Source organism: Miscanthus floridulus, chromosome 10 (assembly GCF_019320115.1).
Source record: "Miscanthus floridulus cultivar M001 chromosome 10, ASM1932011v1, whole genome shotgun sequence".
Classification (NCBI taxonomy): domain Eukaryota; kingdom Viridiplantae; phylum Streptophyta; class Magnoliopsida; order Poales; family Poaceae; genus Miscanthus; species Miscanthus floridulus.
Genome location: NC_089589.1, coordinates 73,763,420 through 73,835,508, shown reverse-complemented (window position 1 = coordinate 73,835,508; position 72,089 = coordinate 73,763,420). Strand labels below are relative to the sequence as shown.

The window sequence follows — 72,089 nt, the reverse complement described above, 5'->3', positions numbered from 1 at the left end:
CCTGATTTTATATAAACAGATTAAGTGCCTGTTTGGATCCATTAGCACTAAAATTAGCTAGCAATAGCTAATAGCTGCTAATTTTTAGCTAGCTAATCTTTAGCAGGGGGCTATTTGGATCCACATGCAAGGGGCTATTTGGATCCACATGCTAATAGGTGGTTGGATAGTGAGTTGAAAGTGTATATGAACTATTAGCACCTATTAGCAACTCCAAACCTGCTAATAGAACTAATAGTTAGTAGCTCTCCAGCTAATAATTAGCAGGTTTATTAGCATATCTGTGTTTGGATCCGTACTAACTAATTTTTAGTGCTAATGGATTCAAAAATGCCCTGAACACATCTGATCATGTGATCTTTTCCTAGAGAATGGAAGATGTTGCAAATACGTTGTTACATCTTAATATATCCTAACAGAGAACCCATTCTTTCATCTTCCCTCCTACATGAGCATTTTAGGAACTACAATGATTTGGGGTCCTTTTGGAAATTGTCATGCTGATTCAGTTAGCTTGTATGCAACATTAATTGTGTGGATTCTTCATGGCAGCGAAGCCCTGGGGACATCAACACTGAGTTGATCACTGTGTACCCCACGAAGTTCTGCTTCCAAGTCAATCCAAATAAACACAACCAGTACACAGTAAGCCTGACTAATAATACAGAAGATGAAGTAGCCTTTCCTATTATCCCAACTGAACCGGACAAGTACATCTGCGTAGATGAATGCTATGTGTCACCACATTCCACTTGTGTTTTATATGTGGCAATGCAAGAGCAAGTGAGACCACCCCCAAATATGGATGAGCTTAAAATCCTATTCATGAATACATGGAGTCGGAAACATATCCCAAAGGATCTCGAAATGATGGATAGCCATTCAAACACCACTATCCTGCTTGACAATTTGTGTGGACAAATAATTTGGAAGAAAGGAGGCGTGGTGAACACGGTATCTTTGATGGCTGTAAACTGCAACCTTGACACAACAAGCAGGACAGTCGAGCCAATGGTGAGTAATATACTAATATTCATGCTGTGTAATTAATGTAACATAATTCCTTGTTTCCATTCTCTATTATTATACTACTACTTATTTATTTCCTACCTAGAGGTGACCTATTTATGCACTTTCCATCACTTTTATATATTGTGTTAGATTTGCGCACCTCTACATTGATAAGTTTTGGTAAGCTTGATTGCCACATTGTATTGGTTTCTCTGAGATTTGGCTTGTATAAGATTGGGGGTCTGAAATCGATAGATGTGCACCCAACGGAACCATGGTGAGTGTTCAACTTTTATTCCTTAGTGGCACATTGTTTTGCCAAGTTACTAATTCTTAGCTGTACTTCTCTATGATTAATTAATTTAATTATATAACAAAGGATTTTGACGGGTCACGCCAGAGGAGTTTGCATTTCAAAGAAAAAACCACAGGTATGGATCTACTCTCCTAATCACCCTAGTAGAGAACAGACCTTTGATCCTCGGCCAAAATGGACTCTAGTCCCGGAATTTTTTGCCCCCGGGACTAGAAATATGTTTAGTCCCGGTTGGAGGCTCCAACCGGGACTAAAGGTCCTTGCCCAACGGCTACTGCGCCAGACAGAGGTGGCAGGGACCTTTAGTCCTGGTTGGAGCCACCAACCGGGACTAAAGGTATACTTTTACTCCCGGTTGGTGGATCCAACCGGGAGTAAAAGTCTACTCCCGGGCCGTGGCTGCGTCCGGGGTTGGAAAGTTACCTTTAGTACCGGTTGGATCCACCAACCGGGACTAAATGTTCTCTCTTTATAAATCGGCCGTCTCCTTCTTCCTCCCCGAGCCCGAGCTCAGCACATTTTGAAGCTCACTGCACTAGTGTTCTTGCTTCCTCCCTCCCTCCATTGTTCCTCCATCCATTCTTCGATTCCTCCGTCGATTTCTTCGATTCCTCCGTCGATTCTTCAGTTGTAAAGGTTACCAATCTCATACTCTCATTTTTCACCATTTTCTTATGCCATTTTGTTCACTATATATATTTATGGTTCTTTATTGTGGTTTTTTTTTCATTTGTAAGCAATTTGAGCTCAAAATCACTTCAAGCTTGCCTATTTACATGAAAGAAGGTTAAAGTATATATAAATATAAACTTAGAAAATAGTTAGAAATTATAGCAAATCCGTACTAGTTGAACTTGCGGACCGTGTTCAGCTCGGCGAGCATGTTCTCTGCCGAGCGGTAACGGACGTCAAGGAGGAGCTTTGATTCTACGAGGGAGAGCGACAACGGTCGTGGAAGACCGTGTTCCCTTCCTCGTAGAATCGGAGCTCTTCCTTGACCAAGTACGGTGCCGTCCGGTGGAGAAATGCTCGCCGAGATGACCATGTAAGCAAGGTCAACTAGTACGGATGGTTATTTATTCACATGTCCCGATATCGTCGCAGTAGTCTGTCAATCACCGTACCTAAATGTAGTATATATAAATAAAAACTTAGAAAATAGTTAGAAAATTATAGAAAATCCGTACTAGTTGAACTTGCAGACCGTGTTCAGCTCGGCAAGCATGTTCTCTGTCGAGCGGTAACGGATATTAAGGAGGAGCTTTGATTCTACGAGGGAGAGCGACAACGGTCGTGGGAGACCGTGTTCCCTTCCTCGTAGAATCGGAGCTCTTCCTTGACCAAGTACGGTGCCGTCCGGTGGAGAAATGCTAGCCGAGATGATCACGTAAGCAAGTTCAACTAGTACGGATGGTTATTTATTCACATGTCCCGATATCGTCGCAGTAGTCTGTCAATCATCGTACTTTTTATTTTGACTTTTTATGAAATGAAAAACTTAGAAAATAGTTAGAAAATTATAGAAAATCCGTACTAGTTGAACTAGCGGACTGTGTTCATGTCGGCGAGCATGTTCTCTGCCGAACGGTAACGAACGTCAAGGAGGAGCTTTGATTCTACGAGGGAGAGCGACAACGGTCGTGGAAGACCGTGTTCCCTTCCTCATAGAATCGGAGCTCTTCCTTGACCAAGTACGGTGCCGTCCGGTGGAGAAATGCTCGCCGAGATGATCACGTAAGCAAGTTCAACTAATATGGATGGTTATTTATTCACATGTCCCGATATCGTCGCAGTAGTCTGTCAATCACCGTACTTTTTATTTTAACTTTTTATAAAATGAAAAACTTAGAAAATAGTTAGAAAATTATAGAAAATCCGTACTAGTTGAACTAGCGGACCGTGTTCATTTCGGCGAGTATGTTCTCTGCGGAGCGGTAACGGACGTCAAGGAGGAGCTTTGATTCTACGAGGGAGAGCGGCAACGGTCGTGGAAGACCGTGTTCCCTTCCTCGTAGAATTGGAGCTCTTCCGTGGCCAAGTACGGTGCCGTCCGGTGGAGAAATGCTCGTCGAGATGATCACGTAAGCAAGGTCAACTAGTATGGATGGTTATTTATTCACACGTCTCGATATCGTCGCAGTAGTCTGTTATGTGTGTACACTCCCATTCTTCTGTTAATTTGCAGAAATATCATGTGAATTACTTACCTGCCGCAGTAAAAGACGAGAACACAATGACCATTAAAAATATCATTGTTTAGAGATCTAGATAATTTTATAGTTTCTTAATTTTATTTGTTTATAAAAGGAGAAATTTATAGTGTATTAAAAAATGAGTATAGAGAGTAGATGGCAACTGCTTCCGGGTCCTCGACCTCTCATGGGTTTCCAAAGCGACTTAGGCCGGGCCTTCCTCTCATTCCATGCGGCAAGTGTCGTGTTGAGACGAAGATTGTGATGGAGTACCGAGTGAAGAAGGAGGCTCCCAACAAGGATCGTATCTTCTACAAGTGTCCGGATCGCAATGCGAGTTATTTTATCGTATTTAATGATTATGGTTAGTTTATACCTATTTTCATGATGGTTGTGATTAAAGTTCTAATTTTTTGTTTTAATTTCAGTGGGATGGCAGTGGACGATGTTCAGGCTTCTACTGGGAGGAAGAGTATGTTGAACTCGTGCAAAAATATCTTGCACAACAGGCAGATACGGTGGCTAATGAGGCAGTGATCCAGCCGAAGAAGCCCAAAGATGTTGCACAATTGGGGGATCTGTCTGTTTTAGTTGAGATTGGTCGCGAAATCCTTCTGCTCCTAAAATGTATTTTAGCTTTAGTTCTTTTAGTGGTAGTTGGGATTGTCTACATTGTAGCGATGCTTTCATAAATTTGTATCTTTTGTGGTGGCACGCATGTTGTATAAATAATTAATTATGATCTAGATTTTAATATGATATTTATGTCATGTAATGCAGATGAGCCGTCATTGGATGTATAATGCTGATCGCCGCTCCCAAGAGTTCATTGACAGCGTGCATTCTTTGTTACGTGCGGCCGAGGCAAACAAACGCGACGGTTTCATGTGCTGCCCATGTGCCATATGTAAGGTGGAATATCCTTGCTCAAGGACTCTTCATTCACACTTGTTCAAGTCGGGTTTCATGCCAAACTATATTTGTCGGACAAAGCACAGAGAAACCGGTATTGTAATGGAAGAAGGTGAAGAAGAACAATGGGACGACAATGATATTATTCCTGATGGTGCATGCTTCAATGATACTGCAATGGGAGAAGCTGAAGAAGAGGTAGCCGTAGAAGATGAGCCGGCTGATGATCTTTCTCAGGTCATTCATGACGCACAAAGAGAATGTGAAAGTGAAAAGGAGAAGATCAAATTCGAGCGGATGCTAGAAGATCACAAGAAATTGTTGTACCCAACTTGTGATGCAGGGTAGAAAAAGTTGGGAACCACACTAGAATTGCTGCAATGGAAGGCAAAGAATGGTGTATCTGACAAGGGATTTGGAGAGTTACTAAAAATCCAAAAGAAGATGCTTCTGAAGTACAATGAATTGCCCGCCACTACCTACGAAGCAAAACAAGTTGTCTGTTCTATGGGGCTAGAAATAGAGAAGATACATGCATGTCCTAATGACTGTATCCTATACCGTGGCAAAGAGTACGAGAAATTGGATGCATGCCCGGTATGCCATGCGTCGTGGTATAAGATCAGGCGAGATGACCCTGGTGATGTTGAGGGCGAACGTCCACGTAAGAAAATCCCTGCCAAGGTTATGTGGTATGCTCCTATAATACCATGCTTGAAACGTCTGTTCAGAAATAAAGAACATGCAAAATTGTTACGATGGCACAAAGAAGACCGTAAGGTAGACAATATGTTGAGACACCCTGCTGATGGGTCCCAGTGGATAGCAATCGACAGAGAATTCCCGGAGTTTGCAAATGACGCAAGAAACTTAAGGTTTGCTTTAAGTACAGATGGTATCAATCCTTTTGGAGAGCAGAACAGTAGTCATAGCACTTGGCCTATTACTCTAAGTATCTACAACATTCCTCCTTGGTTATGCATGAAGCGGAAGTTCATTATGATGCCTGTGCTCATCCAAGGCCCGAAGCAACCTGGCAATGACATCGATGTGTACCTGAGACCACTTATTGATGAACTTCTCATTTTGTGGAATAAAGAAGGTGTACGTGTGTGGGATGAGTACAAACAGGAACACTTTGATCTACGAGCATTGTTGTTCGTAACAATCAATGATTGGCCTGCTCTAAGTAATCTTTCAGGATAGTCAAACAAGGGATATAATGCATGCACACACTGCTTCGGTGATATTAGAGGTGTATTCTTGAAAAAATGTCGAAAGGTCGTGTACCTTGGCCATCGTCGATTTCTTCCTGCAAATCACCCTATAAGAAAGAAAGGCAAGCATTTTAAAGGGAAGGCAGACCACCTGACCAAGCCTCGTAACCGAACCGGTGAGGATGTACTCGATATGGTCAATGATGTGAAAGTCGTCTTTGGAAAAGGACATGGAAGCCAACCTATTCCGAAAGACGCTAACGGTCACGCACCCATGTGGAAGAAGTCCATATTTTGGGACCTACCCTATTGGCAAGTCCTGGAGGTCCGTAGCTCGATCGACGTGATGCACCTGACGAAGAATCTTTGTGTGAACCTGCTAGGCTTTATGGGTGTGTATGGAAAGCCTAAGGACACATTTGAAGCATGACATGACCTGCGTTGTTTGAGAGAAAGAGACAACCTGCATCCAGAGAAGACAGATGATGGACGCCATTACTTATGTCCTGCTAGCTACACTCTAAGCAAAGAGGAGAAGGAAATCATGTTTGAATGCTTAAACAACATCAAGGTACCATCTGGATTCTCCTCGAATATAAAGGGTATTATAAATGTGCCAGAGAAGAAATTCTGTAACTTAAAGTCCCATGACTGTCACATTCTCATGACGCAATTACTTCCAGTTGCATCAAGAGGAATTCTACCTCCAAATGTACGTCTAGCCACCGTGAAGCTATGTGCATTCCTCAATGCAATTTCTCAGAAGGCAATTGATCCAACTGATCTAGCTAAACTACAGAATGATGTGGTTCAATGTCTCGTCAGCTTTGAGTTGGTGTTACCTCCTTCCTTCTTTGATATTATGACACACCTCCTAGTTCACCTAGTCAAGGATATTTTCACTCTCGGTCCTGTGTTCCTACACAACATGTTCCCCTTAGAGAGATTCATGGGAGTCCTGAAGAAATATGTTCACAACCGTGCTCGCCCAGAAGAAAGCATCGCCAAGGGCTATGGAACAGAAGAGGTCATTGAGTTCTGTGTTGACTTTATTCCTGACCTTGACTTGATTGGTGTTCCTGAATCGAGACATGAGGGGAGACTAAGCGGAAAGGGGACACTAGGGAGGAAAACATATATTGGTATGGATGATGATTATTTCAATAAAGCGCACTACACAGTTCTACAGAACTCCTCTTTGGTAGATCCGTATATTGAGACACACAAGGATCTCTTACGATCTGAGTTTCCAAGGAAGACTGAAGCTTGGATTATGCGTAAGCACATAGAAACTTTCGGTGGTTGGTTGCGAAAAAAATGTCAAGGTGATGAGAGCATCCATGAGCAACTGTATTTATTGGCTATGCAACCATCATGGCATATCGTCACATACAAAGGGTACGAGATAAATGGGAACATATTCTACACAATAGCCCAAGATAAAAGGAGTACCAACCAAAACAGTGGTGTCCGCATAGATGCCACAGACCTGAATGGGAATAAGCAGACATATTATAGACGCATAGATGAAATATGGGAACTAGAATATGCACCTACTTTGAAGATCCCATTGTTCAAGTGCCAATGGGTCAAGGTGACCGGAGGTGGGGTAACAGTAGACAACGAGTATGGAATGACAACAGTAGACCTTAGTAATATTGGGTACAAAGACGAACCATTCGTCCTTGCCAAGGATGTGAATCAGGTGTTCTATGTCAATGATATGTCTACCAAACCAAAAAGAGGTAAAAACGATAATGACTCAACCAAAGAGCCAAAGCGCCACATAGTTCTTTCAGGGAAAAGAGTCATCGTGGGAATTGAGGACAAGTCAGACATGTCAGAAGAATATGAAAAGGATGACCAAATTCCGCCCTTCAAAGTGAACAAAGACCCTAGCATCTTAGTAAATGATGAGGACACTCCATGGTTACGAAGCGATCATAACCAAGGGGCATACGTAAAGAAGTTCACTGCTGTGCCCACTTGATGATATAGTGATTTAATATAGTGTGTGTTTGAGATATTATGTAATAATTGTGAATTCAGATGTTTATTATGTCATGTTTCAAATTAAATCAATGTTTGATTTGGTGGGATTTCTCTCTCAAAAAGGTAAATTAGGATACTGAGTGATGAAAAATTAAAATATTAACGTTAAAATGATGTGAAAACAAATTTCCTGTCCAAAACCAATAGTTTTAATAATTTTAATTAAACACTACATTTTTGCATTAATGAAATAATAAATATTAGTTACATTATGTTTTATAATTCTAACAAAAAATAAAAAAAAGTTAGGTTATAGATTTTTCCTATGTGCAATAAACAAAAAGAAAATTCATACTTTTAACAAAATAATTTTATGCCTTTTATTTAATTTACTATGTATTTAACAAAAACTATTGCATTTCTATTGTATTTAACAAGACTATTGCTTAAAACAGACGGGAAACGAAACTGCAGCCCACCTTTACTCCCGGGTGGGAAGCCCACCCGGGAGTAAAGGTGGGCTGCAGTTTCGTGGCCCGCCAAAAAAAACCCTTTACTCCCGGTGCGTGTTACCAACCGGGAGTAAAGGTATACCTTTACTCCCGGTTGGTAATACGCACCGGGAGTAAAGGGTTTTTACTCCCGGTTGGTGGCTGGCACCGGGAGTAATTCTCTCTGATATATAACCTCCAGCGCCTGGCGCAGATCGATCCGCTCGTCTTCTTCCTCATCGAACACCGCCGCCCTCTTCTTCCTCATGCCGTGTTTGTTCGCCTTCCGTGACACCGCCGCCCTCTTCTTCCTCGTGCGGCCTCCACCGCGCGCGCCCATGCCCCTCCTCCGCGTGCGCCCGTGGTCCTCCACCGTGCCCTCCTTCGCGCCTGAGGCCCTCCACCGCGCCCGTGGCCCTCCACCGCCACCGAGGCCCTCCACTGCCGAGCTTGAGGTGATATGTTCGTCGATCTCTTTGTACATTCTCAGACGGTGGCTGGAAACTGAACATTGTTTCATGAATCTAGAACACTGCCTTTGCTCAATAGAAGAATTTTTTCTATCTTCATAGATCAATGTTTGTTAACGAAATTTTATCCAAATATATTCATGTAGGGTCTTTTTTTTTGAAGGATTTGTTGTAGGATATATAATGGTCAAATAGGAACTCAATTTGGATACCCAGTTTGTAAACTAAGCATTTTTTTAGTTTATAAAAAATATCACATGTGATGATGTAAACAGTTTTGGTTGGACTTGCATGCATGGCTACAGACAAATGAAGGAAAACTTCAACGTTTCTTCATTTGTGAACTTTGAATATACAGATATAATATATTAATGTTGCTAAAGTAATATGAGCATTACATATTTTTTCTGGGAAGACTATCTTCAAACTTTATATCATAGCATCAGAGATCGCCTGTAGAAGAAGAAAATAAATTCTTATCATTTCGGAAATAGTAATGGTTATATTAGCAATAAGACACATATACTTACATTTCATAATGACTTATACTTACATTATCAACATAGAATTTTCTCATATGATGAATGACTACATGGTTCACATGGTACAAAGGATCACAACATCACGCACCGACACCGCCTCGGCCCACCTCACGTCGTCGTCGTCGTCAGCACGCCGGCCCGCCTCACGTCGTCATCGTCAGCACACCGGCCACTGTGCCAACACATATATATATGTCATTTGTATTCATATGCATGTATATATACGTCGCGGAGCACCGCCGCCCTCGTTCGCCCATGCGTTTCTATGTATACGGCGGAGCACCGCCGCCCTTGTTCACCCATGTGTACAGACATATATACGGCGGAGTGGAGCACCGCCACTCTTGTCACACCGCCCTTTCTCGTGGCCTAGTTGATCAACATTCGTATTATCGTTATCGTTAATGCTAAACAATCACACCAGGGCAAACCGTGCTGTTGATGTCACCGACGTGGTTCGCCCTAGTCACCGACGCAATTTGCCCTCGGCCGTTTATGCCCTAATTCACCCTAGTACCGACGTAGTTCGCCCTAGTGTGGCGAATTGCGTCCGTGACCGAGGGGCAAGATTTAATAATGCATATTGTTCGTAGATTTTACGCATGTAAGCAAAGATTTGACGTACTATATATTGGTTTTGTTTTTTGAAGCTAGATGGCCGACCCGAGAAACATGGATGAGGAGGAGTTGATGATGAATTTGATCAACACTGGCACTCAAGTTGCCGGCGATGATGGTGCTAAAAATAACATGCAAGAGGATGCAGATGACGGGAGTCAGTACATAGCTCTTGAACAAAATGAGCAACAATATATTGGCCAAGTATATATTTTTTATTATTAGCTATATATATTATCATATGTCTTATGTGTGCTCATGACATTAAAAATAATGTTTATGTTTTGTAGCCCTCTGGATCGACATCAACAACTACAACGAAGAGTAAAAATGTTCGAGGTCCCAAAAAGCCATTGGAGGGCCGCTTCATCATCTCGGAGTTCAATGTGGATACAGGAGAACCAGGGGGGCCGAATAAAATAAAATTTGTGCACCACTGTGGTTACCTTGTACGGGACCAGCTCCCGATTAGTACCCGTGAATGGAAGAAGAAGACCAATGCTCCTCATATCAGTTTTGTCTCCGATCGTGACAAGGCGTTAATTTGGAAAGATGTCTTGGTACATTTCACGCTCCAAACAGATGGTTATGATGATATAATAGATGGTGATGAATTGAAGGAGCGAGTTAGGGATTGGGCAATGAAGAAGATGGCCACCCAGTTTCAGACTTGGAAGAAACACCTATACACGACGTATGCCAAGAAGAACATAGCACCAGATTTTACTGTCCCAGGCCCGATCTCAAAGCAGAGGCCCTATTGGGATGAGTTTGTACAGTACAAGACTTCGGAAGAGGGTGTGAGTCGGGTGATAAAGAACCAACGTAATGCCCAACAGAAGACATACCACCATACCTTGGGATCAGGTGGCTACCCGACTACCATTAAGAAGTGGAATAAAATGGAAGCAGACCTTCTTGCCAAGGGTATTAGACCAGAATCACTCGAGTGGGGAGAATGTGCAAAGAATTGGTTTTTCGGTCATGGGGGAACACTAGACCAGGAGACAGGGAAGTGCGTTTATGGCGCAAGACTGCAAGAAGCAGCAGAAAGATTGTTTTATGCTTAGAGAGCTACTGCTAGTGGTGCGTTCAGGCCCAACAGATAGAAGGATGAGCTGACATACGCCATCGGGACTATTGAACATGGTGGCCGAACTAGAGGCAAAGGAAGTGTCTCGTGGGAGCATGGATTCCCTTAGGATAGACCTTCCTATAGAAGTCGCCAGAGAAAGAAGGAAGAAGAGGCACAGCGGCTCCAGAGGTTGGAGGAAGCGGTGCGTGAAGCACAGGAGCGGGAAAAAACCTTGAAGCGAGAATGCAGGAGGAAATCAGAAGGCAAGTGCAAATAGCAGTGAGTGCAAGCAAGCAGGCATCAGAGCCAGGAATCAACATTAGCCAATCTGTTCAGTTGAAAAGCAGCTGCGCTTCCACGGAGATACCAAATCAAGGGGACACAGGACTGCGCTTCCCTGTGGATGACGTCACTGAACCTTGTACAACGTGTGAGCTACACATTCCGAAGGAGAATTCCACAATCAAGGTGGCTATCGGTCTTGTTAATCCTATCGACCGAACCAAGACACCAAGGATTCATAGGAATATAATCCAAGAAGGATATGCTACCATCTCGGTAGATAAAGCTGAAAAAGGTTTTAGTGATTTTCCTCTTGACATTCCTGGAGGTGATGGCGAGAAGACTCTAGGAGAAGCGGAGAAGACATTCATTCTATGGCGCAAGCGCTATATCATCATTCCAGGGATGTCGGCTCCACCTCGTCCTGAACTACCTCACCATAGGTACGTGCGGATGAAAACACTACATCATTAATTTGTATTGGCTTAAATAATTAATAATCTGCTCATAATAATATGTCATTCCTTTTTTTTGTAGCAGATCCTCCCCCAACCTAAATCCAATTGTTCAATCGCCAGATCATCATAGTGCTCTGTACGATGACATTGTGTTGGAAGGCAAGGCTGCATCCACACCATCTCCAAGGAGGTCTCCAACGCCGCAGCCACCACCTCCAAGGAGGTCTCCAATGCCGCTGCCAACACCTCCAAGGAGGTCTCCAACGCCTCCCCCGCCCCCGCCTACCAAGAAGCCTAGCAAGAGGCCAGCCCCTCAAACGAAGAACCAGTCCCCGCCTGCAAAGAAAGCCACCGTGAAACCAAGGGCTATTCCCAAAATAATATCTGAAGAGAAGGAAGAAGGAACTGATGCATATAAAAAAGACATGTCTAGATTCTATGACAAACTTAAAATGAATCAAGAAGCAAGGAGAAAACTGGAGAAACCGTACTTCTTCGTAGCTCTAGATATTCTAAGAAAAAAGGTGACTTCTTACCAGCAACAACAGCGGGAATCTCGTAAGCCGTCCAAATCAACGTTATCAGACTATGACCGCACTCTCACCAAGTCAATTGAGGCGGCACAGGAAAAAGAAGCGGGCAGGGAAAGGAGTTGCCCAACTCGGACAACAAGCGCACCAATCAATCCCCCCCCCCCCGCTAGTTGTTGGTAATGAATATGGTTCGAATTTAGGATTAATGCATCAGGCAAACATACCTCCGGATGTCGATTTGGATCACCTTGGTGAATTTCTTGATGAGACTGGTCTCGACCTTTACCAGATATTTGGTGATGGAAATATTGAGAGTGCGGCGGAGGTTGATATTTGGAAGAAAAAATTTGTACTAGGCCAGAGTCTATACAACCCTCAAGCCTTATCTGATCTGGGGACGCAAATGTACCTGCTAAACAAGTGGTACATGCAGGCGTCTACTAGTGGAGACTTCTGCGTTGGTGTCAGAATTAGAGACGAACATTGGTTCCGTGGCGATGATGTTATGTATGTTGACTTTGCAGAATTTCATCAACTATGCCACCTGACCTCTCTGGACAAAGTTATCATTAGCTGCTATTGCCTGTAAGTAATAATTCTTTCGATCTATTATTAAACTCATCATATGTGTGTATATGCATATAAATTATCCTAACAAGTACTATATATATGCAGATTTACAATGACAGAGCTCAGAAAGGAAGGCTGCAATGAAATTGGTTTTGTTGATCCTCATATAGTATTCAAAGACCCAATTACTCCAAAGACTAATTGGAAGTCTGAGTCAGAGAGTAACCTCATGAACTTCTTAGTGAACCAACGCCACAAGAAGGATATACTCTTTCCCTATAACTTCAAGTGAGTGTTAATCATGTCGATCATATCCTTAATGGCTCATATGTTGATTCTAGTTAATTAATGAGTGTTATGCGTTATATCCTATAAACACATGCAGCAATCACTGGATATTGATGGACATCGATCTGGTGAAAAGTCACTTGATAATCTATAACTCCATGAGAAAACCACAATAAGACTACCAAGATATGATAGATATTATCCAGAGGTAATTTCGGGATCTCTAGCAACTATATATACACACAAACATGATGATTAACTATATCTGATGACGTGGCAAATTTTTTATTGGACAGTGTTTGAAAAACCTTTATTGAGAAGCAACACATGGAAAAATGCAAAGCGCCACTGATTGTAATCCCTTTGAAAGTAAGTCCCCTGAATCGCATCATCTTTATTAATTAAACATATAGTTTTCACCAGATCACCAGATTGGATGACAAATCTTTTTCTCATAAAGTGGTGTCTGAGGCAAGAACAGGAGAACAACTACTGTGGTTACTATGTTTGCAAGTTTATCAAGGTGCTCTCCCAAAGAACTCCTACAGAGAGACTTAAAGTACGTTAAAAATACACTATATATTCATTTAATTATTATTATTGATTGTGTTACTATGTCTTTATATATATATATATGTACATATATTAATTTATTTTCCTTTAATTCAAACCTGTAGACTCGATGGTTGGAGGAAAAGGTCATACGGCAAGACCAAATCAAAGCAATTCAAGAGTCTATAGCTGGATTTTTTAATGAGCAGGTCATCGATTCCAAGGGCGAGTTCTACTTCGACCCAATACTGCCATTGAAGCCAAGCTAGAGGATGAGAGGAAACTTGTTATGTCACAACAACTGTAATGCAATCTTTTGTAATATATGCACATAAAATAATATAATGTAAAATACACATATGCATGCATGCATGTAAATATATATGATGCATGCATGCATATATATATATATATATATATATATATATATATATATATATATATTTCTATGCTTGAATTGTGTGATTTAATACGTTCATTGTGCTTGAACCAAAACATACTATACGCGCGTATAAATATATAATTAGCAGCGTACAATACGACTTCGAAAACCTATTTTAAAAAGAAAATAAAAAAATGAAAAGAAAAGAAAAAAGAAAAAAAACCTTTAGTCCCGGTTCGTATTACCAACCGGGACTAAAGGTGCCGGCCATCGTGGCATGTCAGGAGGCACCTTTAGTCCCGGTTGGTGTTACCCACCGGGACTAAAGGTCCTCCTTTAGTCCCGGTTCCTGACCCGGGACTAAAGAACCCCCCTTTAGTCCCGGATGCTTGCTCCCGGGTGGGGAACCGGGACTAGAGGGGGTTCCCCACCGGGAGTAAAGCTCGGTTCTCTACCAGTATCAGAAATATATACAATTGGAGAGAGGCTATAGAAAACAGGAGCTACACATCGTGGTAGCATTTTCTAATTCAATGAAAACAATAAGTGCTAAAAAATATTGAAATATTAAACTAAGATAAAAACGAGACAAAACCGTAATAGGATATTTAAACCACTAAAGGACAGTTTGGCGCGGTTCCTGGTGGCTCCAGGTAGAGCAAGAGAAGCCTCCCAACACCAACTCCACTGGCTCCTCTCTTGCATAAGAAATTTCAATATTTAATCCTCAATCCGCATGCCTTACTTCTTTTAACGCTTAAAACGTGCGACTTCGAAAATATAACCATGTGCTTGCGGATTCTTCCGATTTGGTTTTTCCTCTCTTTTGTTTCTATTTCCCTTTTTCTTTTACAGGGCATATGAGGATATCAAAATACCACTGTTATCTATCAAAGCAAATTTTGGTCCCCTCAGATGCCGTGTAAAAGAAAAGAGTAAAAACAAAAGGAAAATGGGTAAAAAGAGAGGAAAACCCCTAAATTAAAAGAATCCACAGGCTTAGGGTTGTATTTCGAAAGACAGTTAAATTGAGTGTTAAAAGATGTGAGGCATAAGGATTAAGGATTAAAGATTTAAATTTCTCCTCATACATTGATTATTTCTGTCCTATGGGACCCATAGCCCTTCCGGAGCTACAGTGCCCTACAGTGCATCTGGAGTTGGAACCGGAGCACACTAAAGCCTGACCAAACAAGACCTAAATACATCTCATTCATTCATTAAGTTATATACTCCCTCCATGTTCCTGAAACAAGTCATTTTTGACAAGGCTTGGGTAAAATATTGGTAATATAAATCATGATTAGCTTTTAAGTTGTTGAGTTTGCAAATGTGAAACCATAAGAATAGATTTGTCTTAAAAATATACATATATGTTAGACCCGATTTTAAGGATAAAATGGGATGCAAAATCTTATGTGCACCCAGAGATCAGTCACACATAAGTCGATAAATTATAAATAGCATCATCATAAGTGTTTATTACATCATGAATAATAAGACTTAGTCTTCACATAAATATAGCGAAAGTATAAAGAAAAGTCTCTTGCGGAAGCTCCATATCACCGGAACGTCGATTGGTTGACCACAAGTCTAGTAATCCTCAGGAAAGTCATCATTACCATAGTGATCTGTTACCCATCCAGGATTTTTATCCAAATAATGAAAATAAACAAGCGTAAGTACATGTCATACTCAACAAGTGTAACATGAGGTTCACGAGACTCAAAAGGCTTAACACAGGTTTAACAGCATTCAGCTTATAGTTATCATAATTTTAGCACAAGAGTAGTAACGAGTTGTTTCAATCCCAAAGTAAAACACATGATCAATGTAAACATGAATAATGAATAGCATAAATGGATAATTCTTAGTGATCCACTATTCTATAAGGGTTCCAAGGCCGCTCGTGACCATGAGCACGACTGATATACTAGTTTTACACTCTACAGAGGTTGTACACTTTTACTGTCAGTCGTGATACCCATATGCCCGGGTTTATAACTCCCAAAACACTTCCAAGGTGAGCAGGCAGGGTTCACTATAAAGCCTTTCAAAGGTTCGTCTAATAAGTTAGGGCCATTAGATTCACTCAGCAAACAGATGTAGAGCCTCCCTTCCTGATGGCACAATGACGCGCAGCCTATACTCATGGGGACAGAGGCCGCAGTATACCCGATTCGTCAAGCCATTCTTACGCCAATAAAGGTAACAACTAACAAGCTAGAAAAGATCCTCATACTGAGCTAATGCCAGAGCCATGTAGCCCTCACAACTGTACTATAAGTTCCGAATGATCACTTACAGATAAGTCATTCGGGAGAGAAATCTGAAGCATTTAGAAAGTAGCTAAACACTCCGGCCCTTGTTTCCAAGTTGCTAAAAAGTCATATTTTAATGTTTATTGCATATACCATTAATCAAGTTACAAGATCATGGTTGAATTGAGCACTACCAAAGCTACCCAATGCATATCCCATAGGAGACAATGTATAAATTCAATTCTAGGGAATCCCTATCAAGGTGACATATGCAAACATGAATTAAATGTATTAAAGTTGATAGGAAACAAGGATAATCCCATACTATATTTGCCTTGAACAAAGTGCTCCTACTGATCCTGCTCATCAAAGTAGTACTCTTGTTCACCCACGAATTGCTCACCGTCTATACATGATAATCACGGCAACATACAAGCATCCAGAAGCAATCATGCATAGCAAACAAAAGCTATAGATTAGAACAGTACACCAATCAACATAAAATCAAGATCAAAAGTTTGTAAAACAAATCTACGTCTCACTACGAACACACAGACGCGAAGATCACAAAAATCAGAGCTAAAACGAAGAAGTTATGAATTAAACAAGATTTCCTTTAGTAAAATAATAGATTAAAGCTAACCTCAAATTTTAAAAGTTGAAAACATACTTAACAGTAGTATGAACATGTAGATTATGGAATTACGAACCTAACGCAACTTGAACGGACCAAATCGGAGTTAAAACAAAGATTTTATGGCTAAAAGAAGATTAGTGACAGAACTGTAAATAGATAAAAATGTATTTTGGATCTAAACCGAAGGAAACTACGCTTTTAAAAGAAGAAGGCGTATTCTGTGATTGTGCTTTGGACTGCAGGTTCTATAACTAAAAATCCGAGGGACTCTTTAGCATAAATGCAGGGATGGCGGGTTAAGATCCAAATAAGTGAAAGGGCCTTTTTGCAAAATGACAGGCGAAGGGGTATCGGGCTTTGTCGACCGTTGGATCTGACTTGGACGACTGAGATAAAAGAGAGGGAGATGGGGTCACCGGAGCGGCGCTGTGCGCGGCGGCGCCATGGCCGGAATCGGCCCAACCTCGCCGAAGTTCGTCGAACCGGTGACTCTGGCCACCGTTTGGCTCGGGAGTAGGTCAGGGAGCAAGAGGAGAACGAGTCAAACACGATGGAGGGGACTAGGGCGGCAGAGATGGCCTGGGGGTGATGCGGTGCTAGATGGGGCAGCTCGAGCTCGCCGGAGAACCATCGACGATGTGGCACCGGTGGAAGAAAACGAGGAAGAAGGAAAAACGGGTACCAGAGCTTGCTTACCTCGCTTAGAAGCTCGGCTAGGCAGTCACGGAGGCGGAGAAGCGGTGGTGGATCTCCGAGCTCACGGCGGTGCTGTTTTAGGGCACGGGGCGGCTGTGGCTTGCTCCCAAAGCTGGACGAGGAGGTGGCGGTGCAAGTCTTGGTATTTATATATGAGCCGCGCGGTGTAGGGAACACGCCACTGTGAGGGCTCGTAGCGGAGGCGGTCACAGCGGTGCGGTGTCCTGCTCGGACACGAGCTGAAGGAAGACGACTGACCGCTGGGGCCATCGTGTCGGTGAGAGAAGGGAGCGGTTGCGCGGCTCTGCGGGCCAGCTTGCTTGCTGGGCTTCGTCCTTCGTGCGAGAAAGAAAGGAAAGCGGGGTGGCCCAAGAGCGGGAGAGGGAGCCGCGCGGGCAAAGCTGGCGCGCGGACGGAGCTAGGCCAGCGGAACTGGGCAACAGGCCGAATAGAGGGAGAGGGAAAATGAAATTTCTCCTTTTTCTTTTCTAATTTTCCAAACCAATTTTGAAATGCAAATTCAAATCAATTTAAAGTTTGATTTCAAATCACACAATTCAAAAATAATATGCAGCAGCATGAATGCATAGACATGTATGTAGACCTATATTTAATTTTAATTTTAAGAAAGTTATTATTTTTCTAAATTTCAATGCTCCCAAAATGCATAATTAAATCATTTTCTCCTATTTAAAAACAATGCAAATTTTTGGGTGTTACAATATATCACTTTTCAGTAAATATTTTTGTAAAAATAAGAAGTCAAAGTTATACTTTGGAGACCGTATCACTGTTCCAAACGACTTCATTTAGGAATCTGGAGGGAGTACTTTGTTTATCACACTGAAGTGGTTTACTTGTCTTCATGACATCGGCAGTTAAATGCATTTGAGACGTTCCATGTTTAAACGAGCAAGCGTCGTTATCTTTCGGTTAAGTTTATTCCACGACGACAATCGGCTCTATCAGGGGATAGGCGGGGGGCAGATCCACGTGTACACACATATTGATGGATTGGAAAATGTTCAGACAATCAATGCACACAGCGGAGCAGCAGTTAGATCACTGGCAGTTCATGCAACTCAACCTTTCCTTTTGTCTTCGGCTGATGACCATCTGATCAAGCTCTGGGACTAGGATGCAGGCTGGGTTTGTACTCGAAGTTTTGACAGGGACAAGTATACTCTGCATCAGGTATCCTTTGATCCCATGGACACCAACAAGTTTGCTAGCATTTCTGCAAGCTTAGACCCCAATGTCCCTGCTAGCATAAAGGTTTGCCTTCTCTTCTTCCCTCTTAATTAACTCTTGATAGTATAAACAGATTTTCGCACCTCTCAAAATAGCCTACACTGTCCCATAGCTAAGTTTTCCATTTCCAATGTGCAACAGCATATGCCATGATCAAACAGTGTGCTACAACAAATTTTGTCCAAGTTCTAACACATGAGTGACTGAAAATTTGCAGTTCTGGAGCATTGATTCAGCCAACCATATAGCCGAACTGAATGGAGACTATGGCGGTCGTGTTGCTTGTTACTTGACAGGTAGTGACCAGAAGTATATGGCAATTGTGGGAAAAGGCTGGACTACAACGGTAAATTATTTTCTATATTGTGGTGAATAATATGCTGCATTGTTGTGCACAGACATTAAGTGGTTCCTTTTGTTCTTCTGAATCAGATCTTGGATGTGCAGTCAAGGGCAGCAACTCACGCATGTAAATCAGATCAGCATAATTACTGCTCAGCAACTGCTGTCGCATGCCACCCGGAGCTTCCGTTGTTAGTTACGGCCACAAATTGGGGCCATAACTGGGGTGAAGTCTTTTTGTGGAACTACGCCACCTACAGGTTATGCCTCTCGTTTGATTAACATGAATGAACAAGCTCCCTCTTATACACATTTATTTGTCAGCATGCATGCCTGCTAGATTTTTTTTAAAATAATAGTAATAGAATTTCCTAGTACATCATTTTTTTGATACAATGTAGCCTTCTAGACCTCCTCTCCTTCAAATAAAAGTGGCTGTCAATCGATGAAAAATGCCTTCACTAACAATAGTGGCTCATTGTAGTCTAGTCCTAGGTAACATATAGTTTCTTCAATTGAGATAATGATTTTTCTGAAGGTTGGTTGCCTCGGCAGACTTGAGAGAGCACTTCTGTTTGAAGATGAGGTTAAAGGATTTGGATTCATTGATGTTGATGGCTCTAAAAGGTACTAATGAACTTGGTAAATTGATATTGCTATGCTGATCGCTCAAAATTCGTGAGTGAAATATAGTTTCTTATTCAAAGAATGATTGCCTGGTATGTGGTAAATAAAAATTTAGAGGCTGAATGCTCAGAATATTTATCATGTTTTCCATTGCTCCATTGTGTTGTATATTCATTTCATCAATCAGACATTTAATGAAGAATATTTTACTTATTGTGCAGGCTTGTGATCGGGTTCCGGAAGACAATAGAGATAGTGGAAATTGATTGCCCAACATTAGTTGGTCAACAATAGAATAGCTTGTAGCAATAAAAGTTTCAAGTCTTTATTGTTTCATCTGTTGCTTCAGCCTTCCAGATAAACGCCAAAAGCTGAAACAAATAACCAACAATTGAGAAGCAAAAGTGGAACTTGTATTACAAGCTAAAAGTATATTTGGGTTTTTTTATTGCTTCTAAGAGATGCTCCTCTGAGGGGTATTACAGGTGTTTTAATTTTATTCATTTCTAAGTTAATCCGCAAAGACAGCTTTTCTACGATTTAAAATGGTAATTTTACCATCAATCGACAAAAACCACCTTTTGGAAAAACAAATGTCCAAACCAACAGGCAGAAGCATGGTTTGGAACACAATGATTATTATTAGTGAATTGAATGTTTACATGATGTGGCACTAGAATGTGAATTGCTTTTGTACACAGTCTATTACTTTGGTACCCGGTAAGGAATGCCCTGGTTAACATGCATTAAGACTATTTATATTTTCCAATTTGCATAAATATGGTTGCCATCGTAGTTATTTCTGGCTTGTCAATGGGAATTGTATCACACATACTTCTCCAGTAGTCCAGCACTAAAAACTTACGCGAATCACAGAGCAAATGAGTAATTGGCTTATCCATATTATTTTGTGTTGATGCATGCGAAGTTTCCTAAAACACATAATCACTAGGACTTGCGGGGTCATAAAAACAGAACCTAGTGGTACTGCCTATGAAAACCTCCCTTTCTAGTTTTCAGAAACTGGGGGAGGTGGTGGTTCTCATAGAGAAAATATGGGTTTGTCCGAAGAGGTGGTGGTTCTCACATTTTCATGTTGAGGAATGGCTAGGTTTACAAGCAAACCTACAAAGGGTATATTACACTTACATGAAGAAGAACAACTAGATTATGAGCAAACTAGCAACGATCGTCAAAGCTCTCAACTATGAGGGACCCAGTCAGGGTGTGGACATCACCCGTGTGCCCTAGGTTGGCTAGCAAGCCTAGGAAGCCAATTATAGTCGTGGAGATCAGTAGAGTGACAACATGTTGAGGTTCGAAGAGGTAAGGGTTTAGAAGTAAAAGGTAAGTGCATAACAGATTAGTTCCATTGAGTGTGTTTCAACCGGCCACGGTCCTTTATAGTTATAGGGTGGGTAGGTCTTACCCCTGTGAGGTCCAAAGTCACGCCAAAAATGTGATAAAAATTGTCCCAAATAGATCTAGAGCTTTGCTCTTAGACTACAAGAACCAGGTGACCCGGAATATAAAAATCAGGTGACTCGGTCTATGCTATCTTCCGGTCACCATAACTACCACATCCGTAATCCAAATTAGGCAATCCATATATCCATTTCTATCACCTCAACGAGAGCTACATTGTGGTAAGCTCCAATATGCATCTTGGTTTCACCTTGGTAATGTTCCACATGCATCTTTATGTCTTTAGTGGAATGAAGCCAAAATGTATGAAATATGTCTTTGGTGGAATCAAGCCAAATGTATGAGAATGATAAATATGACCCGCATAACATGTTGTCGTACAAAACTCATAGAAAAACAAGCATTAACCCCGAGCCTACTAATTTTAGGTCACAACATATACCCCCTATTTTTTTGGTAAAGCATATGTACCAGAAAACACATCTCTAGACTAAAACTATCTAGGGGAAATGATTAACACCTATCTCATCAGCCATGTCTTGCTTCTAAGGATGATAGAATTTTATAAGTTGTGACATCTAATTTTGCTCGAAATGATGAATTCACCTTGATATTTTGGTAAGATGTTTGAGAGTTGTGGGCCTTATTTCATTTTCCACATCCTAGTAGTGGTATGGATAATACTTTTTGTGTTGTCTTCTTACTACTAACAATGCCAAGTAAAGACACTAGAGACGAGACTCCTCCCACTGATTTCATTGATTATGTGTCCAAGAATGAGCTCTATGAGCCTATATGAGACGAGTGCTCCTTCATTGATGAGAAGCTTAATCAAATCATGCAAAATATCAACACTTTGGCCAAGCGGATTGAAGATGTTGAGCAATGATGACTTGAACATCATTGACCTAAAGGTGACATTGGAGATGATGACCTAAAAGATGAGGATGAAGGCATGTAGCACCCGGTTTTAAGAACAAAACCAGATACACACCATATGTGAGCCTAGGATGTCAAATCTCACATATAGCTACAAATAAGGGTAATATCAATAGACAATGCTTAAATACATAACGTATTAGTATAAAGAATATAACCTCAGAGTATAGACAGCGGAAAGACAACTCCGATCTTTAGGCACAGACTCCAAATCCACAGGGACAACTGACTGGTTGATCACAAGCCTAATTCCTCCAAACTCTAGCAATCTGGTACCCATTCAGGATTTTTATCCAAATAATTGAAAAATAAAGCAAGCGTAAGTACATGTCGTACTCAACAAATATAACATGGGGTTCATGAGGCTCAAAAGGCTCTCAAAAGGCTGACACTGGTTTAACTGTGATTAGCTTTTAATGAGTCATGATTTTAGCATAGGAGTAGCAACAAGTTTATCACAAGCCCATAAACACATGATCAGGTAAACATGAATAATGAATAGCATAAACAATTAACCATTAATGAGCATCTTTATCATCAGTATCATCAGTGTTCATCATCTATTCCGTAAGGGTTCCAAGGCCGCTCGTGACCATGAGCATGGCTGATATACTAGTTTTACACTCTGCAGAGGTTGTACACTTTCACTTTGAGTCATGATTTACCCTTTCGCCTAAAGTGATCAGCTTCTTGACCCACTACCAAGGAAGGTCAGTAGGGTTCACTATGAAGCCTCTCAAAGGTTCGTCTAACACATTAGGGCCATTAGATTCACTCGGCAAATAGATGTAGGAACCCCCCCTTCCCGATGGCACAATGACACGCAGCCTATACACAAGGGGATAAAGGCTGTCCTATACCCGATTCGGCAAGCCATTCTTACGCCAATAAAGGTAACCTCTAACAAGCTAGAAAAGGTCCTCATATTGAGCTAAAGCTAGAGCCATGTAGTCCTCACAGTTGTACTGTAAGTCCCGGATGATCACTTACAGATAAGTCCTTAGGGAGAGGAATCTAGAGCACCATAAAAATAGCCCAATGCTCTAGCCCCCTTATTCCATGTTGCTAAAAAGCATCTTTTAGTGTTTATTGCATATTACATTAGTCAAGTTACAAGATCATGGCTTTAGTTGAGCACAGCATCATACTACCCAATGCAATAACCCAAAGGTATCAAGGTACAAGGTAACAAAGTACTAGGAAATCCTTAGTGGTAATCAAGGTAGACACATGCAGTATGAATTAAATGATTAAGGGTGAATAGGACAACAAGGAAGATCCCATGCTATACTTGCCTTAAAACATCGATCCTTCGGTAAGCTTTAATCTTCAACGTTCTTCTTGATCACCACGTATATCTCACCGACTAGACGAAATCATAAAGCACCACACAAGCATCTATACAATCATACACGAAGCAAACAATAGATCTAAATCAGAACAGTACACCACACATAAAATTAAGATAAAAAGTTTGCAAAACGAATCTACGTCTCACTACGAACACAAAGACACGAAAAGCACTATAATCGGAGCTACGGTTGAAACGATACAACTACCGACAAATCTACTCATAAAACTATTAGCTTAATGTGTTTTAATTATATAAAAACATGTATAAGATATTTATAGAGATTATAATTTAAGTCAAATTTAGATTTGAATTATAAATCTAAAGTGAAACGAATCATATTTTATTTACAAAACCTAGTTGCATAATTGTTATTTAAGATATGATTTAAACCATGAAATTCCAGTATTAATGATATGATAAACACTGCTACTAACACGTAGATCTCGTTGCTATGAATCTAACGTAACTTGAATGGACTAAAACAGAGTTAAAATACAGAAGATATGAAATAAACAAGATTTCCTTTATTAATGTAATAGATTAAATCTAGCCTTGAATTTTAAAAGTTGAAAACATACATAACAGTAGTATGAACATGTAGATTACAAAATTATGAACCTAACGCAATTCAAATGAGTCAAATCGGAGTTAAAACGGAGAAGTTATGGCTAAAACAAAATCAGTGGCAAATCTGTAAATAGGTGAAAACGTATTTTAGACTTAACCGAAACAAAATACGCTTTCAAAAAAAGAAAACAAAATCTGTAATCATGTTTTGGACTGTGGGTTAAATTAGTAGAAAAGAGAGGGTCTCTTTAGAAAAACAGCCACGCGAAGGGGTATGGAGGAATATCGGCTGTTGGATCAGACGCGGGCGGTCGGGATTCGATTAGAGGGGAGAGAGAGAGCATGGATGGCCGGAACAGTACCTGGATGGCAGCGCCATTGCCGGACCTCGCCGGCGACGTCGGCTTCAATGCTCCCTGTCACCACAGGGCACGGGAGAACATTAGGGAGAAAGAGAAGCTCGAGGCGAGCTCGATGGAGGGATCGGGGAAAGCTGCGAAGGCACGATGGCGACCTCGGGCATGGTTGGGCGGAGTGGAGCTTGCGGCGGCGTGGCTACGAGCATAGGCGGTGGCTCGACGAAGGTGGCTGCAACGTAGGAGATTAGGGTGGAGGCGGCGGGCATGAGCTCGCTATTTATGGCGCTGGCGCGGCTTGGGAGGCACGCAACCGAGCGAGGCAGGAGTGGCATGGAGTCCAGCTCGAGGACGACTGGAGGAAAGGGATGACCCCGACATGCGGGCCCAGCACGTTAGTGGCTCAGAGAGGAAGGAAAGGCGCAGCGCGACTGGTCGGCCTGTGGGCTTGCTGTGCAGGGCCAACTGCAGCGGGCCGCGGGGCTGAAAAGGAATGCTGGCCCGCACAGAAGAGAAGCGCGGGGCGCAAGCAGGCCGGCGCTGGTAGACTGGGCCAGCAACAAAGAAGAAACAGGCCTATGGAGCTGAGGGTGAAGCCGACCACTTGGCCAAGGGCTCACGGAAGCGGAGGAGGGAGCTGGGCCGTCCTGTTGGCTGCGCGGTAGGGGAATAGAAGCAGCTGAGCCAGAACGCAAGATGGGCCGGTGCGCGCGGGAACGAAGCTAGAGGCGCTGGGCCGGCTCAACAGAGAGAAAAAGCTGGCCGGCGGGAGAAAAAAAAACAGACTAGCCCAAGCAGGCCGAAAGGGAAAGAGGGGAGGAGAGAGAGTTTTCTCTTTTTTCCAAATCTTTTTCTAATTTGTTTTCAAAACCAAATTCAAATTCGAATTAAATCAAATTCAAATAGAGTTTAAAATACACTTTTTAATATATATAAAAATGAGAAATTTTGGTAAGTTTTCAAAAAAATATTTTTTTACAACTTTTTAAATCCTTTTATTTTCTAATTCTCTTTTCTTTTATTTCAAAGCAATTCAAGCCTTTTTGAATTTTACTCAAAATCACTCAATCAAATACATCAAATGCAAGGGAATGTATGCACAAACATATTGCTAAACCTCATGATGAATTTTAATTTAATGAAAAACTTTATTTCCCTATATTTCATGAGCACAAAAATACAGAATTAAATCATTTTAAACCTATTTTCAAAAGAGGCAAATTTTAGGGTGTTACAATTCTACCCCCTTAAGATGAATCTCGTCCTCGAGATTCGGACGACATTGACTAGGAGATAGGAATACTCCGTCTTTAGACTCTTCTTTACTTCCTCGTGTAGTTCCATCGTCTTGATAAGGATCCCACTTTACTTTGCATACCTGTTGATCTTACTCCAAGTAACTTGCCAAACCAATTCTAAGATTCTGACAGGTACTCTAAACCACTCTCAGGTAACTCCAATCACTAAACCACCTTTTCTTTTTAGTTCATAATATCAATTCTTTTTCTTAAAACATTTACCTTCCAACGAAGCCTGATGAATCTCCTGGTCAGAAGTAAATTCTACTACCAATATTAATGACTCCAGTTAAATTACTCGAACTTGGAATACGATTATTAATCCTTGGTGTCACCCGAACCTTCTTAGCACAATTCTCCATTACTAAGGGCATCGGTCGCGACTTTTGCTTCTCCAGGTAATAGCACTTTTCCAAGTCATAAGCAATTTCATTCCAACGAGGGTAACACAAGCTCAAGACCAACTTAGTGAAGATGTCCTGTAGATTCTTGTGTTCCTCCTAGATATCACTTTTACTTCTAAAAAGACAATATTTCCATGCTCCACAATGGATAACTCCAGATGCATGTTAGGCAGTTCAACTCACGCTTCCTTGAACCTTTAATCAAAGCTCATTGAGGCTCTGAGTTTCTCTCATATCTTTGGGTACCACCACGCTTCCGCTGCGCAAACTAGAACGTATGATTCCTCTTCTTACAAATTCTTCAACTTCGCTACCCCCCTTAAGAAAAGATAAACTAGGAGACACCAAGCATAGCTTCCACATTCTTTTAGATGAGCTAACTAGTATCAAGATATTCCGACATCCCAACGATACTCTTGTGTATGGGCAAGAACAAGAAATCTGAAATTCATCACGAGTAGAAAAACAGCAGTGCAGTAAAATGGTTGTAACTCTCATTATGTTAATCCAATGATACTATAGCTTATACCGTTGGAAAGCTTATCAAATTCTCCACAACTTCCTTATAGAACACTTTTCCAAAATTCTCAGTTTTCTTGGTTAAAACAGTGCACAACAGAAACTGTTCCAGGTTCCAAACAGCACAGATGCATCACCTTGTGATTTTTTATCTCCATAACCAAAATAGCTATCAGGCTAATTATTGTGCTCAGAGAAAGATATTGAAGTCTACTATTGTCCATAATTTTCTCATGATTTATGATCGTCTAAAACTAGGGATATAAGCCAAAAAGTGCTGGCTGCTCTGAAAGAACAGGATAGAGAAAATAGAGGAAAACCATAACCCAACTATTTATTATATTGATCTTTATAGCTTAGGCCTATAAACTAAATGAAATTATGGGAACACCCAACAAGATCATTGCAATCATTACATAGATGTAAAACAATCATAAGCATAATGACAATTCAATAAGCAATAAGGATGCGCACTCAGTCATTGACTTAACTTGCGATACTATCGTTTTCATTATGCTAGGGGTAACAATCTTAAGACTTATCTTCAGATTACACAAGAAGGTGATGAGGGACAGTTCTAAAAGCATATCAAATCAAGAAGTGAGGATAAGAACAAAGACTTTCAAATAAGCACCAAGGTAGAGATGAAAAACAAGGGTAGAGATATAGTAGAGAAGAAAATATCAAGGTTCATAGAGCAAGGATTTTTGTAGCACTTCTAAACCTTAGAACGACCAGTTTCTACTAGGCTTGTGTCCAACAGTCAGCATTGCTCTGATACCACTTTGTAGCACCCGATTTTAAGAACAAAACCAGATACACACCATATGTGAGCCCAGGAAGTCAAATCTCAAATATAGCTATAAATAAGGGTAATATCAATAGACAATGCTTAAATACATAACGTATTAGTATAAAGAATATAACCTCAGAGTATAGATAGCGGAAAGACAACTTCGATCTTCAGGCAAAGACTCCAAATCCATAGGGACAACTAACTGGTTGATCACAAGCCTAATTCCTCCAAACTCTAGCAATCTGGTACCTATCCAGGATTTTTATCCAAATAATTGAAAAATAAAGCAAGCGTAAGTACATGTCGTACTCAACAAATATAACATGGGGTTCATGAGGCTCAAAAGGCTCTCAAAAGGCTGATACTGGTTTAACTGCGATTAGCTTTTAATGAGTCATGATTTTAGCATAGGAGTAGCAACAAGTTTATCACAAGCCCATAAACACATGATCAGGTAAACATGAATAATGAATAGCATAAACAATTAACCATTAATGAGCATCTTTATCATCCGTATCATTAGTGTTCATCATCTATTCCATAAGGGTTCCAAGGCCGCTCGTGACCGTGAGCACGGTTGATATACCAGTTTTACACTCTGCAGAGGTTGTACACTTTCACTGTGAGTCATGATTTACCCTTTCGCCTGAGGTGATCAGCCTCTTGACCCACTACCAAGGAAGATCGGCAGGGTTCACTATGAAGCCTCTCAAAGGTTTGTCTAACAAGTTAGGGCCATTAGATGCACTTGGCAAACAGATATAGGAACCCCCTTCCCGATGGCACAATGACACGCAGCCTATACACAAGGGGATAGAGGCTATCCTATACCCGATTCGGCAAGCCATTCTTACGCCAATAAAGATAACCTCTAACAAGCTAGAAAAGGTCCTTATACTGAGCCAAAGCCAGAGCCATGTAGCCCTCACAGCTATACTGTAAGTCCCGGATGATCACTTACAGATAAGTCCTTAGGGAGAGGAATCTAGAGCACCATAAAATATAGCCCAATGCTCTAGCCCCCTTGTTCCATGTTGCTAAAAAGCATCTTTTAGTGTTTATTGCATATTACATTAGTCAAGTTACAAGATCATGGCTTTAGTTGAGCACTAGCATCATACTACCCAATGCAATAACCCAAAGGTATCAAGGTACAAGGTAACAAAGTACTAGGAAATCCTTAGTGGTAATCAAGGTAGACACATGCAGTATGAATTAAATGATTAAGGGTGAATTGGACAACAAGGAAGATCCCGTGCTATACTTGCCTTAAAACACCGATCCTTTGGTAAGCTTTAATCTTCAATGTTCTTCTTGATCACCACGTATATCTCACCGACTAAACGAAATCATAAAGCACCACACAAGCATCCATACAATCATACACGAAGCAAACAATAGATCTAAATTAGAACAGTACACCACACGTATAAATCAAGATAAATAGTACATGATCAGTGGGGAGAGAGAGAGCATGGATGGTCGGAATAGTACCTGGACGGCGGTGCCATTGCCGGACCTCACCGGCGACGTTGGCTTCGACGCTCCCTGTCACCACAGGGCACGGGAGAACATCGGGGAGAAAGAGAAGCTCAAGGAGAGCTCGATGGAGGGATCGGGGAAAGCTACGAAGGCACGATGGCGGCCTTGGGCGTGGTTGGGCGGAGTGGAGCTTGCGGTGGCACAGCTACGGGCATAGGCAGTGGCTCAGCAAAGGTGGCTGCAACGTAGGAGATTGGGGTGGAGGCGGCAAGCACGGGCTCGCTATTTATGGTGCTGGCGCGGCTTGGGAGGCACGCAACCGAGTGAGGCAGGAGCGGCGTGGACATGGACTCCTGGGCGACGGCGTGGAGTCTAGCTCGGGGATGACTGGAGGAAAGGGATGACCTCGACATGTGGGCCCGGTGCATCAGCGGCTCAGAGAGGAAGGAAAGGCGTAGCGCGACTGGTCGGCCTGTGGGCTTGCTGTGCTGGGCCAACTGCAGCGGGCCGCGGGGCTGAGAAGGAATGCTGGGCCGCACACAAGAGAAGCGCGGGGCGCAAGCAGGCCGGCACTGGTGGACTAGGCCAGCGACAGAGAAGAAACAGGCTTGCGGAGCTGGGGGTGAAGCTGGCCACTTGGCCAAGGGCTCGCGGAAGCGAAGGAGGGAGCTGAGCTGTCCTGTTGGCTACGCGGGAGGGGAATAGAAGCAGCTGAGCCAGAACGTGAGATGGGCCGGTGCGCGCGGGAAGGAAGCTGGAAGCGCTGGGCCGACTCAACAGAGAGAAGAAGCAGGCCAGTGAGAGAAAAAAAACAGACTGGCCCAAGCAGGCCAAAAGGGAAAGAGGGGAGGAGAGAGAGTTTTCTCTTTTTTTTCCAAATCTTTTTCTAATTTGTTTCAAAACCAAATTCAAATTCAAATTAAATCAAATTCAAATAGAGTTTAAAATACACTTTTTAATATAAATAAAAATGAGAAATTTTGGTAAGTTTTCAAAAAATAAATTTTTACAACTTTTTAAATCCTTTTATTTTCTAATTCTCTTTTCTTTTATTTCAAAGCAATTCAAGCCTTTTTGAATTTTACTCAAAATCCCTCAATCAAATACATCAAATGCAAGGGCATGTATGCACAAACATGTTGCTAAACCTCATGATGAATTTTAATTTAATGAAAAATTTTATTTCCCTATATTTCATGAGCACAAAAATACATAATTAAATCATTTTAAACCTATTTTCAAAAGAGGCAAATTTTAGGGTGTTACAAGGCAACGGCAATGAGGATGTCATTGCATGACATGATGCGCATGGTGCACGGTTACATGAGAGAATACATCATAACCGTCATGGTATGGGAGGTAACGATCGTGGTAATACTGATCTTTTCTCTAAAACTAAGTTTAATATGCTTCCTCTGCTGATCCTAAGGTGTATTTAGATTGGGAGCTAGCTGTTGAGCAGAAATTTAATTCTCAACTAGTACCTAAAGAATATAGAGTTAGACTTGCTACCACTACTACATTCAGACCTATCACAGCCATGTCGTAACCCCCATCGCAATCCAATTTCGGCCTCGACAGTAAGCTGTCGACTGTGATGGTCATAGCCGTCACCGTCGGCATCTGAGACTGACCGTGGTGTACACTATCACCACAGTATTGCCTTATGATCCGTCCATGATAAGGTCCTTACTTTTATCACATTGGAGCACGACCCGGCTGTGTGGATATACACTACACTGCCGCATTGGCAAATCATCCGCCTGTGTCGAGGCTATCATCACCGTCATGTGGGCATATCGACTGCCTGTGCAGCGGTCACCAGCATCGTCGCCTTGTACTTAGACCTGACTGTCTATAGTGCGGGTTCACTATCACTTGGACGTCCGAGACATCGATGTAGAGGAAAACATCACCGTCGCGTCAGCAAATGAACCGTCAGTACAAAGGTCATGGTCATCGTCACCTTGCACCACGATCTGCCTTTGATTATTGTTTAGTCGGTGTTGGTTTACTAAACAATTCAGTAGTGATATACTTTTGATCCCTGCCACATCATACGTATAGCAATGGAGTTGGACATTTGCACCACCACCGACGATGGTGATAACAAAATAATGAACGGCACTTACTTCCGACTGTGACAGAATTTCATCCGGTTTCACAATATTTACTAATTCAGCTAGGCCCTTAATAGCTTATTAAACACAAAGCATACAGATACATAATCATTACATCCATAAATCATGTTCAGAAACAAGAGTACTTTTTACAATAACAATGGACGCTACCATAACATCTTTCTCAACTGATGTACTAACACAAGTAGTACATAGATTGCATACTAAAGTTATTGATCTCTATAGACTTACATAACAAAACGACATAGCTGTGCTCTTGCTATGTGAAACTCCTGATTGCAAGGCAAAATGAATATAATTAGTGCATCCTTTGGATTGGTAGCCAATGCACCATGGAACCCCTCTTCATCTCTGATCCACAACCTGAACAAAGTAGCAGAATTAAAAATATTAAACATACCATTCCTTTAGTTAACAAGCCAAAATTGTCCTATACATACATAGAATGAAAACAACTCCCTACCAGAACAAAGACTATCATGACGATGAAATACAGCAAATGCACCTTTAATGCTCTACTAATGACTCCATGAACAAGGAAACACAAGGAAGATAGTAAGGCTTGTTTGTTGACGGTAGTTAACAACCATTATAAACCATCAATTAAACATGTATAAGGGCATAAATGTAATCACCATTGAAGGTTTAGGGGTTTAAACTAATGAATTCCATGAGCTTTGGTGATTTCATGACTGCAGGAGGATTTATCTAGAAAATAGCTTCTGAGACCACTGTCATACACTCCAAATAAGCAAACCGATGACAACAAGTAATTCTACTCGTGACACCTACGAAGGTCGACTCAAGACTAAGCCCAAGCCTCACCACCAGAAGGAGGAGCCCACTTGGCACCATAGTGGGCCAGCTAGCCCACTAGGGAGGCCGCCTGGCCCATGGGGTGGCCCATCACCCTCTATCGCCACGTACTCCTTCCTACAATCTACACCATTGATTCTAAGGCGGTTTTAGGTCAGTTCATCCAACGGTGGTCAGGAGAGATGACGCAGATCAATGATGTGACAATTCCTTGCCCCCTACTCCTAGAGTCCTTGCCACTTACTCCACCTTGATTCCTTGGCCACTACTCTACCTCTGGCCTATATATAGCAGCCCCTACCCCCCTCCCTCATGAGATCCTCAGCAGATCTCTAAAACCCTAATTCATATTCTCCTCATGAGGGTCAGAGCTAGCTATCAAGAAAAGATTAGTCCTCCATAGGATCTAGTCTTATAAATAGAAATAGTGAGATAGAGAGTGAGGGAAGAGTTTGGAGGAGATTATGGCCGGTCGATGCTCTCTCTACAGCTTGTATCTTGGTAGAATCAAGTTCTAATTGAGCTTGCTTCTGAGATTTCTCTGGTAATCAACTTCTGATTCAAGTAAGTATCTTGTTTATATTGTTCTTGAGGTTCATGACTCTTTTGAGTGCTTTATTCCTGCACTAGAGGGAGTAGAGTATTAAACGTAAGTGTAAGCGTATTACTTAGACTTAGGTTAATCGTGGATGCACCCTATATTCCGGATCGGTGGTAGATCGCGTGTGACATCAGTACTATATAGCATCATACTATATAGCATCGCTGATCCTTTGTAGTCCACCTCCTGTCTGTAGGCGTACGTAGGACACGGTTGCGAAGGAAAGCATGCTCCACTGGTGTCTTTCCCTAGTAATGTCCCCAGTTGAACCATAGAACACATAAGCTTACCCAAGTCAGAACTAGAGACCCTTAGTTATCCCCTCTATGCTTCTGTTTATCCTAACCTTGTTGCTACTCCTAGATAAATTAACCCTTAACCTATTCACTACCCCTCGTTAAGTTAGACCGTAGTTAGTCTCACATGTTTCCCTATGGATACGATACTTGGAATACTTCCGGGTGAAAGCTACAGTGGTATCCATGCGCTTGCAGATTTATCTATGTGTGTTAAAGTATACCAATAATGTTCATATGGAAACGCCCTCTTGGTCTACAAAAGTGGATGACATGGGCATAGATGACATGAACCTTTCTGCGGTCCATGTCATATGCAATCAATGTTCTATCCTTCCCAACAAGGAAAATGAAATTCCATTCTAGGTGAACTATAATCACTCTGTACTCCGCATCACAAAGCTTAGAACCAACTTTAATATTCATGTGTCCAAATAGTTCCTCCGAGTACACAACATGCTTCAATGTCCAGTTATTAGTACCATAATCTTCATATATCCATAGTAAAAGCCAAGACATATTGTAAAAATTAGCACAACACACACAGGTGACCTTGAGCTTGATGGATGAACATTTTTGAACCACATGGTTTACGAATTGTCCTCCATGTCTTTCCCTCCATATCCACAACAACTATCATAGAGTACTCAAGCATGTGCATCGAACCATTAAGATAAACAATTCTTGATTTTGAACATAGTACAATACCCTCGCCCCATTCAGATTCCTTAAAGATCCATGTTGTAGTTTTAGATGAGTATATCTCCACACCTACGCACGCACCCTCCACCTCCACAAATTCAATCACATGGAAGTGCGAGGATGTTGGGTTGAAACATAAGTGATCCTGACCAACAGAACATATGCTACGCGATAGTACATGCTATTTGTGGGTCGCCAGATTGCAGACAACATAGCAACATAATCCATCAGGCCCAGCACACTAGCAAAGGACAAGGCCACTGTAGCAATCTGAGACCAGGACTTTTTGATGGGGAAGGGCAAGAAGGATAAGGAGGGCCATTCACCGATGATGCTGGTGAATTGGCGATTGCCCTTCCACCAGCTACCATAGAAGAAGCCGATGGCAGTGTGGGAAAGCTTCTTACGGTGATAGGAGTCGGAGATGATGCACTTCCAGGAGGGACAGGCACACTTACAGCAACACAAGGACCGAGCGGGGAGGTAGCTGAAGATATTGTACAAGCACATCATTTGAGAGGCTATCCACTATGTTCCTCATGTTGGGGGCATCCTTCATCCAGAAGGACACCACTAGCCAAAGAGATGAGGCCGCCCTACTGTTGAATTGCATGAATAAATATTTGTAAGGAGATGAGTTTTGAGGAGAAGGGACGGCGATGCAAGTAGGGCCTTGTTACACTTGCCTTTAGATCTAGCGGCGATGAGCACGAGTGGCAACGCCAGTGACAGTGGTAGCTCATTTGCCAGTGGATCTGTGTGGGCAAGCCGACGATGTGCACCGGTGTGGAGTAGGAGCTGAGCTGTGGTGATGAGCAGGAGAGGCAATGATGAACAGTGATGAGGATAGGAAAAGCTATCTATGTGTGGGGGATGGCAGGAGGGGGGTTGGGGTAGGGCTTGCTTGTTCTCCACGTAACTTCTATGACACATGGGAATCGAGATTTCATCAGTTCCGCATGGGAGGCAAACACGGGATTGGAAAATTTGCAACTAAGCGGCGATGAATGCACAGTAAGATCACTTGTGGTTAGGTCCTATTACCACCCAGATACCACTATATGATATGGTGATGAACAATAAGGCACACAATTTTAATGTTTGTGTCGACAAATTATCGTCGGCAGTCCTCCGAGGGGTATCCCACGAAGGTAGATTGATCGGTAGAGGAGCGCGAGATCAAGAACAAGAAGGCAACAGAGACACATGAGTTATACAAGTTCAGGCCGTCAGTATGACGTAATACCATACTCCTATGGTCTGTTGGTTTGTATTAGCTATCATATGATATGTCATGATTTTAGAGGGGGTCCCTGCCCGCCTTATATAGTCTGGGAGGTAGGGTTACAAGTCGGTTAGATCTAAGAGATAACCAAAAAGTAATAACTGATTACAGGAATCTTGGGATCATACATATCCTAACAGATCTTGTAGTATCTTTAGGATATCTTCCTGATGTCTTGCGGAAGACGCCGAGCAGAGTCATGCCTTGCAAGGCTTCTTCTTGTGGGCTGGGCAACCCCTAGGGGTGCAGCCCATGTGGTCTGCCGTGGGTATCCAGGGTCGTACCCCCCATAGCTAGTCCCCGAGCACCTTGTACCCATTGTGCAATGCCGCCTTGAGCTTGTCCGAGCAGTTACAAATGATGCTGAGCAGTCAAGCCCATGGTCCAACCACCATGCTTAACTGCTGAGCATCGTGAACCATCGTCGAGCAGTATGAACCATTGCAGAGCAACACGACCTGTCACCGAGCAGCGTGAACCGTCGCTGAGCAGTGTGACCTATCGCCAAGCAGCATGACCCAAGTATGGCTTGCCATAAGGGTGTAAGGAGCTCAAGTATAGAATCGAAAATTTCTCCGCAGTGAACCAAGTGTGCCCACTTAGAGTCCAAACAAAATTATAGGAGTCAATCTTCCTCTATAGTCATGCAGTCTTCAAGAAAAAATCCTGCACACTCACTATGAGGTGAAGTGTGCCCACTTAGTCCCTGAGCCTGGTAGCAGATGATGTAGTCTTGTGGTGCCAGGATCAGAAACTAGAAGAAAAAACTAAAAACCAGCTGAGCAGGCAACCAGTCCCCGGGGGCGGCCCAAAAAGAAACACAGCACATTCACCGCAAGGTGAAGTGTGCCCACTTAGTCCCCGAGCATGATAGTAGGTGACGTAGTCACATGGTGCCAGGGTCAGAAACAGAAAAACAACCTAAAACCAATGGAAAAGACCACCAGTCCCTGAGCTGCAGGCGGAGTTATAGGAGTAATCCAACCGTAGAGAAAAAACTAGAGTAATAACTGGACAATGTCAGTTACTTAGCCTCAACAAATGGTGGAGAAGTCGGTGATATTTAGGTGAGGGGCAACTGAAGGCAGCGATAAATGAGCGCCGTGGGCTGCGGTTTGTGCGGAAGCCCATGTAACAACCCATTTGGCGCATCAGAGAAATCACAGCGGTGCATATCGCAGGAACGGTTTCCCAAAAACCCTTGAGTTATAAAGGTGGGGAAAGTGCGTTGTATCAGTACCGCCGCCCACCTTTGCCACTCCGACATTTCATCTTCCATCTCAGACACCACACCTCTAGATTCAAAGCCACAAATGCTGCCGACGCAGACCGTATCTAGGTCTGAGCGATGGCGCCAAAGAGGAGAGCCGCAAACCCGAAGAAAACAAACCCAAAGAAAGCGGGAAGCAGAGCCAGCCGCGACGAAGAATGGATGCCGTCGTGCACTGGAGAAGCGAAGCTCGAAAGAATGGTGACAGCGGGCGTGCTTCCTAACCGCGTCACTAGTGGATGGCATTCAGCCATTGGTGAGCCCTTTCCAATGCCTAACACCGATGAAGTTATAGTCTTTGAAGATTATTTTTGGCGTGGATTGGGGTTCCCTGTTCATCCTTTCTTGCGAGATCTATTGGTATTTTGGTCGATCAGTCTGTGCAATCTCCACCCCAACACTATACTACACATCTTGATCTTTATTCACTTCTGTGAGGCGTTTCTTGGGATTCTTCCGCACTTCAACCTCTTTAGACATTTATTTTGGCTAAAGAAGAAAGGCGGCGGCGGCTCCAACGTGGTCGGCAGCATATATCTGCAGCTCCGGGATAGAATGGCCAGCGATTATATCAGCGTACCACTGAACACTTCCTTAAAAGGGTGGAATGCCAAGTGGTTTTACATGAAATAGAACCACCCGGCCGTCCGCTGTGATGTGCACCATATCCCGGAGAACCAAAGAAGCTGGTCGGAGAGACCAAGAAGTGTCGACATGGAGCAAGTGAAGTAGCTCCTTGACCTGATTCAAAGTGTGGAGTTGAGAGGTGAACTTGTGGCAGCAAGTTTCATAGTACGCCGTGTCTAGCCTTGCAAGGAAAGGGCCTATCCTGCTTTTGACTACAAGGGCGGCAACGACAGAACCCGGGAGAGACCTGAACTGTTGTCGAGGAAAGAAGTAATAGGCCGCGCCACAGAATTATTCACCTCCAGCGCCTCATTTAGCTGGCCGAAAGAAACAAAGGCCTTCAACTGTACCAACCCACCTCCTCAGGTAACCATCTTACCCATCATTGTTCAAATGTTGATTTGCCGAGCAGGAAACTGACTTACTTATTCAAAGATCCATTTGCAGGATAGAGCAGTATATTTTTTAGACATGCCGAGAGCTGAATGGCCGCCAGCGATGGATGTCCAACCAACAGAAAACCCTGAAGAAAGTCCTGTCGGTATCTCATCATAATCTAGAGATTCAGATGTTGATCATATGGAGCGCCCCCCCCCGTTATTGGAGAAATCTCGAGGAAAATGGGTAGCAGCAGACGAGCCGGCCTGGAAGAAAAGGAAAATGGCGGCGGCCGCTCCCCGCAGACCAGGCGGTATATCACTAGGCGGCAACTAGACCAGCTGTCCACAGAGGGCCATGGTGATGGAGTGGTCTGATGATGATGAAAATGCAGTTCCCCCTCCCCCAGCGTGCAAACAACTTCACGTAGAACACGCGTGGAGGAGCAACCAAGGGGAAGCGATGAAGTCCCCAAGCAGTAGGCGACGGCAGTCCTCGAGCAGCAAGTGATGGGAGTTCTCGAGCAGCAGGCGATGGGAGTCCCCGAGCATCAAACGGAGCAAAACCTGGTGGTACAGGCGGAGCACACACCGAAACAACGGGTGGAGCATAGGCCAACTGTAAAGGAGGATAGACCTCCATCCGATAACACGGAGGTCGACCCCATAGCCGCACCTGGGGGCTCAAACAGGCCTCGCCGATTCAAAAAAGCACACCGGCAGACCAAACGGTAAGTAACCTCGCATTGTTATTGTTTTGCTATTTGATCTCTGTTTTTGGGTGATCGACCAAATGTTCGGATGCAGCGCAAAACACATGGTGGATCCGAAGTCATCCGCCCAGATTGATAAGCAGTCTCAAGCTGACCCCGAGGCAGAGGTAGTGCCTGCCGCCCCTATGTCAGGGCCCCCAGTGCTCGGGGATTAGCGGAACAAACAACAACCGTTGCAGGTGGAGCTAGAGATGGTGAGGGACCGACATCAGCAGAGGCTGGCTCGGCAACGATGCCTAAAGCAACATCGGGTAGCGCCGGACCCTCAGGAGCTGAAACTGTAGTGGCCAGCAAGGCGGTAGAGTCTAGGTCGGCGAGACCAGGGGTGCCTAAGGAGCTAACGGTGCCCCTAGAAGGGTCACATGTCCTGCTCAGACCATGGAGCCCCCCTGCGGTGAGCCCTACTACAGCGGAAGAGGAGGACGAGGTCGAGGAGATCGTTCGTGATGAGCCTCGAACCCAATCCATCCGAATCCTTCGCAGGCATGGTGACGAAGTGGTAGTTGTCGAGGAAGAGGACACCCCTAGAGAAATGAAGAGGCTAAAATCCGCCCTCGGCGGAGTAGTAAAACAAATCGAGGTTGATACTGAATCTCAGAAATTCTTCGTTGTCATTGTTTGTTTCCTTCTGTCATTGTCATTGTGCATTTCTAGGGGATGACTCAAACTGCCGAGCACCGTTACCAGTTGATTAAGAGGATGGAGCCCCTTGTCGAGGAGAACAAAAAACTCAAGGAGGCGATGAACCTTTTAGAGAAGAATATTCAAAGGGCCCAGTGCGAGCGAGACCTTGCGGAGTCCAATGCGTGGGACCTAGAATACCAGAAGGGGGTCCTATCTGGACAACTGGCGACTATGAAAGAACAACTTTGGAGCAAGTCCGAGCAGCTGATCACTGCCTCTACACAACTGAAAGATGCTTCCGAGCAATTGGAAAAGCTGCAAAAAGTCTCTGAGGAGAAAACAGGTATGTTCGATCCACAAAAATGCCTGACATAGCCGGATACGATTACTTTTGTTGATGAATGATGTACTTGTAGAAGAAGACGCGGAGCTCGGTCAGCTGCGCCAGGCCCTCGAACAACTCCGGGAGGAAAAAGCGAAGGAGATAGAGCGAGCGAACAAACTGACCGAGGAGCTGGATGGTGAGTACCCCATGATCGGGTTTTCTGCTAAGGTTAATGTCTTCCCTGATGTAACTTCAAAATGCATGTGTAGTTGGAGGGTCAAGGCACAATTCGATGTGTTGGAGCAAGGCGCCCGTACCCAGAGGAACAAATTTGACGGCGTAGTTGTCGGAATCAGACCAGTGCTCGACTGCATCGAACCGGAAACTGCTCCTCATCCCGACGGCAGGCCACCTCGCCCGGATATTATCATCGAAAGATGCAAGATGGCGTGGGAAAGCTTTAAAGGCATCAACCGTGATGCCGTTGTTTCTACCGCTACCCACGCCCTTGCTGTTGTCTGATCCCAGTATCCAGACACTGACCTGGAGGCGATAGGGGGCGGGTACGCTGAAGGGCTGAGCAAAGCGGAGACCCAGCAGCTTGAAGACGAGGTGGAGGACGCGGCGAAAAAGTTGGCCGGCGATATATAACTGTTCAGAGAGAATGATGGTAGTGGCAAAGCATAATGATCTCCTTGGTGGACATCATCTATAATATCTTGACAGTATGGTTAGAAAGCGCGAAAGCGCAAGAAACAAATACTTATCAAATATTTGTCATTAGGTGCTTGTATATACAATATATGCAGTGTGCTTATAATTTGGCGAAATAATCTTCAAAATTTCTAACCGGATGCGGTTATGCGTAGTTCAAGTAACATCTGACCAGTGGGTCTGGTGCTGGTCCCTATGGCCTTGGCTAGCCCATAGTCCATAACGTCGAGCGCGGAGCCCGTGCACGTGTAGGAGAAAATTGGTGGCTGAGTTTTTTCCATAAAGAACAGCGCTAAACGTGTTCTGGTCGGCTGTTGTTAAACGAACTCGGAGATAAAGGCAACACAAGCGGCATTCGAGCAATGTATTCTATGTTGAACTCTCGGCCTTGGCTGACCCATAATCCATAATGTCGAGCGCGAAGCCCGTAGACATGTAGGAAAAACAGGTGTGACCAAAGGACTGTAGCCAACCGCCCATAACGCAGAGCGCGAAACCCGTAGCACGTGTAGGGAGAAATCGAAGACTGGGTCTTCTCCGAAGAGAACAAAGAAAAAATGTTACTCTCCAATCAAAGAATGTTTTTGCTATATGGAAAACATGCTCTGCGATTTGGAAAAATCGAGTTTGGCGATTTGGAAAAAACGTGGTCGGTATCTTGGAGAAATCGTGTTCGGTGTTTTGGAGAAATCGTCTTCGGCATTTTGGAGAAATCATGTTCGGCGTTTTGGACAAATTGTGTTCGGCATTTTGGAGAAATCGTGTTTGGTGTTATGGAGAAATCGTGTTCGGCGTTTTGGAGAAATCGTCTTCGGTGTTTTGGAGAAATCGTGTTCGGTGATTTTGGAGAAAACTGTTCGGCGTTTTTGGAGATCATTATGGAGTATCGTAATGCTTCGGCGGCCATACACGGAGATTGAAAGTTAAAGGAGAAAAAATGGAGACAAATTATGGAGACCAAAACTTTATTCATCATAAAACAGAGAGTACATATCTAGAGCGTTTCAAGGGTAGAAACGTATAAGGTGCTCGATGTGCCATGAGTTTGGAACATCAATCCCATCTAAGTCACATAAGCGATAAGATCCTGGTCGGGTGACCTCTTTGACGACGTAGGGCCCTTCCCAAGGGGAGGAAAGCTTGTGCAACCCTTCGGTCTTTTGTTTTCTGCGGAGAACGAGGTCGCCGATGGTGAATGAACGACCTTTTACGTTGCGGTTATAGTACCTTCGCAGATCTTCTAGATACTTGGCTGTGCGGACACAGGTGATCAGGCATTCTTCCTCGGCCTGATCAATGTCCTCTGTCCAAACAGCCACGGCCCGCTCTTCAACATAATTTTCCACCCTGGGTGCTCGAAAGGCAACATTTGCTGGTAGTATGGCCTCTGAGCCATAGACCAAAAAATATGGAGGCACACCGGTACTACGACTAGCTTGAGTGTGTAGTCCCCAGACCACAGCCGGTAGTTCTTTGAGCCATCTGCCCGGATGCTTTTCTTCTTTCTGATATAGCCTCTTTTTGAGGGCGTCAAGGATCATACCATTAGCCCGCTCAACCTAGACATTAGCTCTAGGATGAGCAACGGAAACGTACTTAACGGAGATGCACTGGCCTTCACAGAAATCCCAAAAATGATGGTCGGTAAACGTGGTTCCGAGGTCGATGATAATGCTGTTTGGGAGACCGAACCTGTGTATGATATCTTCAAAGAGGTTGACTGCTTTCTTTGCAGTAGCTGAAATGAGCGGTTTGTACTCAACCCACTAGGAGAACTTATCAATGGCGATGTATACATACCTGAAACCTCCTAGCACTGGCTTGAAGGGCCCAATCATGTCCAGTCCCCAGCATGTGAAAGGCCAAGAAGCTAGGATGGTCTGCAATTGTTGTGCCGGTACATGTATTTGCTTGGTGAAGAACTGACATCCTTCATAGCACCGGACGAGGTCTTCTGCGTTGGATATGGTCGTGGGCCAGTAGAAGCTAGCTTGGAAAGCTTTGCCAACCAGGTTTCTTGAGGCCGCGTGATTGCCACAAGAACTAGAATGAATTTCATGAAGCAGCTTCACTCCTTCATCTTGAGGGACGCACTTCTGCAATATCCCTTCCTTGGCACTCTTCCTCATCAAGTTACCATCTACCAACACATAGTGCTTACTTCAGCAGATTAAGCATTTGGTGTCGGTCTTGTCGGTGGGTACTTCAGAGTTGGTGAGGTACTTGATGAATTGCTCCCTCCAATCAGCGACCGGCATAGGCACCGCAAGTACCAACTGCTCGGCAGGGGGAATCTCCTCAACTTCCTTTTCTTCTGTAATGGATGGCACCAGGAGATCCTGCACGAAGACCCCCGGTGGAACCACAGCGCAAGACGAACCTATTTTTGAGAGCTGGTTGGCTGGTTGATTTTGATCTCGTACCACGTGGTGGTACTCGATATCATAGAACTTCCCTTCAAGCTTCCTGATTTCGGCGCAGTTTGCGTCCATCTTCTCACTGGAACAGGACTAGTCTTTGTTGAGCTGGTTGATAACCAACACGGAGTCTCCATACACCATGAGGCATTTGACACCGAGCGTGATGGCTATACGAAGACCATGGAGACATGCTTCGTATTCCACGGTGTTGTTGGAGGCTGTGAAGTGTATCCGAAGAACGTAACGTAGCTTATCCTTGGTCGGCGTAATGAACAGAATGCCCACACCGGCACCGTTGATGTTAAGGGCGCCGTCAAAGTACATCACCCAGAGTTCGAGGCAAGTGGCGGCGATGGGCTCTTGGATCTCGGTCCATTCAGCGACGAAGTTAGCGAGCACCTATGACTTAATGGTAGGTCTGCTTCTGAATTCAATGGAATAGGTGCCGAGCTCAACAGCCCACTTAATGATGCGGCCATTGGCTTCTTTGTTGCGAAGAATGTCCCCTAGGGGAAACTCAGTGACCACGGCGGTCTTGTAGTATTCGAAGTAATGCTGGAGCTTGCGTGACATAATCAGAATTGCATATAACAGCTTTTGTACTTGAGGATAATGAGTTTTTGGCTCATTGAGTACTTCACTGATAAAGTAGACCGGATGTTGCACTCTGTAAGTGTGCCCGGCTTCCTCGCGTTCGACGATGATAGCTGTACTCACAACGCGAGAAGTGGCGGCGATGTATATGAGAAGAGTCTCATCTGGCCTTGGTGCTGTCATGATTGGCGGCTTTGTCAAGAACAACTTGAGCTGTTCGAAAGCTGAGTCTACCTCCTCTGACCCGGAAAAGTGCTCGGAGGCCTTGAGGAGCTTAAAGAAGGGTAACCCTTTTTTGCCGAGGCGTGATATGAAGCGGCTTAAAGTAGCCATGCAACCTATAAGCTTTTGTATATCCTTGACACATGTTGGCCGTTTCATATTGGTGATGGCGGAGACCTTATCAGGATTAGGCTCGATGCCTCGAGCACTGATGATGTAGCCCAGTAGTATACCGGATGGAACTCCAAAGATGCACTTTGAAGGGTTCAGCTTCCATCGGTACTTGTTCAGATTGGCGAAAGTTTCTTCGAGGTCGGCGATAAGGTTGTCGGCGGTCTTGGTTTTGACGACCACGTCATCGATGTATGCTTCAACATTGCGGCCGATTTGCTAGTCGAGGCACATCTGAATGGCCCTTTGATAGGTAGCCCCAACGTTCTTAAGTCCGAAGGACATAGTTTTGTAGCAGTGTGCTCCGAAAGGTGTAATGAACGACGTCTTTATCTGGTCTTCTTCCTTGAGGGAGATCTGATGATAGCCAGAGTAACAGTCAAGGAAAGAGAGTAGTTCGCAGCCAGTGATGGAGTCTACAACCTCGTCTATCTGAGGCAAGCTGAAGGGGTCTTTAGGGCAGTGTTTCTTAAGATCAGTATAATCAACACACATTCTCCATTCTTTATTCTTTTTTCAAACAAGAACAGGGTTTGCTAACCAATCTGGATGATACACTTCTTTTATAAACCTGGCAGCTAAGAGCCATTTTATTTCTACCCTAATAGCCTCCTTCTTGTCTGGCACGAATCGGCGAAGTTTCTACTTGATTGGTTTGGCGGTCGGCGAGACATTCAAGGAGTGCTCGATCTTCTCCCATGGTACCCCTAGCATGTCTGTAGGTTTCCAAGCAAACACATCGGCGTTGGCACGTAGGAAGGAGACGAGCGCGCTTTCCTATTTGGGGTCAAGATGAGCCCCAATCTTCATGGTCTTGGAAGCGTCATTGAGGCCGAGGCCGACCTCCTTGATTTCCTTGGACTTGGCGGAGGCGCGGGGAAGCTCAAGCTCTGGAATCTCCATGTCATCGGTGGGTAATGTCTTGGCTTCGGCGACAATGCTAGCCATCTTGATGGAGAGGTCGGTGGCTTCAGCGAGGACGAGACTCTCTATCTCGTAGGCGTAGGCGACGAAAAGGTTGGCCTGTAGAGCCAGGACTCCAGCAGGCAAAGGCATCTTCAACACCAAATACATGTAGTGCAGTACGGCCATGAATTTGGCCAGAGCTGGCCGGCCAAGTATGGCGTGGTAGGCGGTGTCAAAGTCGGTGACGTAGAAGTTGATATGCTCGATGCGGTAGTTGCTTGCTATACCGAACTGTACTGGCAGTATGATCTCTCCAAGTAGCCTGGATGCCCTTCCAGGTACCATACCCTAGAAGGAGGAGTCCGAGGGTGTGAGATCTGATATCGCGAGGCCCAACTCCCTTAGGGCTCCGGCGAAGAGTAGGTTCAAAGCACTGCCACCATCAACAAGGACTTTTTTGAATAGCACCTTCTGGATGGTTGTGTCGAGGACAAGGGGGAAACACCCTGTATATGGTATGTCTGCCCACTGGTCAGCCCTACTAAAGGTGATGGGGGTCTTAGACCATGGGCGATAGCTAGGGTCGGTGGTAGTTTCTTCTGAAGTGACGGCGAGCACTCATCGAGTGGCAAGCTTCCGTTCCCTTCGACTCTCAGTGGAGGTGAGGCCCCCAAAGATGGTGGCGACCACCTTATCATGGTCCTGAAAGGCGTTGTTGTTGTTCCCAGGCAGTCAGTGACCTCCTATTCTGTTGTTGTCATCGTCGAGCCTCTTGTCCTAGAACTCCCTAGCTAGACCAATGCAGTCCTTCATCTTGTGATTGGCGTTCTTGTGAAGAGGGCACGGGCCATCGAGTATCTTTTGGTACTGCTCGTTGTAGTTACACTTGGCGTGAGGTTGACTAGCAGTGGTGAAGATGTGTTCTAGCCGGCGGCGGTGATTTTGGCCTGGCCTATGTCCTCCTATTCGATCACGGCCGCTATCGCGATGATAGCTGCGGTCGTCGGGGCGGCGGTCAATGTGACATCGATCATCGGGGCGATCGTCATATTGATGAGGTGGTCACTGAGTGCCTGCATCCTCATTGAAGCACACCTCGGCTTCCTCTGCATCAATGTACTGGTTGGCGGTAGTTATCATCTCGCCGATACCGGTCGACGGCTTACAGTTGAATTTGGAGCGAAGCTCGCGATGGTGGAGTCCTCGGATAAAGGCGGTGATGACTTCAGCTTTCGTGATGTTGGGGATAGAGTTCCTCATCTCGGAGAAACGCCGGATGTAGCTGTGGAGGAGCTCGGATGGCTTCTGGTTGATGCGGCTGAGATCATGCTTCGTGTCGGGTCGAGTACACGTGGCCATATAGTTGTCGGTGAAGACTTTCTTTAACTCTTCCCACGAGTCGATGGAGTCTAGCACAAGGCTAGTGAACCAGCTCATGGCAGGTGGCATGAGCATGATGGGGAGATAATTTGCCATAACGCTGGTGTCTCCTCTGGCGGCACGGACGGCAGTGGCATAAGACTGCAGCCACTGAGTTGGGTTCATTCTTCCTTTGTAGGGCTCGACCCCGGTGATCTTAAAACCACAGGGCCATCAAAGCATTCAGAGTGCCCTTGTGAAAGACGGAGGCCCCTCAAGATTGTCGATGCCGTAATCTGTGGCATTGTGGTCGGGGATAGGCTCGAGGGCTGAGTCTAGGTTGTCGTACTCCTTTTTGTAATCCTAGCGGCAACGTACTTCGTCTTCATGGTGACCAAAGCGACGGTGCTCGATATGCCGCCGCGCATCCTAGAGGTTGCTGAGATGTACTCTAACATCCTGTTCGACCTCCTGGTCGTGTTGGCGATGGTGCTCGGCGCGATGCCCCCCAGGTACCCCTTGGAGAGGTAATGACTGTTTGGCGAAATGGCTTTGACTTGGGCGGCGATTGGATCTCGACGCAGCTGATTGGTGAATCGTGCTCGTAGAGCATGAAGGTCTCTGATCCTCGTGTATCTCATTGACCTAACAGTGAGCTGCTTTAAGCATGGCGGTGATCTTAGCGAGCTTGGGCATTTGAGGGAAACGAGAGAGCTCGTTGGTGGCTACTGTCAAATTGGCGCTTGGAGTCTTAAAGACGTCATGGCCATCGATGCAGAGAAATTCTTCATTGAGGTCGTGGTAGAGCGGGAGCGGTCTTCCTTGAGAGTCAAGCTGATTATTCCGAGCAGCCTCGGCCCTTGCGATGGCTGCCTCGTTTTCTCGTCGCTGTGCGCGGTTGACGTTTTGGTTCTCCCGAGCAGCGCTCTCCTCCTCGGTTTCACCGTTCCGAGGAGGGCTGTCGATGCTGACGTTGAAGATCGTGCCACCCCAAAAGGGTGGGGGGAGAAACTAATAAGAGAGGGTTTCGGCGAGGGTCTCCATAGAGCCCTGAGACTCAGAGCCTGGAGTTTCTTCCGGGATGGTTTGGAGGTGCGCCCCGGGGCTCCGGCCTAAGTGTAGCGTGTTGACAACCGGCAGGAGCTGGACAGTGATCTGGTCGGCGAGTCTGCCCTTTAGGGCATGCTGGTAAGCAGCGGCGGTGTTGGAGAATCTGAAAGGTAGGGCCATAGCCCTTGCAGTTTCCTGAGCACCCTTCGATAGATCCAGATCGGAGGGTGGTCGGCGCTGAACCAGAGTGTCTAGTGCCAATTCAGCGATGGAGAGACAATCAGCGAGCTTCAGTCTGATCGGATCGATGGACTTGATCAGATCATCATTGTTGATTGGCCTCCTCTAGTAGCGAGGAAGCGGACGACGAGTTGTTGCCAAAAGAGACCTCAGAATCACCTCTGAGATTGGATCTATAGTTGTAGGTGCAGGGGTGGCCGGCGCAGAACTGATCTGCTCTAGCTCGAGGAGCTCTTCGACTCCGTCAGCGTTGATGATCCACGAGATGGATCTGACCATGAAGATCTGGCCGGGCTGTGGAAGGGACGAAGAGCCTACGGAAAAAACCATCTTGTTCGACAAGGAAATAGCACACACAACCCCTACCTAGCATGCCAACTGTCGATAGATTATCGTCAGCAATCCTCCGAGGGGTATCCCACGAAGATAGATTGATCGGTAGAGGAGCGCGAGATCAAGAACAAGAAGGCAACAGAGACACACGAGTTATATAGGTTCAGGCCGTTAGTATGACGTAATACCTTACTCCTATGGTCTGTTGGTTTGTATTAGCTATCATATGATATGCTGTGATTTTAGAGGGGGTCCCTACCCGCCTTATATAGTCCGGGAGGCAGGGTTACAAGTCGGTTAGATCTAAGAGATAATCGAAAAGTAATAACTGATTACAGGAATCTTGGGATCATATATATTCTAACAGATCTTATAGTATCTTTAGGATATCTTCCTGATGTCTTGCAGAAGGCGCCGAGCAGAGTCATGCCTCACAAGGCTTCTTCTTGTGGGCTAGGCCACCCCTAGAGGCGTAGCCCATGTGGTCTGCCATGGGTATCCGGGGTCGTACCCCCACAGTTTGGCATTGAAACAAAGCCAAACTACGCACTTTGAAAACTAAGAAATGCACAATTCTAGTACTTAGATTGAAAGGAAGCCAAATTGAGTTCAATGGTGAACAATAGGGCACACAGATTAACATTGAAAGAAAGCCAAACTGCGCACTTGGAAAACATAAGGAAAGCACAATGCCAGTACTCGAATTGAAAGGAATCCAACTTGAGTTCCATACATTTCTTACCGAATAAGTAGGTCGACGCTACCAAGCTAACAAGCATGCTGAAAGCTAAAATGAAGATACTAATTAGGCTGACACTATGCAAAAGGTAAAAGGCCTTCATATGTACATCACTGGTTGCATAATTAATCATTCTCCATGCAAATCCTAGTCGACCTCCATGGGATCATTGTGAATCTTCATAAGATCCTGCAGATCATGGTCGACCTCCATGGGATCGTTGTCAATCTCCATGTCATCCTGAGCCTTGACCACTACAACCCTGTCCACATCCATTGGTACACTTTCATCTAGTTCATCATCTTTGTTCATAAAGCACTGATTCGGTGAACCAATACTGAGGACAATAAGGCTCACAAGCTACACTCCATGGAGATAAAGGGCCACAAACTCGAAAATGATAAGATACATTTTCATCTATAGATCCAAGAAAATTACTGTATCTTGGTTGGAGGTGAAGGAGTAGAGAGCACGAGAGAGGAATACAAAGAAATATAGAATCAGGTGAAGGAGCAAATCCAGTACAGTTACCTTAGATCTAGATGGAGCAGAGAAGCAGGGATGGTGCGCTGAAGATTTGTGCACCGGTGAGGTTGGAGGTGAAGGAGTAGTGAGCATGAGAGAGGCCGCCTTTCATCCGACGCTAGCAGGGTGAAGCAGAGCAAGGGAGCAGAGTGGGGAATGGATGGGAGGAAGGTGTGGTAGGACCATAGGAGAGTGTATATATAGCTCAACAAACTGGTTGCCCCTATACTAGAGGCCTAGTGTCTAGGGAAGTAGGATGCCTACAACACATGAATTAATACTTGGATGTAGTAGCATTTACAGTTCAATAAATTGAACACCTGGTTCATCACCTTGCATTTAGTTCAACAATAGTTGTACAAAAGTGACAGATTTTAGTCCGACACATCAATTGATACTAGGATCAACTAGCATTTACAGTTCAATAAATTGAACACCTGGTTAATCACCTTGTATTTAGTTGAACAATAGTTGTACAAAAGTGATAGATTTCAATCTGACACATAAATTGATACTTGAATTTACAACAATGAACTAAGCAACTTGCCAATGAACATGGCAAGAACAAAGGTAAGTAGAAAATAGGTGAACGAAGAATAGCAAGCACATTTCTTTCTCAAAGGTACAAAATCTTCCTTCATCTTCGTTGGAACCCTAGCCATTTCTTCAATCTGTGGCATCTCTTCCACCTTTCATTTGTTCTAACATTGGTGTTGACGGTCATTAACATCAATCATAAATCTTCAACATATCCTACATATATACTTAATTCAATCACCAAACATAGGTATAATGTTTAAAACTAATGAGTTCCATGAGTTTTGTTGATTTCATGAATGCAGGAGGATTTAATCAGAAAATCATCAAGGAGGACCTATTTGTCAAAGCAAATCACGTTTAATAGTGATGGAACCGAGTTAGGAAGACTCTAGAACACTCCAGAAGGTAAATCACCGCAACCCAATCTGAGCCACTGCCATGTGGGGCCAGCCGGCACCACCTACAGGCTGTCCATCCTGTGGGGCCCTGTGTCAGCCTTTCCTTGCTACGTCGGTTCTCCAACACCTTAAAGATCAAATCTATGCCATTGCTCACGATCGGTTTTATTCGAGGGTCCAGATTTGATGTTGCCCCCTATATATATGCCATTGTACCTTCTCCAGTAGAGCATCCTGAAATCCAGAAACCAAAAGCCACAATTCATATCCTCATCTCATGATCCAATGAAGCAATCAAGAGAAGAATAGTCCTCCAAGTTAGGATCTAGCCTTTGTACATAGAAATAGTGAGATAGAGAGTGAGGTAAGAGTTTGGAGGATGTGCCGGCCTATCAGTGCTCTCTACGGCTTGTACTTGGTGGAATCAAGTTCTACTTGGGCTTGCTTCTGATATTTCTCTGGTAATCAACTTCTGATTCATGTAGGTAACGTGTTTATATTGTTCATCAGGTTCACAACTTGTTTGAGTGCTTTATTCTTTATCCGGGAAGAGTAAAGTAGTAATTATGGTGTAAGCGTGGTGCTTAGACTCTGGTAACTTGTAGATGCACCCTGCATTCTGGGCTGATGGTAGATCACGACGGTGACTATATACCCTCATTGAGTCCTTTGTAGTCCACCTCCCGTCTATAGGCCAAGTAGGACGCGGTTGCAACGGAAAACATCCTCTGCTGGTGTCTTCCTTTTGTAATGTCCCCAGTTGAAAGCCCTAGTTTGGTTTTGGATAATTGATGAAACCTAAGTACTAACCTTTGTCATGAGATGTGATATGAGATAGGTTGGTAGATCCAAGTGGAACAACAGGGGCAGCTGGTCATACGAGCCACCCCTACAAATGGGTCAGATTTGTAGGGGCAGCTCACTCACCAGCCGCCCCCGATGTTGAGATTTATAGGGGTGGCTCAATAACCAGCCGCCCCTACAAATGCTCCAATGAATAAATACTCGGCTTTAGCTCCTCATTCCAGAGGCTTTTTCTCACCCCTCTGTCTGTTCTCTTCGCTTTCTCCCTCCTTCCCTCTCCCGACGCTGACAGGGCGATGGCCACTGGCACGCGTAGGTAGCGGCGAGGGACTGGCCCCGGTGGCTGCTGCTGCGATGACTCTTGGCACCTCCTCCGACGCGGCCCACACCGGGCAGGGGTGGTGCGAAGTAGGGCGGCTGTCGACCAACGCGGCCATCTCCATGCATGGGCGGTGCTGATCTGGCATGAGGCCACATGGATCTCCTTCTCTGGGGTGGATCCGCTCTCCCGAGCCCTCCCTCCCTCCTCTTCCCCAGTGGATCCGGCGAACAACAGCTACGGAGGGCACGCCGACAACGAAGGAGGCGGATCTATGGTGAGGAGTCAGATCCAATGGGGCCGCACCAGATACGGCTCTGATACAGCGAGCGATGTTGGTGTTGCTCGACCTCCACTGCCTCCACCAGATCCAGCTGCAGGGGCTCCACCGACGGGCACGTCCATGTGCGAATCCGACAGCGGCAGTGTGTCCTAGCCCTATAGTGGTGGCAGATCTAGGACAGCAGTGGTGCTCCACGAGTAGGTTTCTGTCCTCCCTAATCCATTGGTTTGGCTTTGATTTCGATATGCATGCTGCAGATCTAGTGTATTTGGCTTTGATTTCGATCTCTAGCTGCAGATCCAATGGAGAAGGGGAGGAGTAGATCAAGGGATGATTTGGCGCTAGGGACTTCAAGATGGCTCTAGGGACTTGCTTCGGAGAAGTGGGGGATGAGTAGATCTAGTTCCCTTGTATGCTCAATTTCAGTAAAACTATTGATATTAGTTGGTGATTCCATGGTGTCAGATTTCCTAATTAGATTTCCACAGAATTAATGTTTAGTAGCAACTGATGTGTAATCAGTAGCACTTTGAGTGAGTGAGCTCCTCCTTTAATTTGAGTTGGTTCTAACATTGCCTCATAGGATATTTGCTAATCATAAGCTATGTTTTATCCATTTGCATGACTACCGCTGAAATGTGCCTTGGGTCTTTGACAGGCTTTAGCAGGGCAGATGAGATGGTTTGATTTAGTAGAACTATTTTACTATTGAATCATATTATGAATCTAAACTGTATCTGCATGTGGCAATGGTTTACATGCATTTCCATTTGTCATTTGTTTGTTTTTTAAAGCAAAACCATCCGTCATTTGTTCCTTCCGATACTTGGTATTTGTGCAACTTGCGTTTAGAAGTGTTCACAAGGTGAATATTTTAGAAGTTTCTTTTTTCCGGGACATAAATTTGGGTTTCCTGATTGTGATGTTATCTATGATAAAGGCATTGAGCATACTAGTTAGCATTTTTTAGTTGACTTGATACCTACAGCTAGAGTGAGGTTGTTGCCATGGAGTGGCTGGTTCAGGAGGTCCTCAACTTCAAGTGTTTTGTCACAACAAGTCACCATTTCCTATGGTACCACGAACTTCCTGCTTTCTCATCTATTCAGTTGCAAATAAAGTAATGAGAGACTAACACCATTCTGTTCCAATGTTGCAGGTTCTATCCAAAGGCTACAAATGCAGATGATAGGGTAGCGGACCTGGCAAAACTACCTGGCTTTCCTCTCACTTTGGAACCATAAGCAGCTCTCATTCTGGCCCTCAACTATGGCAGCTGCAGTGGTAGCCCTTGCTTGACTTGCCACAGGCAAGGAGTCCTCATGCCATTTGGTGATGGAGGTGAACACCCAAGTCCTCCATTTCTAGCTATAAATTTTGTTACATCTGTTATTGTTTAGAAGTTGGTAGGCATATATGAATCAAAGTATGAACTGTAACTACCAGAAGCTCAAGTCAGTTAGCTTCAAAACAGATACCTGACTTCAAATTTACATGCTCAGATTCTAGTTAGACTGGAAATGCCTAATGAGTAGCTCTTTACATATATGCAGACTCACATGAGGACATAGGACGATGACTTGCCAGAATGCCTAATGGTACGCTTCTCCTCTTCTTTTTCCTATTTTGTTTTTAGAAAGACACTAGATGCCATGAATCATGATTCATGCATGCTACAGCTTGTGGGAGCTCCATCTTACACGCCTTAAATGAGGAAAACGAAAGGCAATGCATGCCATTAACAATTATCCTGTTTGATATTGCTCATAGATCTTTTTGGTGTCCTAGGCACAACTACATGTGTGTATATCGCTAAGATAAACTCATCTAATCAGTCGTCTCTTAAGATGTCATGTATCTAGTATAAACTTGATGGATTTAGGAGTAAAACCACATCTATATGCAGTGTCTGTTATTTTTTGATGAAGCATAGTTGTCACATGCAGTAATTTATTGATCTTCTTTTTCTTTTGTTACTTGAGATGAGCAAATAGCAATTGAGATGGTTGTCTTCTAAATTATAGAGATCAGAGAGAAGTAGAATAGATGAGTTCTCATTCGATCTATATTTGCATGCTTCACAGAGTTTCAATGCCTAAAGTTTCATCAACATTACATTTTGGTCAGCCTATTAGTGACACATGCAATTTCTAAAGTTTCTGAAGCCAAGTTTCATGAGGAAGTGAATGTGCTGTTTTATGTAACTTTTGATGTGCACCTGGTTGCATGCTTCAACATCTAATACTGTGTGTTATGATGTTTGTAGCTTTCTGCTGCGACCACAGACACAAGCTGTGAGTCTGTGGTCACAAGTGGTCAGCACCACCAAGAGGAGATCTGGGTTGACAAGAGGAGATCTGGGCTTCCTGAACCTGACGAGGATGATGGTGGAATGAAAGAGCTTGTCGGGACCTTTCTTCTTCCTTCTCTGTTCAGTCTGCCTAGGTGTGTCTTGTTCTCTCTTGTGTTACTTGCATCGAGCGAAGATTGGTTTTCACATTACTTTTCATATACCTATGTGCAGTCTCATAGTTTAAATGAACAGCAAGCACAATAATTTGCACCGTGTATTGTCATGGAATATTTGTTATAATCTGGTATAAATAAATGTGTATTGTCATTGAGTTTCAGTACAATCACAGAAGAAGAAAAGTCATGATGGCGTTGTGCATGAAAAATATATGTTCTGGTCGAATTTGAATTGTAAATTTAAATTTTTTTTTGCGGAAAAATTATTTGTAGGAACGGTTGGTACTGTAGCTACCCCTACAAATCGATTTGTAGGGGCGGCTGGTGTTCCCAGACCGCCCCTATAAATCGATTTGTAGGGGATGCTACAGTACCAACCGCCCCTACAAATCGATTTGTAGGGGCGGCTGGTAAGACCAGCCACCTTCGCCCCTACAAGTGCATGATTTGTAGAGACGGTATGGTAGGGATGGCTGGCCGAACTGCCCCTACAAATGCTTATTAGCCGCCCCTAAAAACCATATCTGACGTAGTGAACAACAACGATATATTTATTTAGATAGAGTACATAAATACATAAAAATATCAAAAATATTAGAAATAAATTACATATACAATAACAAAGACCTTACACTAAAATTCCATATACGATAACAAAGACCTATTTGCGTACAGGTCAATGTTACAATCAATGTGTATCAACACATTATAATTTAACCACCTCAGTAGCATTCTTCTAGCACCAACTAGGGTCAAATAGCAGCGCCGAGGTGGTCTACGAGCTATACCGGTTGGAGATGACAAGGTGGCATTGATGAATCCATGTCTCTGTTGTATATGGCCTTTTTCTTGGTACAGTCCAGAGCAAGAGCACACCGGATTCAGCTCGGCACCGCACCGATGAACCAATGCCGCTCCAGGACAGGAAATTGCCCAGAGCACACCAAGTAGGCCAAGCATGGAGGATGTCATGTCTCTCTAGACATACAGTCCAGAGCGCACCACAATGGATGGCTCTGTGAACCTCGCGACGTCTCCAATCTTTGGCTTTGCTCTATCTCCAGTTGCATTCTTCTAGTACCTTTTGTGTGCACCATTTTGGTGGGCTATGATGCATAACGATATCTGTACGTGGAGGGCTTTCTCCCACAGAGAGGCCATGTATGTGGAAACTTGCAAGCAGAGAACGATCTGGAGAAATAAATAGCAAACAAACAGACAACCTATTCGCTGGTTGGTTTCTAGGCTGATAAGCTCGGCTAGTGCTGGTTTGTTGTAAGAGGAAAACACTATGTCATGGTTAATAAGCCCTGGCTAAAACCAACAAGCCATGGAGAGGGTCCCTACCAGGGCGCCATTTTATAGGCTAGCTGTCGTGGTAGGTGGGAGCAGTGCTCCTGCTGTGGTCATTAGTGGGAGCACTGCTGGCCCATAGAGGGAATATTCTTATCACTGTCGGTTTTGATAAAAAATCAGCAGTGATAGGGGTCATTAGTGCTGGTTTTTAGAACCGGCAGTGATTCCATGTATCACTGTCGGTTTTTATGAAAAACCAACAGTGATAGGCCTGGCAAAGCTGCCGCTGCCGCAGGCGTTCAGCTTTTATTTTTTTGAAATCAGAGCCACTGCCGCGGGCTCTGGATAAAAAAATAAAAAAATTTGTCCCGCCTGGGTTTCAAACCGAGGGAGCGAGAAAGGGGGATTAGTGGCTTAACCACTGCGTTAAAGGAGGATTTATGTTAGGAAACATTTTGTTATCATTTTTATAGTTTAAGTTGAGGTTCATTTAGTTCTGTAAAAATATAAAAAAAGTTTGCCACACCTAGGATTCGAACCAAAGGCGCGGGCTTCACAGTAGCTGGCTTTTACCACTCCGCTATGATAGGGAGTACGTCAAGGTACGTTTTCTTTTTTGTTTTATCCCCTGAACGAGAGTTAATTAATTCGAGGTCCAGATTATAGGGCCTTAACCACTGCGCTAGCATTAGGGATTACGTTAGTTTAGGTTATGTTTTTCTTTTATCCATTTAGTGCATGTAAATACATATAATTTATTGTAAAATAATATGAATATTTGTGTCTCGATTATTTAATTCCATGATAATTAATTAATGGTCTATAATTATCAAATAATAGTGTTTCTGAACATCATCTCAATATTTGATTACATAGTCAATTATTTAATTTTAGAGAAGCGCACAAAATATAAATTAGATTACATAGTTGGTGAACAACGTCCGAATAATGATTACATAGTTAATAATAATCTAACTATCTTTAGGTGCATCAACAATGAGGGCCTCGTTGTGATCAAGCCGTACGTAAGTAGGTTCGTCACCCTCTTGAAGGATAGGTAGGGGTACGTTCGCCCCGAATGGAGGCATTTCCTGATAGCCCCTGTAGTCTTCTTCGTCCGTCACTCCATCGACACCGACAATCTTCCTTTTCCCTTCTAGGACTACTTTTAGCCTTCCTTTTGTCTTGTTGTCCCTTGCATAGAAGACTTGCATAACATCTCTTGCAAGGATAAAGGGGTTGTCTCTGTATGCGGTCTTAGTGGGATCAACGGTAGTGAACCCTTCGTTGTCAGTGTTGATTTCCTTGAGCCAGACCCACTGGTAGCGAAAAAGAGCTGCCTTCAACAGACCATAGGCTAGCTCCCATATCTCCTCTATGAAACCATAGTATGTCGCTTGCACGTTGCCATTTTCGTCATGAGCATCAAAACGAACACCACAATTTTGGTATGTGATCTTTCCATCTTGCTTTTTTGTGTAAAATGTGAATCCATTGATCGCATACCCTTGGTACTTAAGATATGTACTCGAAGGTCCCTTGGCTAAGACATCCAGTTGATTACCCAACTTTATTCCAAGCAAGCGGCATCGCAACTAGTTGACAAATTCCTCCTTATGTTTTTTATCTAGCCAAGCCTGTGACCTGCTCAGATACAGAGCTTGCAGCGATTGCCTATGCTTGTCAATGTATGGCATCACACCCTCGGCTTGCTGGAGAACAATGAACTATGCCTGTCTCAAAGAAATAGGGTCATCTACTGTAACAGATTTCTCCTCGATCATTCCTTTGCCACGTAGTCTTCCCTCGTGATGAGATTCTAGAACTTCGACCCTTTTGATGTGTAGATAATATATGCAGAACTCAATGGCCTCCTCCGTTGACCATCCTTCAACCATGCCCCTTTTGGCCTGAATCTGTTCCTAACATACCTCCTAAAAACTTTCATCAATCTTTCGAAAGGGAACATCTGAGGAAGGTACATTGGGCCAAGGGCTCTAATTTGGTCAACAAGATGAATGAGCAGATGCAATGAGATATCAAAGTAAGTTGGCGGGAAATGCATCTCAAGCCTAATGAGAGTTTTGGCTATGTCCCACTATAGCTGCTCTAGCATGGACACATCAATGACCTTTTTTGAGATCATGTTGAAGATCGACCATAGCTTTATGATTGGGGTGCGGACCTTTGGGAGGAGGATACCACGAGGGCAACAAGGAGCAGCTGAGTGATAATGACATGATAGTCATGGGCCTTCATAGGGCCATAGTTGAACTTGAGTTCTCTGATGTTCACTAGCCTCTTTGGGTTCACACAGTAGCCCATCGGGACATTGAGTTTATCGAAGAAAGAAATAAGCACACGCTTTTCTTTCTACTTCAATGTCCATGATGCAACCGGAAGTTCATACTGGCCATTCTCTAGCTCCATGGGATGCAACTCTTTCTTGATTCCTAAGTGTTGCATGTCTAGGCGTGTGGCTAGTGAATCTTTCGATGTCCCCCCAGTGTCCATCAAGGTGTTAAGCGTGTTAGCGCACTCGTTTTTAGTGATGTGCATGGAATCAAGACAATGGTGTACATGAAAGCATCTAGGCCCCTAGTTGGGTTTTGGTGATTAATGACAATACGAGATTATTGTGACTAACATGTGTTTTGCAGATGCAATTAAGTTAGGTCATAGTAATGGCAATTGATTGGACAGTCATGGTTGTCATGCCCCTACGATGGAAATCATTTCGGTTTACAAAGGATGGACGACAAGGTTAAGGATGGACTAGTTCTAAGTGTTGTTTGGTGTTGAAGAGACACTTAGAGTAGTTTAGGACTTTGTTTTTCCTTTGGCCATACTATTAAGGGGGGTATGGACTAGTAGCTTGACCTAGGTGAGCCTAGTGGGTTAGGTGTGGTGCACACTTATCAAATCTAGCACTAGGTAGCTCCTAAGTAGCCCTAAGATCAATTGGAGAAAACTTCATTCACATATGATTGTGAGCTAAAAGTGAATGGAGGGTCAAATGTTGATCGAACGTTGGTTTCGGTGTGACCTGACGCTGGCAGTAGAGTCCGGTCAGTTCATTTGATCAAGCAAAAGTTGTCTGGTGGGACCGGACGCTGAGTGAAAAGCGACCGAACGTTGGGTGCTAGCATCCGGTCAACTCCAGTAAGGTTCCGAGAGCAGTTTTCATGCCCGGACGTGTCCGGTCAGTGCTGACCGGACACTGGTCAGAGTCCGGTCACAACTTAATGGCTTAGTAGCGGCGAGAACTAACTGGAGCATCTGGTCACCCCATAGAGGCACATAATGGTTCATTTTGAATGAGGGTGTATAAATACTTCCTCTATTCATTTGAGGGAGTCCTCTTGCCCATTTCAACAGCTAAGAAACACCCTTGAGAGTGCCAAGAAGAGCAAGAGCCTAGTGAGGTGATTGAGATTTAAAAATCCAAGATTAAGTCCTCATTAGCAAAAAGAGAGTAGCAAGTGTGCATCCACCCTTCTCATTAGGCTTGTTGTGGTCAAGTGAGAGTTCTTGCTTGTTATTCTTGGTGATCGCCATCACCTAGACGGCTTGCTGGTGATTGGGAGTTTAGTGATCATCCAGTGGAGCTTGTGGATGACCCAACTCAAGTTGTGAGCGGTTGTGGGTGATTCACCACGACGGAGTGTCAAAGAATCAACCCGTAGAGAGCACTTGATCCTTGCGCAGATCAAGGGGGAGCTACACCCTTGCGCGGGTGCTCCAACAAGGACTAGTGGGGAGTGGTGACTCTCTGATACCTCAGCAAAACATTGCCGTGTTCCTCCTTCTCTCTTTACTTTGAGCATTTACGTTGAGCAATTCAATTTTTGTCTTTACATTCATAAGAATTGCCATGCTAGAGTAGGTTTGGAACTTAGGTTGCAAAACTTTTGTGCGGTAGAGCATTAGCAACACTTTCTAGGCACAAGGGGTGAAGTGGGCTAAGTGTAGGGTTTAATTATTGAAAGAATTTTAGAATTAGCCCAATTCACCCCCCCCCCCCTCTTGGGCATCTTGATCCTTTCAATTGGTATTAGAGCCTCGTGCTCACGTATTTAGGCTTAACCGCCTATAGAAAGATGTCCCACGAGGATGGACCTCCACCTATCTTTGAGGGAGATGATTTTCTGTATTGGAAAATCAACATGGAGATGTATTTAGAAGCTCTAGATGTTGGAATTCTTAGAGCCGCCTCTCAAGGTTTCCCAAAACCTAGGGATCCCACACACCTTCAAGGCGATGAAGTGAACTACGAAAAATGGAATGCAAAGGCAAGAAACACCATCTTTAGAGGCCTTTGCAAAGATGTGTTTAACCGGATGAGGAACCACAAGGACGCCCATGCACTATGGTCGAACATTTGTGCGCTCCATGAGGGAACTAAGAGCGAGCGTGGGGAACGCTATCATCTCGTAATGAAAAAGCTTAATTCTTTTGAGATGCTTCATATGTAGACTAGGCACGATCTTCCGAAAGGTATGATAGCGTCGATTGGTGGAGACTCAACATTCATGATCTAGGCCTCAAACCAAGACTGATTCGGACCCCCGCAACCATTACACCATAGTTCCGTTGGTTATCAACCACGCGAACGCGATTGACCTCGCCGAGAAGGCTTTTTTGCAAGCGAATCGAGAACACAAACAAGAACGAGATAAACGCAATCTGAAATTGCAAATAAATATGAGGCTTATGATAACGAGAAAGAGTTCAAGTCTTTATTCGAAAGGACTAATCGCCACAGGCGAACAAGATCAAGAACTGGGGCCCTGGTTCACAGCAAGCGGCCTTGGCGGCGACAGTTGCAGCAAAACGATGTCTGTTTCACGAGGAAATCAAGAACTAAACAAAACCCAAACCCTAAGGAGAGTGATGGCTGGTATTTATAGAGTCTTGGGCGTCACCCCCCTGGACGCGCCCCCTAATGGGCCCAAACACAATACACGGTCCAACGGATCAAAAGACGGTGTCGCAGCACCCTGACAGATTCTGGATGTTGACTTGTTTCGACAATTCCTGTTGATTCCGAAGGGATTTTGATGTGAGACCAATTGGGTTGGCTTCCTTATCCAATTAGCTTTCCATCCATATGTGGATCATCGAAAACGGAGTCTGGATGCGTCCTGGGTGACCAGTTTAAGGCAGACTAATCCTGGAGGCCGAGATGGACTCGAACTTGATTTGGGCCTCCACCTTGGTGACTCGAACTGGATGAGCTTTGGGCCTCCTTCATGCTTAGGACACCCTCGCTGATCTCCTTGGTCTCCATATGGTTCTCCAAGCATGGTCATATGTATGGAGGTCATGTCCTCATCACTATCTATATTCATTTGTTCTATATTTATATTCATGTTTCTTTGCATTCTACATTTTTATATATTTTTATACCTTGCATTCAATCTATATTTAATTATGTTGCCACATTTTACTTAGAAGAATTTTTTGTGCATATATTTTATGTTCATATTTTTTTTTTTGCATTTTATCGATCAGGTGGCATGAACAACAGACCTCCCCCACCACAAGAACCAGGTTTCCACCCTGGCAATGAGCCATTCGCTCCTAATGTGTCTATTCCGCGATTCCCTGTTTTAGCTATTGTATGAAATATTTTCCAACATCTTTTGTTTTTTTATGCTAACAAATAAGTGTAATTAGTTTAATATCATTGTTGCATACATATATGTCATAGACTATATCCCTAATAGATTGGCTGCGAACAACACTTAGCTAGTTCTTTATCTCGGACATCGTCGAGAACACGACATCTAATGCAAGTGGTCGGCTATGGATGTGTGAACTCAGTTTTTCCATCCCTTTGAGGGGTGCAAATCATCGGAACCTTATCCACAAGATGGAAAGACAGAGCCCGGATGTGATAAGCGCCCAATTCAGGGACGTGCGCTTCTGTTTAGAGGCATCTTGACGTGTTTGCTATGATGTGCCTGATTTCTTGCACTTCAAGGCACTTGCTTTGAACGCTGGTGATTTCCCCGTCCCGCAAGCAAGCGAATGGTTTGCGGGCTACAACCGTGCGGATGTGGTAAAATGGTCACTTATACCTAAGTCGTGGTTATTTGTTGTTTATTATTGTAATAACATTCTCTATTTTTGTTCTTTTTCTCCGCATGCAGATTGCGCTCTAGGACCTTACCTATGCTGCATGTAGTTTGTGGGCCGTTCTAGACCAAGCTATGAAGCAACTCGGGTACGATTGGGACTTCTGCAATGGAAACCTCGGCCAGCTCACTATAGAAGGACGCCAGTACTGTATAAGGATTACTAACAGGGGCGGTGGTCGTTCAGTAGGTTACATCTATGGCCTACCATTCTTTCGGTATTGTGAGGCACAAGAGAGTGCACTCATACGGGCATTGACCATCATCGATACAAGCGGATACATAATCTGTGACATCAATTACCATATATGGCTACAGAGGCATATTAGTGTGCGTGGCCTGATCGATCCTGGCAGTGATTCCGATAGTAATTAATGTTTATTTAGCAAGATTTGCAAGGTTGTAGTTTAATTGGGCTCTAATTTTAATTTGTATGGCTTGTGTGTTTAATTATTGTTATGCATGTAATTCGTGTAACATTTGTTGGGCAACTAGAAATATACATTCCGGTGTCGCATTGGTCTCAAAATTATTCTCAGGCTTGCACGTGACACGGGTGAAGGAAACACCAAGTTTGGGATTTTTCGGAGATGGTTTGCTACTTCCTAAGGTTTAATTGAATTTCCATGTGATGACACCGATTAATTATAGGTTGAACTGAGTCTACCCACGAAAAGATTCAGAATGGTGCCAACCTTTTACACAGGCTCTCATGTTCCCTAGGGATAAGAATTTTGTGGAGATCGATGAAAAAATCTATTGGGTCCAAGATGTAATTCACCCTCTTTTGTCTCATTCCGCACAGAGAAAAATATATTAATAAAAAAATAATCAAAAACACCTAATATCTTGTGTGGGGCCTTAATTTGGGTATATATGCTTGCCAAAAAAATTTCAATCCATTTAGACATAGGCGGAGTATACATGCTTCACAGAGGTACATGAGCCCTTTCATCGAGCCATGACTATACACATAGGTTATCAAGGTTTCTGTGGTTCATATGCATTCCGGTGTCGTATTGGTCTTAAACTTTTTCTTAGGCTTGCACATCCCACGGGTGAAGAAAACACCAAGTTTGGGATTTTCCGAAGATGGTTTGCTACTTTCTGAGGTTTAATTGAATTTCCGCACGACGTCACCTATTAATTATAGGTTGAACAGAGTCTACCCATGAAAAGATCTGGAATGGTGCCAAACTTTTACACAGACTCTCATGTGCCCTAGGGATAAGAATTTTCTGGAGGTCGATGAAAAATCTATTGGGTCCAAGATGAAATTCACCCTCTTTTGTCTCATTCAGCACACAGAAAAATATAATAAATAAAAAAACTGATCAGAAAAACCTAAGATCCTGTGTGGGGTCTTAATTTGGGTGTACATGCTTGCCAAAAAAATTTTAAGCCATTTCGACATAGGAATACACATGCTTCTATTTATTCAGTATATAAAAGGATTTTTTTTTTATATATAAACATCACTGTCGGTTTTAAAAAACCGACAGTGATGAGATGAAACCGACAGTGATGTTGGTTATCACTGTCGGTTCATATTGAAAACCGGCAGTGATTTATAAAAAATTTAAAGAATTGTGCCAGCCCTCGGGTTCGAGCTTGGGTCTCGGGGAACAGAGTTCTGAGTCTTAACCGCTGCGCTAGTATAGGAGGTGTGTCGAGGCTAATTTTTTTGACCTTTTAGAGCGCTTAATAATTTATAAAATTAAACTAAAAAAATTGGGCCACCTAGGACTCGAACACGGGTATCGGGGGCTATATTGCACAATCTTAACTATTGAGCCAGTAAGAGGATTTCGAAAGAAAGGAAAAAGATATTCTACTTAACCTCTAACCGCTACACCCCCATCACTATCGAGTCCAGGAATGGCCCGGTAGTGATATTGCCTCATCACTGTCTGTTTAGACCTTGCAACCGGCAGTGATGAACTAGTGGGATAAAAGCAAGGCACGGGGTGAAATTTTCCAAAGTTATTTCAACCCCGCGCTAACCCCTCCCCCCGCTGAAAGCTCTAGTTTGGTTTTGGTGAATTGATGAAACCCTAAGTGATAACCTAGTTTATCAAAGTGATCATGAGATAGGTAGCACATTCCAAGTGGTGAAGCAAATGAAGATCATGACATGAAGATGACGATGCCATGTTGATGATCAAGTGCTTGGACTTGAAAAGAACAAAGAGAAAAACAAAAAGCTCAAGGCAAAAGGTATAAATTGTAGAAGCTTTTTTGTTTTGGTGATCAAGACACTTAGAGAGTGTGATCACATTTAGGTTTGATAGCCATACTATTAAGAGGGGTGAAACTCGTATCGGAATGTGGTTATCAAAGTGCCACTAGATGCTCTAACTCATTGCATATGCATTTAGGATCTAGTGGAGTGCTAACACCCTTGAAAATGTTTGTGAAAATATGCTATCACATGTGCACAAGGTGATACACCTGGTGGTTGGCACATTTGAGCAAGCGTAAAGAAGTTAGAGGTGAAAAGGAGTTAGTCTTGCTGGTCACTGAGTGACCGGACACTGGTCTCAGAAGGACCGGCGCGTCCGGTCAAGTGTGGCAGCGAAGACGCTGGTGTCGGTCAAACGACCGGACGCTGGGTCTTGGACTGACCGAACGCTGGGGTCCAGCGTCTGGTCCTATTGTCGGGCAGCATAGAAGAAAGTCACTGTGACACCGGACGCTGGCAGGGTCCGGTCAAGCATGACTGGGCATGTCCGGTCGAAGAAATTTGTTTCTAGAACCTTAGTGGAAACGACCGGACGCTGGAGGCTGAGCGTCCGATCAGTTTGTGAGCTGTGTCTGGTCAACAGATGACCGTTGGAAATCTGACAAATAGTGTTTGAAGCAGGGGACACATGGTGTGTATCATGTGACCAAACGCTGAGGGCCAGCGTCCGGTCGATCGGACCGGAGCGTCCGGTCACCCCTCGTTGTGCCCAGTGAAGGGGTACAACGGCTCTATTTCATGGGGGCTTCTATTTGAGCCCCATGGCCGGCTCAAGCTCACTCTCTTGGCCATTTGCATTGACATAGCAACCTTGTGAGCTTAGCCAAAGCCCTCCCACTCATCTCCATCATTGATTCATCATCTTTGTGAGATTGGGAGAGAATCCAAGTGCATTGCTTGAGTGTTTGCATCTAGAGGCACTTGGTGTTCATGTTTCGCTGTGGGATTCACTTGTTACTCTAGACAGCTTGGAGCAGTGAGGATCGTCGAGCGGAGGTTGGTGATTGTCTCCGGCTCCGATCATGGTGATTGTGAGGGGTTCTTGACCTTTCCCTGGTGGAGAGCCAAAAGGTACTTTAGTGGATTGCTCATGGCTTGTGTGATCGTCATCTTGTGTTGGTTGTGTGGCACCCTATTGGGGGTTTGGCATGTGATGCCAATTAGCGCGTGAACCTCCAAGTGAGTGAATCACCACAACGAGGAGTAGCTTGCCAGCAAGCAAGTGAACCTCGGTAAAAAATCATTGTGTTCATCATTGATTCATCCTTGTGATTGATTGGTTCCTTCATCTACACGGCGGTATGACCTTCTTGATCACTCTCTTTACATTACCGCAAACTAGTTGTCAAGCTCTTTAGTGTAGCTATTTGTGAGAGCTTGCTTGCTTGGTTGTTGTGACTCTTTAGTTAGCCTTTGAGAGCATACTAACATAGGGTAGTGTCATAGCTATTGTGTGAATAGATACTATCTAAACTAGAATTGTGGTAGGTGGCTTGCATTTTGAGTAGGCTAGCGCAACACTTGCTTCGCCTCATAATTGTCTAACCATTTTGTTAAGTGTTATTGTAGAAATTTTTATTAGGCTATTCACCCCCCCTCTAGCCATTAGGACCTTTCAAGTGGTATCGGAGCTGAGGTCACTGTGATTTGAGGCTTAACAACCTTCGGTGTAAAAATGGCTCAAATCAACAACACAAAGAAGTCACCCCAATTTGATGGCTCCAACTATCCCTATTGGAAGGCTAAGATGACAACTTATATCAAGTCAATCGATAGGAAGGTTTGGAAGGTGGTAGAGACAAATATTGAGATTGAAGATGAAGAGGCTCCCACCATCGCCGAAGAAATGCTACTCCAAAATAATGGCATTGCTCTTAGTGCCATCCATGATGCTTTGGATGAAAGAACATTTGAGCAAATCAAGAACATTGAGAGAGCTCATGAGGCATGGAAGAAGTTGGAAGAATCATTTGAGGGCGCTCAAGCTGTGAAGGGTGCAAAGGCATATATTCTCAAAGAGAAGTTTGCAAGCTTCAAGATGAAGGAGGATAAGAATGTGCCGGAGATGTTTCATAGGCTTCAAGTGCTTGCCAATGATCTCAAAGCACTTAGAGAAGAGGTGAAGGACAAGGACTTCTCCTACAAGTTCTTGAGATGCTTACCTTCAAGATTTGGCACATTGGTCACTATTCTAGTAAGGAGTGGTTTGGACACCATGACACCAAACCAAGTATTGGGAGACATCATGACCGATGATACATATAGAGATGAAGATGAGAAGGAAGAAAAGAAGGAGAAGAAAGATGAGAAGAAGAAGAGTGTGGCATTCAAGGCCACATCATCCAAGGGCAAAGCTAAGCAAGATACATCAAGTGAAGATGATGGCTCATGGGATGATGATGATGATGAGAAGATGGCTCTCTTTGTCAAGAAATTTGGCAAGTTCATGATGAAGAAAGGGTATCGTGCTAGAAGAAAGAAATCTTCATCCAAGAACAAGGAAGAGTCAAGAAGGTGCTTCAAATGTGGAAGCAAAGATCATCTTGTTGCTCAATGTCCATACAATAGCAACAATGATGATGACAAGAAGAAGAACAAGAAGAAGGAGAAGAAGGACAAGAAGGAAAAGAAAGAGAAGGACAAGATGACCTTCAAGAAGAAGAAGGGTGGTTCATATGTGGTCACTTGGGATAGTGATGCTTCCTCAAGTGATGATGATGATAGTGATGATGATATGACCACCAAGAAGAAGGCACTTGCAAGCATTGCTATCAATGAGAAGCCTTCTCTCTTTGACTCTTCATCATGCTTCATGGCTAAGGCCACTAAGGTATAAACTAGTGATGATGAAAGTGATGAAGAACATGAATATAAAAATGATAGTGATAGTGATGATAATGAACCTACTAAAGATGAACTATTTGATATGCTAGAAGATGCTAGAGAACACTTTGACATCAAGAGAAGGGAATGCAAAAGCTTGCGTAAGGAAGTAAAAGCCCTTAAGCAAGCCTTTGATGAGCTCAATGCCTCTCATGAGAGGCTAGAGGAAGCAAATGAGAAGCTTGGCAAAGCTCACAAAAAGCTTGAAAAGGCTCATTCCTCTTTACTTGATGAGCAAAATAAAAAGAAGCATGTTGAAACTTGCAATGTAGGTTTAACTTGTGATATAATTGATGAGTCACTATCTATGCCTATCATTGTTCCTCCCACTAACTCTTCTTGTAGCACTTCCACTTCTACCTCATCTAGTAGTGATGGTCTCACTTGTGATGCCTCACTAGTGGTTGAGAATGAGAACCTCAAGAAGGAGGTCAACAAGCTCACACACACCTTGGCTAAGGCCTATGGTGGTGAGGACCGCTTGCTTATGTGCTTGGGTAGCCAAAGAGCTTCTCTCTACAAAGAGGGATTGGGCTATACCTTCAAGAAAGGTAAGGTGGCCTTTGCTCCTCACAAAACTAGTTTTGTGAAGAACAATGGTCGGTTTTGCACTAGTTGCAAGCAAGTTGGTCATAAAGAGCATGAATGCAAAAACAAGAGCAAAAATGCTAATGTATCCTCCATTAAGCTTGATTTGTTTTATATGCTTACCAAGGGTACAAATGGTGTAAAGGCTAAGTTCATTGGTAAACCATCGATGGACTCAAAGAAGAAAGCCATTTGGGTACCAAAGAGCTTAGTGACTAATCTTCAAGGACCCAAGCAAGTTTGGATACCTAAAAAGAATTGATCTTCTTTTGTAGGTTAATTACAAAGCCGAAGGAAGGCATTGGGTTCTTGATAGTGGGTGCACTCAACACATGACCGGTGATGCAAGAATATTCAACTCAATCAACACCAATGGCAATGATGGTTATGATAGTATCATATTTGGTGACAATGGCAAAGGCAAGGTCAAAGGGCTTGGTAAGATTGCAATATCAAATGACATGAGTGATGAGGACATCACTCCTTCGGATGTACCTGCTGATCCTCCAACCGTCATGCAAGGTCTAATGACCCAGGCTCGAATGCGTCAACTCAATTTAGAGGTGAGCTCGTTCTTAAGCGATCCTTTTTATACTTTTGAGAATAGACTACTACTTAATGATGTTATCTTGCTTAGGAACATTGGAGAGGGTCATGAAGGACTTAGAGGATGTGGTGGAGGCAAAGATGACCAACAAGGACGTCCAACAGGAACTGGAGCCTGGTCCAACATGATTTCGAGTCTACCTCGGCCTCCAGAACCAGTCTGCCTTAAACTGGTCACCCAGGACGCATCCGGACTCCGTTTTCAATGATCCACATATGGATGGAAAGCTAATTTGATAAGGAAGCCGACCAAGTGAATCAACAGGAATTATCGAAACAAGTCAGCATCCAAAATCTGCTAGGGTGCTGTGACACTGTCTTTTGGTCCGTTGGACCATGTATCATGTTTGGGCCCATTAGGGGCGCGTCCAGGGGTCTTGCATGACCCTAGAGTCTTTATAAAGAGCCGTCGCCCCTCCATTAGGGTTTGGGTTTTGCTTAGATTATTCTGTCAAGAACAGTTTCGCCGTTCATCGGTTTGTGAGACCCCAACTCTATGAGATTAATCATTCATCTACAATTTGGTTGTGTTCTTTCTTGTTCTTGCTTGTGTTCTTTGTTCCGTAGGTAGGGATTAGCCTTCTTGGTGAGGTCAACCTGGTCTGTGACTTGGTTGATAACTAGAGGAGCTGTGGTGCTAAGATTGCAGGGTTTGATCTTTTGATCTAAAGCCGGATCGGTGTGTCATTCTCTGCCACAACGATAGTTACCTCTACCTGATGGAAGATCGGGATCCCCGTTCCCATTAAGTGGTATCAGAGCCAGGTTATACCGTCAAGTTCACATTTATTCCCTAGTTTGAGTGTTTCGCATTCGTCCCATAGTCCAGTGCCATACTCGTTTTTCCTGTCCTAGAACCTTCCGCGCCATAGCCTTTGCATATTTCAGTTTCAGAGTCCATCGTGTTGAGTTTGTGTCCTAGTCAAGGTCTTGTTGCTAGTTAGGTCGTGTTAGAGTCCAGTTCGTGTGTTTTTCCCATCGTTTCCATCAAATCTTTGCTGTTGTGACCAGTTTTGTGCATATTGTTCCCGTTTTGTCCTCTAATTCGAAGCCAATTCTCAAAACTGATCTAGTTTTCACATACGAACTCCGATTTTGACGTTCCATATATTAAAATTGACTAGAAAAAAAATTTAAATTGGTCAAAAAGTGGTCACAAGATCTTCTTTTCGTGGTCACAAGGTTTTTGTCGATTTTGAGCAAGTTTTCTAAAAATTCCATAGGCCACGTCTTACACTTGTTTGAGCTCATATTTTCTGTGGTTACTTCTTTTGTGCTCCTAAGTAAAGGAAAAATATCAAAAAAATAAAATAAAAAAGTCAAAATTTTCCAAAAAACAACGACAGCTCAAAAAATAGAAAAAAAGATAGGGACAAAAGAGGAACAATATCTAGAGGAGCATATAGAGAAGACCAAAGTGAGCTATGTTAGCGTGTGTTGTCTGGTTCCTTATTTGTGTTGCTATTTCCATCCACCATACTTGTTTTTCACACACCTGTCACATTTCTATCCACCATACTTTTGTCACACGCTTGGTACTTGGAACATTTTAGACCAGCAACAAGAACAAGTACTTTGGACTATAATTCAGCATTACTTTATGTTACTGACTTGTGTGCCAGATATACATATTACTCTTTGTTTGCCTTCCAAGCTCCACAAATTCTTTAGATTAGTACAGAAAAAGGGCTTTGCAATCTCGGTACCACTGCCACATAGGTATCACGAACCAGCTGCCGGTTGTACCGCCCACTGCTTGCGTTGCTAAGAACTTTGTAAGAGCTTGGTAAGATGCTTCCACTTGCTGTGAAAAGTGACACCAGTGCAACCTCGTAGTCATTTGGTAGGGATAACTTTCACTGTTTGTTCCTATTTTTGTGTTTACAATGGCAGGAGGTGATCAGACTGGAGATAACAATCCTAAGGGTTTTAATGAGTGTGTCAGCCAAGAGCAACTACAAGCTGTTGTAGAGGATGCCCAAAAAAGGATGAATGAGGCCATTAGGAAGGCCATCACTGACGCACTCATTGAACTCAACATTGGCAACAGCATGGAGAGATTGTACAAACAAATTTCTACGCTAACCGACAAGGTTACTGAGTTGGAAACCTTGGTGGCGGTCAACAACAATGACGTCTCCGACAGCAACACCAATGGTCTCTTGCCAGAAGACATGGTGCATGATGCCATTGGGAACATAGATCGAGCAGCCTTCCGATAAGCAAGATTACGACGACGTCTTCGCCGCAACACGACAGGTATGGGTGGTGTCCACCACCATCAAGGTAATAATCATCGTGTACCCGATGATCCTTATGCTAAGATTAAGTTCACAATACTATCTTTTTTGGGTCATTACGATGCTGAGGGATATCTTGATTGGGAGATGACAGTAGAACAAAAGTTTAGTGCCCACCTTGTGCCTGAGCATCATAGAGTTCGTCAAGCTACTAGTGAGTTTAAGGATTTTGCCATTATTTGGTGGAATGGGCTAGCTGCACAGGATGCTTTACGTGGTACATGGGAAGAACTTAAGGTAGCTATGCATGATCACTTTGTTCCTCCTTCTTATCATAGAGACTTGCGTAAGAAATTGATGCGTTTAGAACAAGGAGATAAATATGTACAGGATTACTATGGTGAGCTCCAAAAGGGATTGATGCGCTGTAGTGTTGTAGAGGGAAACGATGATGCCATTTGTCGTTTTTATTCGGGTTTGAGGCATGAGATTCAGGACATTGTTGATTATAAAGAATTTAACACTATCAACCAGTTGTTTTAGTTTGCTATGCTTGCAGAAAAGGAATTGCAGGGGCGTGAATAGTAGAGCAAGAGCAAGGTCAGCACCACCACATACACGCCACGCTCGGCACCATCTTCGGGGCTGACCAAGCCAACCACTTTTCGGGCGCCTCCACCAGCGAGCAAGCAACCAACAGCCTCTGGAGTTTCCACTACACCTAAGGCACCTCCCACACGACCTTCAGATTCATGTAAAAATTCTTTGCAGGTGCCTACCAAGAGTTCCTCATCCATTGCATCGACGGGACGCACTTCGGGCATTCAATGCCACCACTGCCATGGCATTGGCCCTATGCAGAAGGACTGCCCAAGTCAGCGGGCATATATTGCTATAGAAGATGGTTACATCAGCACCTCTAACATTGAGGATGAAGAAGACCGAGATGCAGATGAGGAGGACGGCAAAGTCCTTGGTGATGAGGCCACGGCGGCCTATAGGAGCATCATTGTACAGCGGGTGCTCAGCTCACAAGTCCAGCAACCTGAGAAGCTACAACGCCATAACTTGTTCTAGATTTTCTTCGTCATCAGCGACCATCGCGCATGTGTAATTATTGATGGAGGTAGCTGCAACAATTTGGTAAGTTCTGATTTGGTCAAGAAGCTTGGCTTGACCACACGCCCACACCCACGTCAATACCATATTCAGTGGCTAAATGATTCAGGTAAAGCAAAGGTAACACAAACTTGTAGAGTATCATTTTCTATTGGTTCTTATGTTGATTCTGTTGATTGTGATGTGGTACCTATGCAAGCTTGTTCACTCTTATTGGGTCATCCTTGCGAACATGACAATGATGCTACACACCATCGTAGAAGTAATAAATACACTTTTGTGCATAAAGGAAAGAAAATTACTTTGGTACCTTTGACCCCTGCTCAAATTGTACAAGCTGATAGAGAACACGCTGCTAGTTTGAATGATGTCCAATCTGAAAATCAGCAAGTTGCTAATTCTATTTTCCCACCTAAAAAGGATAAGCCTACATCTATTTCTAAGGCTGAGGGGATTAAATTGAAGGGTGGTGTTATGCTTGCAACAAAATGTGACTTTGCTGAAATTTTTGATGATGATATTTTCTATGCTTTGGTATACAAACGAGCTATGTTTTCGCTTGATGATATTGTTAGCTCGGTGCCTCCTGCTGTCAATAACCTTTTGCAGGAGTATGAGGACATTTTTCCAGCTGAGATACCCCCAGGGCTGCCACCTATGAGAGGAATAGAGCATCAAATTGATTTGATTCCGGGAGCAACCTTGCCCAACCGTGCTGCCTATCGAACCAATCCCGAGGAGACTAAGGAAATTCAGTGGTAAGTCCAAAACCTTTTGGACCATGGGTATGTACGTGAAAGCCTTAGTCCTTGTGCCGTTCCTGTACTTTTGGTTCCTAAGAAAGATGGAACTTGGCGTATGTGTGTTGATTGTAGAGCCATCAATAATATTACTATTCGGTATCATCATCCTATTCCTAGGCTAGACGACATGCTTGATGAGTTGTGTGGTTCTATAATTTTCACTAAGATTGACTTGCGAAGTGGCTACCACCAGATTAGAATGAAACTTGGAGATGAATGGAAAACTTCGTTTAAAACCAAATTTGGGTTGTATGAGTGGTTAGTTATGCCTTTTGGTTTGACAAATGCAACTAGCACTTTCATGCGCTTAATGAATGAGGTTTTAAGAGTTTTTATTGGTCATTTTGTGGTAGTTTACTTTGATGATATATTGATTTACATCAAGTCTTTTGATGAACATATGGATCACTTACGTGCTATTTTTAATGCTTTACGTGATGCACGTTTATTTGGTAACCTTGAGAAGTGCATCTTTTGCACGGATCGAGTTTCTTTTCTTGGCTATGCTGTAACTCCATAGGGAATTGAGGTGGACGAGATGAAAATTGAAGCCATAAAGAGCTGGCCGATTCCCCAAACCATCACATAGGTGAGGAGTTTTCTTGGTCTTGCAGGATTCTACCGCCGCTTCGTCAAAGATTTTAGCACCATTGCTGCCCCGTTGCATGAGTTGACGAAGAAAGGAGTGGTGTTCCATTGGGGAAAGGTACATGAGGAGTCCTTTGACACTTTGAAGGACAAGCTTACACACGCACCATTGCTGCAACTTCCAAACTTTGGTAAGACTTTTGAGCTAGAATGTGATGCTAGTGGAGTTGGCATTGGAGGTGTTTTGATGCAAGATGGTAAACCCATTGCTTACTTTAGTGAAAATTGCATGGCCCTGTTCTTAATTATTCCACGTATGATAAGGAATTGTATGCACTTGTTCGTTCTTTAGAGATGTGGGGTCATTATTTGTGGCCTAAAGAATTTGTTATTCATTCTGATCATGAATCGCTTAAGTATCTTCGCTCTCAAAATAATCTAAATCGTAGGCATGCTAAATGGGTTGAATTTATTGAATCTTTTCCTTATATTATCAAACACAAGAAAGGGAAGGATAATGTGATTGCTGATGCTTAATCTAGAAGATATACATTGCTGTCCCAACTTGATTGTCGGATTTGTGGTCTTCAATCAATAAAAGAACAATATGCGCTTGATCCTGATTTTAAGGATGTGTTGCTTAATTGTAGAGAGGGACGTACATGGAATAAGTTTATGATCAATGATGGGTTTTTGTTTAGAGCTAACCGCCTATGCATTCTAGTTGGTTCCGTTCATCTTTTGTTGTGGTTGGAGGCACATGGAGGCGGATTGGTGGGACATTTTGGTGCCAAGAAGATGGAGGA

The 72,089-nt window shown here is 43.7% G+C and overlaps 2 protein-coding genes across 2 annotated transcripts; one reads left to right on the top strand and one right to left on the bottom strand.

The window, feature by feature from the left end:
• Positions 1-37,787: 37,787 nt before the first annotated feature.
• LOC136488852 (uncharacterized) lies at positions 37,788-39,343 on the top strand. The gene is made up of 4 exons (XM_066485653.1): positions 37,788-37,850; positions 38,398-38,710; positions 38,784-38,938; positions 39,221-39,343. Exons 1-4 carry the CDS (start codon positions 37,788-37,790, stop codon positions 39,341-39,343), a joined length of 654 nt encoding a protein of 217 aa, XP_066341750.1.
• Positions 39,344-41,568: 2,225 nt separating this feature from the next.
• LOC136488851 (uncharacterized) lies at positions 41,569-41,898 on the bottom strand. The gene has a single exon (XM_066485652.1). It carries the CDS (start codon positions 41,896-41,898, stop codon positions 41,569-41,571), a length of 330 nt encoding a protein of 109 aa, XP_066341749.1.
• Positions 41,899-72,089: the final 30,191 nt, after the last annotated feature.

Coding starts and splice junctions, on each gene's coding strand:
- LOC136488852 (XM_066485653.1), top strand. CDS start 37,788: ATGGTGGATCCGAAGTCATCCGCCCAGATTGATAAGCAGTCTCAAGCT. Junction 38,711..38,783: donor AGTCTCTGAGGAGAAAACAG/GTATGTTCGATC, acceptor ATGTACTTGTAG/AAGAAGACGCGGAGCTCGGT. Junction 38,939..39,220: donor AGGTTAATGTCTTCCCTGAT/GTAACTTCAAAA, acceptor GTCTGATCCCAG/TATCCAGACACTGACCTGGA.
- LOC136488851 (XM_066485652.1), bottom strand. CDS start 41,898: ATGGACGCAAACTGCGCCGAAATCAGGAAGCTTGAAGGGAAGTTCTAT.